The sequence below is a fragment of the Glycine max genome, chromosome 19, assembly GCF_000004515.6.
Source record: "Glycine max cultivar Williams 82 chromosome 19, Glycine_max_v4.0, whole genome shotgun sequence".
Lineage (NCBI taxonomy): Eukaryota > Viridiplantae > Streptophyta > Magnoliopsida > Fabales > Fabaceae > Glycine > Glycine max.
The window spans coordinates 23,053,461-23,125,549 of record NC_038255.2 but is presented as its reverse complement, the minus strand read 5'-3'; the positions used below and the strand labels follow the sequence as shown (position 1 = coordinate 23,125,549).

The window sequence follows — 72,089 nt, the reverse complement described above, 5'->3', positions numbered from 1 at the left end:
ACAAGGAAACAAAGAGGCAAGCAATAACCAAAGACCAAAAAAAATGAAATGAAAGCTGAACCAATGGAGTTTTAACAAGACAATTTTTCAAGGATTATTCAACAACTAAAGCAATGAAAAGGACATAGAAACAAGCTAGGACTCAAAGAGAAACTTAGAATGGCTCTAGAGTAGAGTAAAAAAACTGAAAAAAAGACTCAACAAACCTCTAGCTTTGGCACTTGTCTTCACACTAATTTTCAATTGAAATTTCCAATTATAGAATAAATTTTGAGCCAAAACAACAAGCACACTTCCCTTTCACCTTTTTTTTCTGGATACTGATTTTCTTGCCAACTCGTGTGATTTTTCGTATTTTTTCCTTTTATCCAAATCACTTGTTTCTTTTTTTATAAATTTTTTCCAGATTTCTAGAAAATTTAGTAAAAATTTCAGCTCAAAATTCGAAGTAACCAATTCTCAGTAATTTTTACAAGTTTGTATGTCCAAGCTGCCAGCACCAGCGATTTGTTTCTTTAAGCATGGTATATTGATTGCCTTGGGCTTACTTTCAACCTTCCTATGTATGTTGAACTCACTAGGATTGTTTACCACAGTTTTAGGAGTTCAATATTCACTTAGGATCAACATTTCAGCCAGCAATTCAATCACCAAAACTCAAATTCACAATAGGCACAATCATAAGGAAACCTAAAAGTTCAAGAAAAGGTTCACAATCAAAGACTCTCTAAGAATTTTGCATGAACATGTTAAGGACTAATTAACATGAAAGATTTGACTCAAATCAAATAATAGGCTTAAATAATTTCATACACTCATGAACAAATGAGTTAGACAAAGAAACAAGAAAATAAAATTCAGCACAACATAAGAAATCTTATGTGACAAGTTTCATGACTAGACATGACTTCTATGACAAAACTACAATAGGTGAACAAGTCACTCTAGATTTTTTAGGTTTTCTTCTACTTTAATATTTTTGTAATAATTTTATGGTTTAGGTTTCAGCACAAAAAATAACAAGACAAAACTCAAAGGAACCTCAACTCAACACAATTCATGGTTCAAGAATAAGAACAAGAAATTTGAACCATAGAAAATCAAATCTAGTTTCTATAGCAAGTTTAATCGGTGGAAACTCTAAAGATTCATGTTAACAAAATTTAGAACAAGACATGTGAGGAGATACATGGAGAAAAATGAAGAAACAACAATGGAAGAGAAGGTAAAGAAAAAAAATTAATGGAGGTTTAAGGAGCACCTACTTGAAGCTCTTGTGCTCTGATTACCACTTGATGGAAGCTTGCTTGTGGGGCTTCTATGGAGGCTGGATCTTTGAGCTTCAATGGGGTCCTTTAATGGTTATTTTCCACCATGGAGATGCAGCGGAAGACAAAGGAAAGGAGGTGAGAGGAGGCGCCATGCATTAAGGAATAAGCCATGGAAGAAGGAGCTTCACCACCAAGATGAGCCTTGGATAAGAAGCTTGGAGAGGATGCTTCAATGGAGGAAAAGAAAGAGGGAGAGAAAGAGGGAGGGGGGAGCACGAAATTGAAGGAAGAAAAAGGGAGAGAAGTTGAACTTTGAGTTGTGTCTCACAAGACTCTCATTCATCAAAGTTATAACAAGTGTTACACATGCTTCTATTTATAGACTAGGTAGCTTCCTTGAGAAGCTTTCTTGAGAAAACTTCCTTGAGAAACTTCTTTGAGAAAACTTCCTTGAGAAGCTAGAGCTTAGCTACACACACCCCCTATAATAGCTAAGCTCACCCCCATGCCAAAATACATGAAAATATAAAAAAAGTCCCTATTACAAAGACTACTCAAAATGCCCTGAAATACAAGGCTAAAACCCTATACTACTAGAATGGCCAAAATACAAGGCCCAAAAGAAGGAAAAGCCATTTCTAACATTTACAAAGAAGAATGGATCCAACCTTGACCCATGGGCTCAAAAATCTACCCTAAGGTTCATGAGAACCCTAGGGCCTTCTTTAGTAGCTCTAGCCCAAGCCTCTTGGAGTCTTCTATCCAATACCCTTGGGGGGTAGGATTGCATCCCATTGCGGGTCAGCCACCTTGGGTATTAAGGCAATAAATGAAGCATTAGCCCCTTTTGGGATAACACCATTTGCATGAAATTCATCTATAAATCGGAGGACATCCGGTTTCAAAATCTGCCAAAATTGCTTGATGAATTTAAAATTAAATCCATCGGGCCCTGGGCTCTTTTTGCTATCACAGTCCCACACCGCTGTCATGATTTCTTCCTCCTTGAAGCTGTCCACCAGCCTTTGGTTTTCTCGTTGTCCAATACTATGGAAGCTGATGCCATTTAAATTTGGCCTGTTGTGCATGGATTCTTGGAATCTTTGCTGAAAAAAACTGTGGACTTCCTCTTTTACTCTATTTGGCTCATCAATCCATGACCTGTTAATAACCACACCATTTAAGACATTAAATCTGCGGTGTGAGTTAATCAGCAGGTGGAAGTATCGGGAGTTACAGTCGCCTTCCTTGATCCATTTAGATCTCACCTTCTGCCTTATTAAAGATTCGTGAGCTTGGGCTGCTGTCCAAAGATCTTGCTGTAGCCTCTTTCTAATTGTAATTTCTTGGGGAGTCATCTGCCTATCTGCTGCTTCAGATTCCAATTTATTAAGCTCTGCCTCTAGCTGCTGGACCCTCTTAAATGTGTCTCCGAACTGCTCTTTGTTCCATGACTTCAGCCTTTCCTTAAGGTGTTTGATCTTCTCTTTGAGTGCAAAACCACCCCAACCACTCAGCTGTGTTTGAGTCCAGCATTCCTTCACTATCTTCCCAAAAGACTTATCCTTGAGCCAAAAATCGAGTACTTTGAATGGTTTTGCCCCCCAATCTACATTTTTGGATTTAAATAATACTGGACAGTGGTCAGAGAAGTTTCGTTCTAGGACAAACTGCGAACTAGCTGGCCATTTAGTGAGCCATTATGAGGAAACAAAGGCTCTGTCTAACTTGCTTCTGGCTGTTCCATTTGGTCTAAACCAAGTATATTTTTTCCCAATACATGGTGGTTCAACCACATCAAGATCTTCTAGCCATTCATTGAATTCATTGCTGGGTGTGTTAGCCATCCCTCTTTGTGATATGCCCACCCTTTCCGATGCATTCCTTACACTGTTAAAATCTCCCACCAGGCACCATAACCCATTCGGATTTAGGATCTTGAGCTGTTTTATAGACTCCCATAAAACTCTTTTGTTTTGGCTATCACATGGGGCATAGATATTGATTATAGTATACTCCATGATTTGTTTCTCCCTCAGTTTTCAGCTGAATGACGTATCATGTCCTGTAGTATGTGTATGTATGTCTGTCATATAAGTAACTTGGGTTGGGTAAAATGTTGATTTGAGAATACAGTACTGCCATTGGCCCTGTATGTGAAACCTGAAGATTTTGTTGTTCCTCTATTTTGCTTTCTTGAAATTCATATTGATTGCTTGGCCCACCGTAGGCCAAGTTGTGGGCTACTGAATCGATTCATGACCTTGTGAAGTTGCTTGTAGAATTGGTATTATCAGTCATGAAACATGGACACATCATTTTCCTAATCTAAAATAATTTATTTCTTCATCACCCAATTAAGCAAACTAGACAGAAGTTTCAACCTCATGTTTCATGTAGTTCTACTGAAAAAATAGAATCCTCTGTCACAAGATTAGCTTTAATTATACTGTCCCTGTAACGGCTGAATGGGTTAAAGTGGGTCACAACTCATAAGTTGCTCGCAAAAAGGGTGCTTAAATTATTGCAGTTTGTAAAAAGTATCCAGTTTGCAGCAAATCTGTTTTTGAAATGGGTTAAAGCTGCACTTTTAACACTGTTGGGATCATGGACCCACACACCATCAAAGATCAGCCCCTGAATACCATTGTGCCTCCTTCTATAGTTAATCAGTTTATGGAAATAAGCAGAATTTCTGTCCCCTTCCTTTAACCACTTCACTCTGGCCTTTTGCCAAAACATGGATTCATAGGCATTTGCTACAAACCAAAGCTGCTCCTGGAGGGATTTCTTGAGCTCCACTTCAGCTTGGGACAAGGTTCTATCATGAGTACCTACCTCCAAAGCATTCAGATCCCTCTTTAAATTCTGAATCTTATTCACATTAGTAACACTATTGGAGGATGCTCTATTCTGAATCTTTGAAATGGCACCTTTGATGGCAACAAACTGTTGGAGGATGCTCTATTCTTACTTTGGTCATGGCTTAGAATTTTTGAGAAAGATTTTACAATTCACTACAATCAATGGTCATCTAACCTTAGAGATGCTTTTGTTCTTAGTTGAGGGTAGAAATTATAGTGTAGCAGTAGCTATATTTATCTATCTTCCAGTTTGGTTCCCTCTGAGACTGTTATGTTGTCTGTCTTAGGAACCATTCCACTGGATTCTACTGTAATCATGGTACCTCTGGTACTTGGTTTCTCTTTATATATATAATATATTATCTTTGCCGATCAAAAAAAAAAGTAACACCATTGGAGAGGCTCCACTGCCTTATGCATACTATAATGAACTTCAGCTTTTGCTTGAGAGCATAACCTCCCCAACCATGAGGGTGATAATTGCCCCATTTGAGAGCCACCATATTCTGGAAACCCTTATCCTTCAGCCACCAATCCATAATCTTGAAAGGCTTAGGTCCCCAATCAATGTTTATAGACCTCAAGAGGATAGGGCAGTGGTAAGAGAAATCCCTTTCCAACACAAACTGAGTGGTATCTGGCCATTGAGACAACCAATTATCAGATAAGAAAAACCTGTCCAGCTTGCTCATGCTTCCACCATTAGGTCTGCACCAAGTGAACTTTCTCCCAATACACCTAACCTCCTCAACAGCCATATCAGAGATCCAGGAGTTAAATTCAGTAATGCTAGTGGAGTTACTCACTGACTGAGATGAACTCAGTCTCTCATGTTGGTGTCTTATCGAATTGAAGTCACCTAAGACACACCACAAGCCATCTTGATAGGAGGATTTCAGCTGTAGAAGCCGTTCCCATTGATCTCTCTTCCCTTGTAAATCATAGGGAGCATATACATTAATGATGAATACCTTCTTGTTATCTTTAATCCACCAGCCTTCCAACATTATGAAACCAATCCCCACTACCCTCCTTTCTACCATAAAAGAATCATTATTCGAAATGCACAGCAGGCCCCCAGCTGCATTACATGAGGGATCACACTCCCAAGTTACACTACTATCACCCCATAAATACAGACAAAGCTTTTTATCTATAGATTCCTTTTTGGTTTCTTGGATGCACAGGATATCAATTTTATGTGACAAGGTCTGCTTCCTGATGGTAGACCATTTGATACCACTACCCAACCCTCTTGAATTGTATGATACAATATTCATGAGTCAATTTGTTCCTTTCCCATCACAGCTTGTGGTGCTGTTGATATGTCAGCCTGTTTTAATTCATTCTTCATCTTGACTATGTTGCCTAAATTCTCTTCGAAAGTCATTCCCAAATCTCTGGCTACATCCCAAAAAACACTCTCCTGGGCCTCCTTATTCTGTTTGTTTGATTTGCATGGAATATTCATAATAAACATAACAGCACTAGAAGTATTGTTGGTGATTTATACATAAGTGCAATGCACCTAATAACCACTCTGCAATACAAAATTAAATAACAGCATTGGCCAAAGATCCCAAACTGAGTTTTAGCATAATTAATTTTCAGACCAGAGGCCATCTCAAAGCCTCTAAGCATTGCCTTCAAGACAAGAACATTCTCCCAAGAAGCCTCAATACCAGAAATGACACTCCTCAGCCTGTTTGCCAAAAGCTTGGCTATGACTTTATACATACACCCAATGAGAGAAATAGGCCTGTAATCATTTAAAGATTGAGGATGACTTGTTTTAGGAATAAAGGCCATGAAGGAAGCATTGTTGCCTCTAGGAAACCTTCCATCAAAGTCGATTTCATCTACAAATCTCCTGAATTCAGGTTTCAAAACCCTCCAAAAAGCCTTAATAAAATTGAAATTAAATCCATCGGGTCCCGGGCATTTGTCTCCACCACAATTCCAAACAGCCTCTTTAATCTCTTGGTCAGAAAAAGGGGAAGTGATCCCCTCTATTTGATTCAGCTGTCTTAACTCCTCCCGCGGAATTCTTTTTCCAGCTAGATCACAAAGGGCATAGACATTGACTATGAAAAGTCTGTGGTCTTCACTAACCCATCTCCCATCTAAAAATAAAAAGCTATGGCCTTTAATTCTCCTTTCCACATGAAAAGCTGAATTGTTCCATAAAGAAAGCAAACCACCAGCTGGCTGAACAGAGGGGACATTGTCCACACTGCTGATTTCATTTCCACTTCAGAGAATCTAGCAACAAGGCTTTCCTTCTTCCCTTGGCCAAGGGAGGGAAACTGGACCCCATCCAGGGTTGGCCTAGAGGGATTCTGCTCTGAGAATCTATGTTTAAAATGATTGAAGACTGCAATCTTAATACTGCTAGGCTCGTGGACCCACCCACCCTCAATAAACAAACCTTGAAAAGCAGTGAAGCATAGCCATAAAGCAGCAATATGAAAAACGTATATTCGTTTGGGAACCTTTTCTTACTTACGATGAATAAATAAGAGCACACCAGAAACGCTTTTCACTGTGAAAAAGTGGGAAGCGCTTGCGTTAGTTAGAATAATTTACAAAACATTAAAGGCTCAATAAACAAAAGTATATACAACTTGAAATTGTGACATTGTCATTTCCTAGTGGCCACTACTACCCTCGTCTCTTCTCTTAACTTTTAGCCTTTCACTTTGTCTTCTCCCAACAGATTTAAATCTCTAAAGTTCATGATTCAATATTATTATTAATAATTATTGTTTGTTTGGATCATTTTGTTTATTTGTTGTTTCTTGCATTTAAGCTTTTTATGGGCTAAAGAATAACGAAAAAAGATGTTATATGCTTTTAAGAAAACTAGAATATTTGTCTGCGTCACTGTGTTAGAGAGAGAAGAGAGGGTCTAAAGAATTCATGCACGGAATTAAAATATTTATTATTTACAATTTATAATTCTGCGTTTGAGTTTCAGTGTGAGGTCCAGGTGGTAAGTTAAGCCTCATGGCGATTCATGGAAGTTGGAGAAAAGTCTAAGCAACTTTTACTAACTTTTCCCTGTCTTTCTGCGCATAATAATTCACTCTCTCTAGTCCTTATGGTTCTGTGTTCCCATTTAAATCATGAGTCCCATATCCAGTAACACCTCTTTCTTGTTTTCTACTTTGTTATTGTCTATAATTGAAATATAGTATAATTGTTTTTTTCTTCTTCTTAAAATTTGAACCGGCGCTATCATTCTTTGAATGCCATCATCTACCTTTAATGATTCACATCTAAATTGGTCCCTGTTTAATTAAATTAATTAGTTATTGCTTTAGTTTGACTCGATAGAAGTATGATATGTATTCTTAAAAAATTGTCCATGAGCTGTTTGATAGAATGACTGAGAATGAATTGAAATTTTCTTGCAAAGTTGTATTCTGAACTTATTTGTCTTACAAATCAAACTTGGTACTTTGAAATCAGTGTAGTTTGTGTTGAATGTGATAGAAAGGATTCAGAGGTAATGTCTTTGGAAGAAGACAAATGAACAGTATAGGATGAACATAGGAGATCCTCATTTGCAAATTTTATAATTTTCATGTAACCGACTGTTACCTCCTATAACAGGTCATCAGTGGTTCCTGACCTGTGCATCAGACTTTAACTACTTCACCATAGCCAGCACTGTGCATTGAGAGGGGTCTTTTCCTCATTTTGTGGCAAAAGGTGCACATTGCTGAAAAAGGCTTTAAATACACTCTCAGTATAATGTCTTTTGAGAGTCAATGTATCACCATGAAGTGAGAGTCATATTGTTGATAAAAGGCTTTAAATACACTGTGGCTAATTTCTGTATGGTTTTTTTTAGGGTTATCATTTACTACCGCTAATTGGCGTTGTTGTGGAAGCGCTTTGATTATATCTTTGAAGCCTCAAACTCAGGTATTTATATCTTTGATTCGAAAACTAATTTGAAATTGTTGTTGTATGCATTACTGGTATATTTGTAACTTATGCTATGCCTGTCTACATGACCTTTCTTTCATTGGACTGATATGTTCATGCCTCTCTACATGACCTTTCTTTCATTGGACTGATATCTTTGAAGTATTTACTGTGATTTAAACTCTCAGAACTTGTTCATTGTTAGTGTTCAATGTTTTTGTAATTTTATCTGCTGCCCTTCCCTATATATATGTTGTGACTGCCACTGCCATTCTCTCTCTCTTGTATTATCTATTTTTTTTATCAGCAAAATTATAATTTGTATTAATAACTGTGAGTACCAGAGGTACTAAATATACAAGGTAGAAACCAGCAGACTAGCAGAACCATAGGTCCTACGAATCAGGTGCCAATCTAAATAGAATACAATAACCCTGCATTGCTACCCTAATCAAAAAATGTTGTTGATAAATTACTAGACCAATAGTTGTAGGGCTGGGCAAAGCCTTTCTCCAGCTGTCTTCTCCGCAAATTCCCTTTAGTTGGGATTCTATCTTTGATCAATCACCAAGCAAATGTTGTTGGTTTTAAAGGGATTTTGAGCTACCATAGGTCCTTTAAAGCCTCATCCATAGTCTGATCTGCTGCTCCTTCTAGTAGCATACAATATGCGCTCCTTGTAGAAAACTGACCATTAGGTTCTGGTTTCCAAACCCAGCAGTCTAATGTTCAACGATCAATATGACCCCATGAGATATCATCCAAGAAACTGGCTGCCGCTTGCACCTCATTGTAAAAAAGGTGTCTTCTCCATTCAAGCTTCCATTCCCAAACATTTGTAAAGTGACATCCCATATCCTGAATAAGCTTCTGCTGTTGACAAGATATGTTATACAATCTGGGATATTTCGCCCTTAAAGGTTCCTGTTCCATGAGCCAGCAGTCCCATTTAACCCATGCAATTTTCTTATGATCAAGGCCACCACCCCATAGGAACCTCCTCTGGATTTGGGTTAGTTTTTCCGCTACCCTGTTAGGAATTTTGAAAAAAAAAAGATAGAAAATAGGAATAGAGGTTAGAGTTGCTTTTATGAGGGTCACTCTTCCCCCATAAGATAGATGTCTCTGCTTCCACCTAGACAATTTAGATTCAGTCTTTCTTAGGATTGGATCCCATAACCCATAGCGCCTTGGATTAACCCCGATTGGTATTCCCAAATAAGAGAAAGGCAGAGGCATGATTCTGCAATTCAAATAACTGGCAGCTTGCAATTTCCATTGTTCAGATTGGCCCAACACCCCAAAGCTGCTCTTCCCATAATTTATTTTAAGTCCTGATGACAATTCAAAAGCCCTCAAAATCAATTTGATAGTCTTGACATTTTTCATAGTAGCCTCCCCAAAGAACATAGTTTCTTGAAAAGAGGTGCCATTCAAAACTGGTCTGCTGCTCATAGCTTCTTGAAATCTCTGCTGGAAAAAGCTACAAACTTCGATGGGAGTTAATCACCAGGTGAAAATATCGAGATATCTGACCCCCTCCTTAATCCAACGCATTCTCGCCTTCTGCCTCATTAAAGACTCGTGAGCTTGGGCTGCTGACCAAAGATCTTGCTGCAGCTTCTTCCTTTTCATATTTTCTTGGGAAGTTAGCTGCCTGTGTTCAGCTTCAGATTCAAGCTTGTTAAGCTCAGCTTCTAACTTCTAGACCCTTTTAATAGTGCATCGCTTCGTGTGCATCTTCAACACACACACAAACACACACACACACACACATACACAGCCACACAGCCACACACACACACAGCCACACACACACACACACAGCCACACACACAGAAACAAACACACACACACACACACACACACACAAACACACAGACACACACACACACACAGAAACACACACACAGACACACACACACACACACACACAGAAACACACACACACACACACATACACACACACACACACACACACACACACACACACACACACACACACACACACACACAGAGAAACACACAGACACACACACACACACACACAGAAACACACAGACACACACACAGACACACACACACAGAAACACACACACACAAACACACATACACAAACACACACACACACACACACACACACACACACACACACTCACACACACACATACACACACACACACAGAAACACACACAGACACACACACACAGAAACACACACACACACACACACCCACACTGGGTTTCTGTGTGATAGAAGCATTAGAAATTAACTCCTCATGAATTACAATGAACTCCTCGTGATAGAAGCATTACAATGAACTCCTCATGATAGAAGCATTACAAATTAGAGAGCACATTACTCGTACATAACTAAATATTATAAACTGTTTAATTTAAGCTTTGATAGGAACCCAAGAAACAATTCTGGAAATCGAGTGTTATTACACTATGAGGAGCTCATACTTCTTACACGGAAAAAAGCTGACACCAGTCTTGAGCCTAGCTCTCTATACACACTCAACAATTTTCTGCCTACTCTGCACACTACTCTCCACACTCAACAATTTTCTGCCTACTCTCCACACTAGTCTCAATATTAGAGCTCACAAAGGAATTGCCTTTAGATGGCAAAGATCCTATTAATGACAACTGAGGGGACTCTGAAAAAAGACATATAAAACAGAGGTAATGCTGTTAAAACAACATTAATAAGAGTGGTTCTACCAGCCATGGAGATATTTCTCTGGTTCCATTTGCTCAGCTTAGCCTCAAACTTGCTTATAATTGGATCCCAGACCACCCTTCTTCTTGGATTAACCCCAATTGGAATTCCTAAGTAACAGAAAGGAAGTTGTAACAGTACACACTTAAGGTAGACAGCAGCAGAATTGCACCATTCCTCAGGTTGACCTATAGCACCAAACTGACTCTTTGCAAAATTAATTCTCAATCCAGAGACCATCTCAAATCTTCTGAGAATGACCTTTACAGCTCTGACATTCTCCATGGAAGCTTCTCCAAAGAACACAGTATCATCAGCATACTGCAGAACATCCACAGGAACCTTGTTCTTCCCCACCAGGAGGCTTCTGAATCAGTTTTGAGATACTGCTTCCCTCATTAGCCCTGTCAGTCCTTCAGCCACTAAGTCAAAGAGTAATGGAGCCAAAGGGTCTCGTTGTCTCAACCCTCATGATACACACACACACACATATACCCAACTACAATAATAAAGCATAAGCACCCTTGAAACCCAGCATTTGAAATTAGTTACATAAAAAACTGCTGATGTCTATATTTGTCTGTAATTGAATTTGACCTTTTGTATGTTCTTGTATGTGATCAGTGTAATTTGCTATATAAACAACTGTTGTTCATGGTGAGTGAACCTTAGATTCCCGTTTGAGACTGAATGCAATGATTCTTGCGGACAATTTGCATTAGTCATTGTATTTAGTCTTGAATTGTCCGTTTGGACAGTTTGGGAAGACTGGTATTTTTATGTTACATTCATTCGTGATGTTTATTATTATTTTCATTAATTTGATTAAATTTCGGTTCAATGCATTTCAAGTTGTTCTTCGAGTGCATACTTGATTATCGGGAAATTCATTTGACCCATGTCATGTCGTGTACTTGGAGACCAATGCGAAATGCTGCCGAAATTTAGTCAAATTTTTGTAAATAATGGTAACCCTGACGTTTGAAGCTAACATAAAAGACAGTTTTCCTAAATGGGATAGGGCCACACCTATAAATAAAAAAGTGAGATTTTCATGCATGGAATTGCTTAGATGGATCGAAGTTGGATGAATGAAAGTTGCATGAGTCCAGAATATGAGGATGACGTCGAACAGTTCTTGCAATTTGCGTCAGAAAGAGGTCGACCAAATGAAAAAGGGAAATATTATTGTCCTTGCATCAACTGTTTGAATGGAAGACGACAATTACTCGATGACATACGGGACCATCTATTGTGTGATGGGATTAAGAAGAATTACACGACGTGGATATGGCATGGTGAAGTCACAGACATGCAGAGTGGGTCCCAAACTAAACCGTTTGATGTAGAAATGGGAGATCGGTTAGAGGACATGATTCGTGACCTTGGACAAGAGTCTTTCCAGGAAGCACATGCCCCTGTGTATGAAGGATTGCAGAGTGATTCTAAGAAGCCTTTGTATGAAGGGAATAATTGGGAAGCGGTAAGTTTATTTCAAACAAAATCGATTTATTTATAATTTGTATTACATTATTAACTTATTATGATTTATTTCATCATGCAGTATTTTAACGATCCTAGACCATTGGAGCTAGAGAGATTAAAAGCATTGCGGATCCAATGGGCACAGTTTTATCTCCGAGTTAGAGATCAGGCCTAGGATTTAAGGACATTATCTTTAGCTTTAGTTTACTTTGGTTTAACATTTTTTACATTTTCTATGTAACATGAACATTGAATTCATTTGATGATTGTTCTTTATGATAAATCAATTATTTGATGTTTATTATCATTAAAACTGCTTGAAAGCAGAATAAAATGTTTATTTGCTGTGAATTGAGCCTGAAATTGCATTTGACAGGTACAATTTTGGGTTTACTGTAAAAACAGAAAGTATATATAAAAAAATACATGAAAACAACATCGGTTATTAACAAAAACCGATGTTAATATCATAAACAACATCGGTTATTTACAAAAACTGATGTCGATATGAACCTTAACATCGGTTGTAATAGAAAACCGATGTTAACGTTTGTATATTAACATTGGTTATTTGTGTCTAACCGATGTCAGCGTTTGTATTTTAACATCGGTTATCTGTAGATAACCGATGTCAACTCTTGTACATTAACATCAGTTAGTTATAAATAACCGATGTGAACATTTGAATATTAACATCGGTTATGTACACATAACCGATGTTATACACAAAGAACTACACCAAATAAGTGTATGCATCATCAACGTTGACATCGGTTTTCTAGCAAAATCGATATTAATGGAATATATTAACATCAGTTATTGTAAGAGACCGATGTTAATGTATTACATTAAAATCGGTTTTTCTAAAAAATCGATGTTAATATAACATATTAACATCGATTTTACTGGAAATAATATTTAAATTAATGTTAATTATAACATTTTTTCAACTTATTTTAATACACTTTACAGTAAAATGTGATTGATTTTTTTTTTTTAATTTATCATGCATATATACTAGTTGCATGGCCTCCCTTCACTTGGGTTTGTGTGACAGTGGACAAATTAAAATAAACTATAGGGTATAGTAGTGATGTGGGAAATAAATAAGAATCTATCACCAAACCACATAGCCAGTGTAATTAACATGTGAACTTCAAACTAATATGGTTTATGAAAAAAACATATATTAACAGATTAACTCTTTAAAAAATTTCAATATCTTAGAGAATTAATTCTTAACTTTTCAACCTAAACATAGAAAGACCTTAATTCATCAAAAAAACATGTGAACTTAAAGGCTCATCAAACACGGGCAAACTCATTCAAAGGCACATGTAATGCATGCATATGAATCCGCGTGTGTATTCCCCCAAGGAGCAAATGCACGTGCAAGTGTTTTTCAAATATCAACAAGAATCTCGAACTCTTTAATTCTCCATACAAGATTGACCACCCTATCACAAACCACAATTATATATGCAACATATGTTCATACTAGTACTAGGAATGCATAGCATTTTTTAAGTGCCTTATAATCTACCAAGTATAATGAATGATTAAGCATATGCCACGCCATTGTATCTTCAATTTCTCGATCACTCTCTATCTTTTTGTGCTTATCTATGAAAACCTAAGTGACAATGCATGCTAGCTACCTTATCTTTAAAGCAAATTGTCAAATTAATTAATTAATATTAAGATAATGCTAGCAAATTGCTTTTAGATAATGGTTAATAAAGCAAAATTAGGAGTCTTTTTATGAAAACAAACTACCTACAAACTCTCATCTAATGTAATATTTTTCTATAAAAAAATAATATATATCTTGATTAATTTCTCAATAAATGCGTTTAGGAGATCTTTTCAGCAAGCCACTTAATATTATTAAGGGTTAGTGGTGTTTTTAATCATTGAAAAGTGGATAATATTTTTTTAGTCTCCAACTTTTAAAACTATAAGTATTTGTTCATATATTTTTAAAATACTCAAATTTTATTTTTTTAAATGATAAATTTTCACCTCCATGTTAATTTTAGGAACTAAAATTTAAATATTTCAAAAATATAAAAGAAAAAATATATGGTTTTCAAAGTTGAAAACTAAATAAAAAATTAATTACTCATTTTTTATAAACTAAAAATATAATTATTTATTTATTGTTAATAAGTGGATTTTTTTTTAATGTTCACGGTACTTTGACATATGTCATTGCTCATGTCATTGCTTGACATATAAATAAGATCATGCTTCAGTTTAATATTTGTTAGCTGTCATATGAAGAGTATATATCAATATATCTATCTCACTTTACAATTTACATTGTCCTTCACCACTCCATTCCCTTTTAACATATAAGAGTCACTTTCTCGAGGAAGTTGGAGGCCACTCCTCTGTCACAACTACATATATTTCCAAGACCAAAAAAAGCATGAGTGGCTGGTTACATATACTAGAGATTCCTAAGACTGAACTTTCCGCACAAATCATATTATAGAATATATTATTTTCAGATGTGTTAGCACTTTTATTATATAGTGCCTGCTATGAATACATGATTGCGTTGAATATAAGATCCCTCATAAAACAATGGAAAAAGGAAGATTGTGGTTGAATATATCTGCCCTTCCTTAAAGTGAATGATTATTTGAGCATCATGCATTCTTATACATTAGATAGCCTCCTTAGTCTTAGCCTCATAGTTTTTGAAAAACATACAGTAACACATTCTTATACATTAGATAGCCTCCTTAATAGTTTAAAAAGTATTACACCGACTTTCCTTGTGAGGGAGGTTATTATAATGCTTAAAAGTAAAAGTATTTGTGCAATTTTATGAAATTTTAAAGATGATTAGTGTATCTTATCCTTTTTCTCATTGACTCAATAAACAAAAAATTATCTGAAAAAATTGTACTAATATATAAATTTCAATTAAAAATAATTCAAAAATGTGGATAGAGAGGTGTCCGTCTTTCCACTAATATTATATAATTACATTTGTTTTGATATTTTCCCTCTTTTTCCTTATTTATGATCCTTTTTTTATTTGTTTGAGGACTATATTCAAATAAAAGATGAGTTGTCCCACATGAAAATAACTGTCAATAGTAAAGTGGAAGGAACCGCATTTTTCCTTCAATGTTTGGAAAGTGCAGCCTTTGTATTTTTTTTATTATTATCTATGATGTGGAAAGTACAAAGAATATTGTGCTTTATAATAGGTTACTCCATACTTAAATGTTCGATGGTCGTAGGTTTCTCATCAGATTATTCAAATGGTTATACATCAAAAACTTGTACAGAGAACCAAACAATTGATTAATATAATGTGCAACAGATCGATCTTCAGTTGAAGAGTAGGTTTAGAATTACAATCAAATTTTTCATGAAATTTTCAGATTTTATACGTAGTGTGACATCCTCAATTCCATACATATGTATTAATAATAAAAAAATAAAAATTTTAATATTAATTAAAAGTATTTAAAATATATTTTTTTAAATACAAGCCTTTTAAAAAGGATAAAAGGCTCACATTCATCTTTCTAAATAAAATTTGTCTAAATAAATAATAAATTCACTTTACCTCAAAACAAGGTCGTCCAAAACTTCATACAATTAATATAGAACCTATATCCTAATGTCACATCCTATCAGAGCATTGTGTTCCCGTGTCCTCTAGCATGAGGTTCTTCATAGTCATCCACCTATTCATTTGCTCCCATGAACACAAGGTTCAAGATCATCATAGGATCCAAACACAAATAGCACACTGGGAGTGAGTTATCACATCCCTAACTAATGAAGAGTAACGATGCAACATGTAGGTATAAATATCATAAAAACAAAATAAAACTTACTTAAACATAGCTCACATCATTTCACCACTTTGTCATCCAACATCAAATCATCACACAACACATTTCATTCATTTTCACAACATTCACGTACTCAAGAATCAAAACACAATGTCATCAAGTCAATCAATATCGATCAATACACAAGCGTTATGCAACATATACACTAAGACTCAATCCTATATGCAATATGGTATCATGTCAGTGAAAAACCATGTCGGGCGCCTAGGAGTACATGACAAGACAAACCACACACTAGCAAGTCAGGTCACTCTCATTGGGTAAGATCATAGGGAGTCCAGTCAGGGTCACAGTATTTTGTGAGAATGCTCCAACCATATGGGATCAACATAGGCTTAAAGGAACACTCAAACCGGGTGACCCCCAAGGCCTACACTCCGAAGAGTCTGTCAAGGTCTCTCCCTCCTGATTCAGGTCCAACCCAGAAAATATTTTAGCGCATAGACGCTATCTATGAACTGTACAAAATACACGATTCCTCAATTGTTCTCAAAATAGTTTATCTCGTCGCCCTTAAAGAGTCTTAGCATTAACTCGTCGCCTTTAAAGGGACTTAGCATTAACTCGCCGCCCTTAAAGGGACTTAACATTAACTCGTCGTCCTTAAAGGGACTTAGCATTAACTAGTCGCCCTTAAAGAGACTTATAGTTGTGTGATTGTACAATTCATAGTTCACAACTCAATACACACAACACCTCAATCACATACATACACAATTTATCACATACACTCGATCTCAATCACAATGGTATAATCTCAATTAACACATTATCACACCTCATGAATCATATACACTTTACCTATGAACTATGCAATACACACAACTACTCAATTGTTTTCAAAATAATTTTAACTCGTCGGGTTCCCACAGTGGATCCCATCACAATATTCGTCGTCCTTAAAGGATCTTACAATTGTGTGATTGTATAGTTCATTGGTCACAGCTCAATACACACATCTCAATACTCATCTATTTCACCATTAATCACAGGTTCAAATTATCACATACTCAAATTTGAATCACCATTTCATAATCTTAATATAACAATTTATACAAAAAGTTTATCACAACATGAGGAGTAAAACCCCTCAAATAATTTCACACAATTATACCAAAATCAATTAATCAAAATCATAGATATAAAAAAAATAAAAACACCAAGATCACTCTATTTTATCAACCAATTTGCATCAGGACATCAATAATGTATTTATAATAATAAAGGAAAAATTATAATTTAATAAACATCCCAAAATAGACTCAATTTAATTTTCTAAGGATCCCTACACATGTTCATTCTAACCCCAATTGCAATAAACTCATCCGTTACCTCTAAGGGGACTCATCTAGCGGCATCACTAACAAGTTCCTGAGATTTCTCAATTTTTTCCTCTGATTGCTCTGAAAGGGTTCCCAAACGTTAGAGAGAAGGAGAAGGGATTAAAGCCTCCATTTGTACTGTCTTCGTGCAATTCCGTTATCTCCTTCCATGAATATAATCTCGCAAATCCCAATGGTTAAGGTGTGCAAAATTGAATTTCGAATAACATATCAAACTTTTACAACAATCCAACGGTTAAAGAATCCAGAATCATAGTTTTACCGAGACAGTTTTTGGTTTCTGCGGGAAAAGAAAAGGCTACAGTACGAAGTATATTTCTCTCATATCCGACATTTACTCGTAATTCCCAACGGTGAAAAGCCTCAGAATTGGGTTGCAAACTTGGTGCTTAAATTTCATGACAATCCAATGGTGAATGAGTCAGAGATCGTTGTTTCTTTGAGATAGGTTTGGTGGTCTGCGGGAAAAAAAGAGGGTTTTGGGAGGAGAAGAGAGAAAAACGAAAATGAGGGGAAGAGGAGGCATCGTCAGTCTGAAAACTGACATAATATATCGCAATTTATACCTAGGGTATTCACAGCTTATTATTTACTCTATTTATTTATTTTTATTATTTTATAAAAACAAACTATATTTTATTCTCTATCAAATGAATAAATAAAATACACTCTTTATTTTCTCTAAAATCATTATTTTAATTAATAAAGTTATTTCTCCTTATTTATTTAATTTTAAAAAACCTTATGATTTTATAAAACTCTATTTATTTATAAATAATAATCCTTTTTAATTTAGTCTATGAAAAATGGGATGTTACAAGTAGGGTATATAAATAGTATTGAGTTTGCATTGATGCTTCTCTGGATTATTTTTTCACCAAAAGAATTGTGAAACAAATTTAAAAACTTTGGCAATTTCGACCTTTTTCAAAAAATCAAGTGTCTTTATAAAAGCTTCATGAATGACCTTTTGAAGTACCTGAAACACACTAGAAAAAGGGGGGGGGGGGGGGGGAGAGTTGAATAGTGTGATGGATAAAACTTAATCTTTCGAAAATTTTGAAAGGTTTTCTCAAACTGATATTAATAGACGATGAGTTCATCCAAGGGGTTTGAAATCACTTTGAGCTTTGAAAACTAGTTCGTAAAACTTGGACACAATAATGTTGAAGTAAACTATAGAAAAAAATTGTTATGTAGAAGTAGTAAAGAAAATATAGAGGTTTTATACTGGTTCACCCCAACTCTTGGGCTACGTCCAATTCTCCTTCAAAACTTGAAGGGCTCCATTAATCAATTCTTTGATTACAACCAAGTATTCTCTATGTCACTTCTGCCTACAACGAGTACTCTCTAGATTACTCCTGGCACTACCCTTAATCTTACCCTGAGATTAAGACCCAAGTATTATTTCTCACTAAGCCACTTCTAGCTTTCACAAACAATAGACGTTTGATAGAAAATGTATTCTAATCACTCAAAGAGTATTTACACAGTAAGCTTGAATACCATGAAACTTACTAACTTAGTGGAGCTAATATTCACTCAGTTCACTCAAGTTTCTTTCGTTCAGCAAAATTGACAGCATAACAGTAGTTTGTTCATTTTGACTCACATTATTCTTTTGTTATTCGACTTCATTAACATGAACATCTTCAAGCTTTATATAGACTTTAGAGCTTTGATTCATTGAGAGATCCCAACTAGTCGTTGCATAATAGCTCGAGCACTTTACATGAGACTGTTACTATGTAGAGAGAGTGCAGGGCCATAAACACTTTCTGCAGCATATCCTCAGAGAAGTATAACATGCCAATGTCACCTTGTGCCTAGAGATGACTTTCAGCATACAAATCAAATATAATGTTAACAACTTAAGACAAAAGGAATTAAGAATGTCAACACAAGACAATTTAAATCTTCCCTTTTGTGCGCTATGGCACAAATTGCTTACTAAACCTATGGACGTTACTTTCTGATGATTACTTTCAGTACTTGAGGATCGAGTAGTTGTTCCATTTCCTTTTTATTATGAGCCAAGTGCTGAAGCACTTGTCCTTATAGGACTGGACGCTATAAGGCAGTATCGTCCAATGTCTAATACTTTAGCTATCGTTCAAAGCCTTTCTGCTTGTATCTCATAGACATAGATAAATCTATAACTTAAGCATGAAGGGTTAACACATAAAATTTGTACTTTGTTAACATCAAAACCTTAGGGATTTAATTGTTTGGTACAGTCCGATATGATTTGGAGATAGCCAGACTTAACAATCTCCCCTTTTTTGATGATGACAAACAATATAAATTTTGATACCAAAAAGAATAAGATGAAGAGATTAAGATCAAGGTACCAAAAGTGTTTAGAGTGTACTATCGCACACCACTTACTCTCTGTTTGTGTATCTGAAGAATATAACTTTTATTTACAACAAACTTGTTAAGCATCAGAGTCATAAGGAGACCTTTCAAAGACATGGTCAAAGCAAATTTATTATTAGAATGCATGAGCAGATTATGTTGAGATAAATGAGACTTTCCTTGAGTTCATTACATTATGTATGTATCAGAGAATATGTATTATTTAGAGCATGCATAGCATATGTGTAGAGAAATTAAAAAGCATGAAAACACACATATGTGACCACCAGAACACTTGTTTCATTAAAAGGGTAGGTATGTACAAGTGTTTACAAATCAAAATTTCTATTCTACTTTCTCCCCCATATCATTATCAAAATACTTGGGTTTGAAGAGAAAAAGGAAATGACTTGACCATCATCGTCAACCTTCAATGGACGGAGGTGGAGGAGTGGGAGGTGGTGACTTTGGTTGCGAAGGCGAAGGTGAAGGCATAACCACCAGATCAACAATTATTGCAGGTGTAAGAACCTCACGATGAGGTTGTACAACAATAGTTGATGGTGGTGGATGTGGTTGAATGGATGGAGGTAGCCTTTGTTGCATCAATAGATTCATGTTGAAGAGCACAAAATTGTTGAAGGATTTGAGTGAAGACTCCAAAGTGTTTTTAATAAGCAAATTGGTCTCCATGCATTCAGCAAGGAACCTTTTTTTCCATGGTCTCTTCTAGGTTGGCCTATTGAAGGCACAACAATTCTTGAATCCTCTCTTGAAACACACCCGTTGGAGCACAAGTGGTCAAGGAAGTTATCTAGAGGTGTATGTTGGAAGTATTGACAGTTGCTAATGCATCTTCAACAATGGGTTGGGGTTGTGAAGTGATTTCAACCTGTAGAGGTTCAACATCATCGACCTGAGGTCCAAGATGTGCATGAAGATTGTTGAACAACTCTTCAGATTCAAGCTTCTCCTGCTGTTGTTTGGCTTCAACCTCTTTCTGCATCTCCATGAGTTGGCAGTTGAGTTTGTCTTGTTTCCTCTGAAGTTTAGCCACCATTCCTTGACATAGAACCTAAGGGTTCTAATCAGGAGAGAATGGATGCTCTTTAAGTGCAGTAAACCTTGCCCAAGCATTAACAATGGCTCTTCTCATTGCAGCTTTAAAGTGTTGATGAAACTCATTGTCTCCTTCTTGCCTCAAGAAGCACATCTACCAATCATTGACGCGATAAATCTTGGCTGGACGCAAGATTTAGACCATAGTTATGTGACTGGAGTTGTCTTCCCTAACATAATCCAATGTGAACGCAAGGCGAGAGTTTTCATACATGTCCTTAAAATAAAAGAGCATGACATCAATTTGATCAAACTCAACGTTGGAATTCAATGCAACAATCTTCATAGCAACATCCCTTGTAAAGTACTCGCTCCAATAATAAGGAATTGGACGCAAGGCAACATTGTCTTTTAGGCCTTGATGAGGCAGGGCTTGCTATGAAGAGGAACCTTGCCTTTCTTCTTTCTGAGATCCAATGGTGGCAACCTTAGAGCTATGAGTTCAGGCACGAACTTGATGGTGGTGGTGCGTCCGATGTGAATATCGGGAGGATAGCTTGGCCATTGATCAGTTAAGCCACACTACACCATTATCATCCTAACATTATATATATCATCCTTGGTGAGAGGAGAGCTTGATGGCCATATTCTAATAGGATGGACTTAGACATAGGAGTGAATAGTTGGATGTGCTTTGGATGCAAAAATGTAGGCCGGAAATCATCAGAGGATGGATTAATTTGTTGGGCCTCAATCTTGTGAAACCATGCAATGATATTCTTATCATAGCCTATTTTTTCTCTACATGCCCCAGAAGGAATCTTGTAGACATTTTTGTCCTAAGTCACGATAGATGAAGGCTTGGATACCTTGGGGTGAAGTCACTTCCACTTTGGTGGAGGAAGAACTTCGATCACTATGGGTGGATCCAGCTCAGTAGTGGTGGATACAACTTAAGAATCACGGTGTATGGACGAAGGGCAAGTGACTTTTTCTATATCAAGAGTAAACTGCATCCAATCTATTATAGGTTGGAATTCCATGTCCAATATTCTTTGAATGTTGTAAGTATTCTCATAAAGAAAGGCAACGGGAAAATGCAACCTTGCAATGTCGTCAGCAATAAGGTTGGGGTCTAAACCAGGCGGACCTTGATGTTGAAAGCGATCGAGGTGAATGGGAGATTGATAAAAGTCAAATTTACTAGATTTTAATATGCATTTTGTGACTTTTATTTGGCCTTTTAGTTAACTTTAGGCCTTGTTTTGAATCAAATTAGCTTTAAATTCAATTTTTACTTAGTCATGGGTAAAATTTTATGTTTTAGTTATTTTAATGAATTTTTGACAATTTTCAGCAAAATCAGGAGAAAGTTCTAAAAGGAGAAATTATGGAAATTGAAGATAAAAACTAGGAAAATCACGAGCTAGATATTTTTCAAGGATAGATTAGCTGAGAAAGATGACAATTACTTGAATTAATTAGAGATATTATTTGTTTGTAATTTCTTGTGATTATCTCCTTAATTAAACCTAGCTAAAATTATAAACATAAGAGGCTAGACCTTCGTTGTAATGGCATAGAAGTCCCGAGCAGTTCTTAGAATTATATTTTAGACTTTCACCTACTAGACACCTCCATTATTCCATTAGACACTCTAGGTTTCATTGTATGAATTTCATGAGTGTAATTCTTTCCACCTAGGAAGGGAAAGGATGAACCTTATTTTGGTTTAATTCTATCAATTCAACACTTCATCTTGAGTTCTTTATTTGTTTCCACACTTAATACTTTTATTTGATTGACAATATTATAGATAAATTCAAGAATTGAGTTGCGCTTTTCCAAGTCTTGTTGAAACCTGAATATGAATCAAGTACTAAATTGAGTTGCGCTTTGCTAATTCTCGACCATTAATGCTAATTGCCTGTGTCGGTATGTCCAAGGGATTGGGTATCGGGCAAGTAGTTTAGAATCTGCGACCATATGGGAGCTAGGATAGAATACATTAGTGAATTGGATATGAGCAAGAGAGATGAGTAGAGAATTGTGAAGTTATAGTGAATTGTGAAGTTACCTAGACATTCATTCATCAAGATCAACATCATCATTCAAGTCTAGTATTTTTATATTTGCTCAATTATTTATTATCATTTGATTTTTATTATAATTTATTTTTTGATATTTATTTTGTGACTATAAAAAAATGCAAAAACCTAGTTTTTAGTTAAATAATTACATGAAATCCCTTCTTTATTTCTTTGGAAGATGACCTAGACGATAGTCCAGATACTACACCATTATTGGGTTATAGTTGGTCTATAAATTGAATCTAACGTGAAATATAAACCTAACAAGTTTTTGACGTCGTTGTTGGGGAATAAATGAATTTTTATTTTTATTTGATTAAGAACTTTTAAATATTTATTAATAGACTAGTAAGTAATTGTAAATAGTTATGGATAATTGTAGATAGATTTTATTAGGTGTAGATTGATTAGTAGATAATAATTAGAGTAAATAGAGTAGGTGTGATACCCTCTACCCCGACATACATATAATTAAAAAAAACATAAAAATCTCAAATTTAATTAAATCAATTTTATTTAAATTACTTAAACAAATTCATGTGGGTAAGAGGTTTTCGAATGTGACGGCAGAGAAGGCACTTTGCGGAGGCAAGAGTGGAACGAGTTTGATTTTGGGTTGCTCAAGGTAGCTGGCAAGAGGAAGAAGGTGAACGAGAGTGTACACCACTTAAACGGCCAACTATATGCAAACATGTGGTAGTCAATATTATAAGCTAACAGTCAACGTTCAATTTTTCCTTTGAGGACTCAGATAGTGAATCTTGAAAAATAGGGGGACTCCAATAGTGAATTAAAAAATAGGATGACCGATTTAGTGAAATGAGAAAAATAGGGGAGCACTTTTTGCAATTAAGCCTTTGATTTATTATGTTTCTTAACTATTATTTACATAAAATGGTAACAAATGATTTCTTTTTGCCATCAAATAATATACACTTACACAAGAATTAAAAAAATTATGACCATGTTTGTATAATTGTTTGTAATAAATTAATCAAATATTTAAAACTAAATAATTAAAATTTAAAGTTAAATAAACAACAAATTGAAAGTTAAATAATATGTATAATAATATATATAACATATATTATACATATTAAAACCAGGGGTTACATATAGTTGATTTGTAAAAAGAACTAATTTGTTAATAATTGTTATAAAAATTCAATCAAATAATAAATTATAAAGTAGGGGACGAAATATTTCAATCAATTCTGCACTTTTCGCAAATATTAATTTTCATAAATAACTAAATATTGGCTTAAAATGTAGTTTTCATTCTTCTATTTTCTCAATTCTGCAGTTTTAGCTCTCATCCTCACTTTTAAAAAGTTCACAATTTTAGTACCTCATTTTTGAATTGAGACATTTCATCCGACTTTTTAAAAGTCCACAATTTAGTCCTAGTGGCTAATTTCAAATGTTGATCTATGTATTCTGTAAAGGAAAAATATTTGTGTTGTTATATAGTGAATTATATTTTTTTAAAATTATTTAATTGCTAACAAACTTAAATTATTAAAAAAAGAATTAAAAAAGTACATAGTCAACAAGTCTAAAATTGACCGCAGGGATTAAAATCGCATATTTTTTAAAAGTGAGAAACATAATGTCTTAATTAAAAAATAGGAAGACTAGAATTATGGATTTTTTAAAAGCGAAGGACAAAATGACTCAATTGAAAAATAAGGGAACTAAAATCTCAAATTTGGAAAAATAGGGGAATGAAAATTGCATTTTAGCCTAAAATAATTTAAATGAGTTCACTTAACTATTTTCATTGGTCTTGATGAATTAAGTATTTATTTCTTATATATAAAAACAATGACAATATTGTTGATTATTAATATTGATAATATTTATTTTAATATTTAAATAATATTATTTGTCATATTGTTGGCAAGAAGTATATGTCTATTTTTATTATTGGGCAAATCATATCAGATACTGGAAAAATTTCAAATAAACATATTAGAGAGATTGTTTCTTTTTATTGTTTGACACACTCTTTGGCAATTGTCTATACCTATTTGTATACTTAGGCAAGTCATATTGGATAAATAACACAACTTAAATATTACACTTCAACTTTGTTATGTATTAATCTTATTGTAGTTTTGCATATTTTGAATGTTCTTAGTAAATGTTATTCAATTGTTCTTTTTCATTAAATAAAGAAAATAACATCCAAAATTAAATTAAGGCGTTAGTTGGATACAAAAAATAAAGTTCCACTAAAATTTGTCACATTCTTTCTCAATTGTCAATGTCTTTTTTCACACTTGGACAAGTTAAATGCTATATTTGATATATTAATCATGTTGTGATTTTGTATTTCAAATATATTCTTAGTAAAAAGTTGTCTAATAGTTTATTTTTATTAAATAAAGATAATTACATTTAAGATAAAATTGTGACATTAATTGAATAAAAAAAATAATATTTAAGTAAAGTCTGTTATCCTTTTTGACAATTATTTATACTTATTTTTCACATATATGGGATAATCACATCGAGTGAATAATAGAGGTTAAATATACAATTCAATTTAATTATAGATGTTTATACATAAGTTAAATACTACAACTTTTCAGTTAATTCTATTGTGATTTTGCATATTTTAAATAACTTCTTAATAAATATTTTTCAATTTTATTAAATAAAAGTAAATACATTTAAGATTAAAAAAAAGTTGTGACATCAATTAGATTAAAAGTTGTCATTATTTAATATATGTTTATGCTCATTTTTACATATGAATAAACAAATAAAATCTAAATAAAAATACTCAAATTTTTTGTTTACCTCGTGCATTGCACATGTTAAAATCTAATATATTATAAACTACAAGAGTAAATAATGCAAAAAGCATTTTCCGCAGCACTTAACCATTAATTAGACAAATAGGTTACTTTCATATATAAATAAAAAGGACATTAAAAGTATATAAACCTGAAATGAGAATCAAAATTACATGTTTCTTATTATTAAATAATATAGAGAGAAAGGGCAGGAATCACCTACGCCAAGAGTTTAGTAAACTCTTTGAGTTACACTCCATTATTATCATTTATTTTCATGAAATCTAATTGAGTATAACTTTAAAAGAGTTACTCTTTATGTAAGTTGATCCCTCCTCACATGTATATACTAGTGTAACTTAAACAATTATTACACCATCCAATAACTTCAAATTGAACATGTTCTTACAATACACTGTTGAATTGAAAATTATTTTCACATAGATCATATATAAATAGTTTCATATTAATGTAAAATAATTTGTTACCTCATTCATTAATATTAAAATTGACTTAATATAAACTTATCAAAATATAACACACACACACACATATATATATTACAAAATATTATGAAAAAACAACAAAAGGGGTTAGCTGTGCAAATGGATGTCAAATGAGTATTGAGTACAAATTGTCTAATGCAAAAATTTGCAAAAATTTGTAAAATCAAAATATGTTACACCACCTCACTTGTATTAGTTAAAAACATGACCGCACAATTAATATTAGGAACACCATTTTTAACTCTATTATATCATTTTAAGATGATTGAAAGGAAAAAAGTATCAGAAGTCCTAGAAAAGGAAATATGTTTTGATTTTATTCGACCTCCCCGACTAAAAGAATTAAATATGTTACATGAAGCTTCTATAACTAAAGTAAATTGAATCCAAAGGAAACAAAAACACATAAATATGCTAAATAAAGAAATAAAATATAAAAGAATAGAAGAATAACTAAAAACTCCTAATATTCAAAAAATAGTAAAAGAATTTGAAGAGAAAATAGAAAAAGAAATTTGTGAAACAAATACCAAAGCCTGTTGGAGTCGGAAAAAATATAAAGTTTCATTACCTTACTAAGAAGAATTTATCGAGAAGGATATCCCAACAAAAGAAAGACCAATACCAATGAATCAACAATACTTAAAATATTGTAAAAAAAGAAATCCAAGATTATTTAGATAAATGATTAATCAGACCGTCTTAGTCTCCTTGGAGTTGTTCCAGATTTTATGTAATAAATGCTTTAGAACAAGAAAGAGGGACTCCAAAGTTAGTAATAAATTATAAGCCTCTAAAAAAAGTTTTAAAATGAATAAGATACCCACTACCTAACAAATCTGATCTACTAAAAAGGTTGCATAACGCAACTATATTCTCTAAATTTGACATGAAGTTAGGCTACTCAAATTTCAATGATAGAGAAGGATAGATACAAAACTTCTTTCGTAGTCCCTTTTGGACATTATGAATAGAATGTAATGCGCCAAGCCTTAAAGAATGTGCCAAGAGAATTTCAAAATATTTTTCTTGAAACTTGAAAGACGTAGCTGCTTCCATGATGACTTCTTTTGATTCTTTTGAAAGGAAGAGTCTTGACAGATTTTGGGACTTGAAATATTGTTGTTAGGACTACATGCATATTCATGATGAAGGGGTAGAGAATCTTGGCTATATGTTGACAGCGAAATCTGTGCATGAGAAAGAAGCTTTTTGCCTTATGCAAGGTTGAATGCTCTTGGTATTCAGATTTTAAAATATGAAAATATGTATCCTTACATGGTATAATTTTGGGTCTTGTGGTGCCACATAATTTTTTCTTAGGTGTACATTCCGTAACAATCATCTTCATTGTCTTGCAAAACATTTTTGGGGCTTGATGAGGCCTCGTCCTCGAGGTCTACCGATTGTGTTGAATTCACATCTTTTAATCTTTCTTGCCATTCTTCTTCAGAGGTTGCGGAGGCCAAGTCTGCCATTATCTTCTATTTTTCTGCTAAAAATGATGATTCTTTATTGGTTTGAACTTTTATCTTAAACCTATGTTGGGACATTTTTACCCATTCATCAATTTTTTCTTTTCTAACGAACAAGATATCAAATTTGTTCCACCATTTAACTTGTATTGATCTAGCCAAATATTGTGTGTCTGTCTCATTAGAGAGTTTTATCAAGTCTTGAATCATATCATAATCCCAGGACATAATCCAAGTTATGCCTTGGCTGGCTACAAATGATATAAACCTATATCCTTGAACAAAGGTGGTTTTTTCATTATAATATTGATGATTGTCTTTAACTTGTGGGAATTTATTAACAATGGATCCAATATCGCTGAACCACTTGATGAACCATTTTGGAAACTTTAGTGAAATTCCATTTTTGAACCAAAAGAACCACGAATGTTGAAAAGGTCGAAGGTAAAAAGTATTGTACCAAGCATCAATTTAATCTTTATAATTATATGATTGCGGAAAAAATTGTCTTGAGAAGGCCTTGGATTTATAGAGTTATGGTATTGGAGGGGTAAATTTGTTGTAATGCGGGATTTTGTGGGGTTGTCGATTTTCCATCTATTTTAATAGGAGGTTTTTGAATAACTTGAGACATAGTGGGTGGCTTTTGGGAAACAATTGCTGACTTTACTACTACTCATTTTGGTCCCTTGCAAAAATTCTCTTGTTAGAAAATCTGGAAAAAAAATTTTATCCCCTTTCATATGAATAATATCAAAACATAGGAGTACAATGATTGCCATCTGACAAAGATATGTTTAGAAACCAATTTTTTTACATTATTGTTTGAAACACTCGTGCTGCTTTACTATCAGTCCTTACTAGAAAATGCTTGCTAAATAGATCATCTTGAAATTTGGTAATGCATAATGGATTAGATTTCTTTGTTAACTGTAGAGTACTTTTGTTGAGTTGGATGCCAAACGTCCGAATAATATCTAACTATTTGTCCTTTAGAAGAATTTTTTGAAACTTGCTTTAGGATTCCTCCATACCCTATGTTTAAGGCATCAATTTCTATGATCAAGGAGGCTTTTGGATCTGGAATTCCTAAACAAGGCAGGTCATTTTATAATTTGCTTAATTTCAATAATCACTTGGGTCATGTTAGCATTCCATAGGGGTGGATTTTTTCTTTTCTTTTGGATAATGGGGCATAAATGATTCTAATATTTGGAATAAAATCTGGTACATAATTTAAGCATCCTAAAAATCATTTTAACTATTTTTTATCTTTAATTTCATTTGGAATTTTTTTTGCAAACTCTAGAGATCTTAGATTGGGGTAACGTTTATTGGTATATTTTACATCCTATAAACCCAGTATTTGTTTGAAATATTTTTGTCTTTTTTGTTGAGACCACCAACCCATTTTCTTTAGTTATTTCTATAAATTTATTTAAATGTGAGACAAGTTGATTTATTCCTTTTGAAAAAAATTAGTACATCATCTAAATATACTATCAAAAATTTCATATACTGGTAGAAAATATTATTCATAATATTTTGAAATTCACTTGGCGCATTCTTTAAGCCTTTGGGCATTGCATTCCATTCATAATGTCCAAAAGGGACAACAAAAGCAGTTTTGTGTCTATCCTCCTCTACCACTAAAATTTGATAATAGTCTCACTTCATGTCAAATTTAGAGAATATAGTTGTGTCATGCAACCTTTTTATTAGATTAGATTTGTTAGGTAGTGGGTATCTTATCCATTTTAGTACTTTGTTTATAAGCTTATAATTTATTACTAACCTTGGAGCCCTTCTTTCTTGTTGTGAAGCATTCATTACATTAAATTTAGAACAACCCCAAGGAGACTAAGACGGTATGATTGATCCTTTATCTAAATAATCTAGGATTTCTCTTTTTACAATATTCTAAGTGTTGTTGATTCATTTACAATATACTTAATAAATTAATAAAAGATCTCGAGCTTTTGTCTTCATTATTTGTTTTATCTTGTACCTTTAAAATTTCTCTTCCATAATAATCAAATTAAACTTAAATAATGACTAACATTGAAGTATATTCATTACTATTAAATAAACAAGTCTCTCTCAAATATAAATATAAAACTTGTTCTACAATGTATAAGGAAAAAAATGATTATGAGCTTACAGTGTAAAAGGTTTTACAAAGTCACTCAATCATAACCTACAATGTATGATAAGTTTGTTGACTTTCAAAATAATTATTTTTAAGCAGTGAAAAGGTAGTAAACTGGTGTTATAAAAACTAGTTTGGTCTAGTGGTCGGACAATCCAACTGGGATCCAATGACCTAACCGGGCCGATTTCGCTATTGGATCGTTCATGCATCTGACTCGAGATGACCCAGCCCAACCCGATCGGTTTTTTGAGGAAATCCAACGACCTGACCGATTTTACAAACCCGGACAGGTCCAAACCCTCTTGGAGAAGGAGAACCCACACTACACCATCCACACCACCATCTTCCCTGGCTCTGACGCCTCCCATCTCTTTAACCTCCTCCCCTTCACCGCCACCTACCTCACCCTCTTCCCCGTTGACCTCCTCGATGCCGCCGCCCTCTCCCACGCCATCTTTGCCTACTCCAACGTCTTCCACGTGGCCTCCCCCTGAACCCTCAAGGACCCCCAAAGAGACCTTCTCAAACCCGCAGTTCAGGGCACCTTGAACGTCCTAACCGTCGCACAGTGTGTGGTGCTCACATCCTCGATCTCCATAATGGTGTTGAACTCACGGTGGTCGACAGGGTAGGCCACAGACGAGGTGTCATGGACGAACATGGAGTACTATAAGGGAAGGGGGAAGTGGTACCTAGTGGGCATTTGACAACGTGGAAGTCGGAGCTCAACGCAAGTTATGTCGTGCTGTAGGAGCTAATGATGTGGTCGAGGGAGACGTAGTAGTATAACTAGTTGGGTGCAATGCATGTGAAGGATGTTGCTAAAGCTCATGTTTTGCTATATGAAACCCCCTACTGCTGCTCGTAGATACCTCTGCACCAATGGTATCTACTAATTTTCTAATTTTTCTGCCATGGTCTGTGAATTGTACCCGAATTCCCTGTTCATAGGTTTGATTTTTCTTCTTCTTAATTTAAGTTAAATTAGTGTTCGAATCTCACTATTATCAATTGTTATGTTGGATTTTAGAGTATGGATAGACTTTTCTTAATCAAATAATGTTAGTTATATACTTATATATAATAGATACATATATAATTTTGAATTTTTAATATATATTGGATCAAACCAGACCAATTACTGACCCACCAGTTAGACCACTGACCTACTACCTCAACCAGGTTAATGACCGAACCAATGCTCATAACATTGTATTAAACTCAATCATAAAAATTAAATATACTTTAAAATTCATATTTTTAATAGTTAATAGTGTAAAAATATTCACATTAATAATACATAAAATCACAATTAACTTAATGTGGTTTTAGTTTCATTACCCTCATTAATTATTTGGATTGCAAACTGAATTTTTGTTGGAAGGCGGATTGCTAACTGCATTTGAGCAATCGATATGACATACTGAAATTAAGCTGTAATATTTAAATAATAATGCACTTAGCCTCCAGCTAATGCTGCAACATATTTTTAGAGTACCAAATAAATTTGATATTGATTCAAGCTAACACATGTAGAGTCTCAGGAGGATCATAAATCCAACTGTATATTCAAGCCGGGTAATAATTCTTGAGGCCTTTTCAGCATCATTTTGATTTGGAACAAATGATCAGAGTAAAAGGGTAAGATAAACTGAACATAGATTAAAAAACACCCCTTTAAACAAATCAAAGTTTCTTCAAAATATCATTATAAAATAGAAACTTCAGTGATTATAACATGTGTAAAAAACAAAATCTATTATAATGGCCCTTGATATCAGTTCCACTACCAATGATGAATACAAGACTTAGAGTTTAGAGAATAAGAGAATCACACAAGAGTTTATACCGGTTCAATCCAATCTGGACCTACATCCAATTATTCTAAGTCCTCTTAGAACTTCCACTATATAGAGAACATAAGTACAAACACTATGCACAATTATCTAATAGAAATCAAAATTTTCTCTTGAACGTTACAAGAGAAAAATAAAAATTGAAACTCTATAAATTCTCTAACATCCTTGGTAATCCTAACCAAGAAATATAATCTAAAAGAATGAAAGATAAAGGATTGAATACACCTAAAATGTGTAGATCTTTAATTTTCAATTTTTCTTCACATGATGATCAATTCATGATGGTAGAATGAAATGCAGAGCTAGTCTTTTAGAAGACTCCCTTGAAATATTTTTCTCCAAGACTGAACGTATCAAAAGTCTCTCTTAAAGAAAACACATAAGGATATATATAAATTTTGACAGTTAAAACAGAGCTAATCAATTATAAAACCAGGTAATGAATTAATTCATCAAAATTCCCTTTAAACTATATTTCTAGAAATTGGTTAGTTGATTAATTCGTTTTAGTCCGAGTATTGTGTTCCTTTTGTGCTAACTGGATAATTGATTATCATGTGTGATAATTGATTATAGAATCACATAGAGAGCTTCTCTTTGTTTCTAGAAGCTAGGTAATTGATTATGAAATGGGTAATCGATTATTCTAAGCTACACATCCTTCTCTCTTCTAAAACTAGCATGGGCATTCGATTACCAAGTGAGGCAATCGATTAATTTGATGCTTCTAGCCAAATTTCAAGTAGAAGTAAGTTCTTAAGAAACTTAAAGAATAAGAATACTTCATTCACTTTATATTTGATCAATCACTAAGCATGAAAAGGACTTAAACTATATCACATTCATGCCTAGAATAAAATATTCAATACAAATTCCTCATCTATTAAACATGTTAGGCATTGCAAAATTATCAAACCAAAACTAAAAACTAAGGGCTTCAAGCTTTGATCTAACAATCTCCCCCTTTTTGGTTTTGATAATGCCAAATCAATATGATGTGTATTGATGTTTTGTTTCATAGTACCTGCTCTACAACATGCTTCATAAACACGTTAGTAGCAACTTTTCGATTCAAGTTTAATTAGTACAACTATTTTAAGGTTCTAAGGGAATCTTAAAGGATAGCCAAGGATTAAATATCATTCACATGTGCTGCTCCCATAGCATCCAACCTTTCTAAGATAGACTCAAAGCACTCCTTAAGCTCAGCATAGTCTTCCTTATGCACTCTCATGGGCTCATCCATCTTTGCTAGCATCATCTACTTAAAGGGGCTCATGGGATTTTCTTTTGCTTCTTTTTGTTCAATTTGATCATCTCTGCTCTTCTCAATTCATCCAACACTAGCTTCTTTAGACTTGATGTACCCGCTTCGCTTCAAGACTTTTGGTCTTCACTTCAAACTCTGCCTCAACAAAACCAAAGACTTCCTCTTGATTATCAACACCAAAGTAGTCAATAATCCTAGAGATAAGAACTACATAAGGATACTTGGAAGAGTCAATTCTCTTTGTCTTCAACATGATATCAATAATAATGTTGACCCAGTTGATCTTCAACTTCCTTTGCATAAGACTGATAAGGAGAAGATCCTCCTCAGTCAACTGAGCATGATTGCTCCCCCTCAAAGTAATAATCCAAGCAACCACATAGGCCAAAAGCTTGTGCTCAAGCATCAACGGTCCAATACCAAAACATTTCTTTCCTTTTGCTTTTGTAACAACAACATAAGTAGAAAGGAGTCTTCATCGTTGGCTTGTACTTCTCAACCTTGTTGAAAGCAAATCTAGCTTCCTTGAGACCCAACTGGTAAGCCATAACTTCCTTTGAAGATAACCCATCAATGTCTAACCAAACCATTTGTGTCATCATAATCTGTTGCCCTTTCACCTCAGTACACAAAAACCCAGTATCACCATAAATATGAGTTATGGTATAGAAAACTTTTACCAGGTTATTGTAGTAGGTGCTCTTCATCTCTACTAGTTTCTTCAACCTGTGATACTTAATCAACTCAGGAAATGCAAAACCTTCCCTTTTAAGCCACACCAAACTGACATACTTTGATTGAATCATCTCCTTCTTCACATAACTAAACTTGTACGAAGACTCATACTATTCTTTAAAGAACCAAGGAGTTTCCTTTGGAGTAGTAGGAGGTGAAGGAAAATGGGCAATCCATTTTCCTCTTCTTGAAGGACCACTCTTTGTTGTTTCCTTCTCCTTTTCCATTCTCGGGGTTATAGGTCTATGCCTAATGCTCTTTATCCTCTTGTTCTTCTTCTCTGCCATTGATGAAGGTTGAAGGTGAAGGTAGAAAGAATGGTTTAGGTGTTTAGAAGGTTGAAGCATAACAAATATACTCTCTTAGGTTTCAAAAAGAGGTCTGAGATAGAATGTAAGAGGTTTCTAGGTCTGGGCAAGCTTTAAAAAGAACAGGGGAGGCATCTTTTTCAGTTTCTGAAAATGTTTCAGACGCCTGGTAATCGATTACAGGTTCAAGTAGAGAGTAAGGCTTTCTGTCTTTACTTGAAATAATCAATTGCCCAGGTTGGTAATCGATTACAGGTTTACCTAGAAGGCTTAGATATCAACCTCAACTTGAAATATCGTACAAAATATGCTAATCAATTATCATGCATGCTAAATCACAATTTTCCAGAATTAAACATGCTAAAATGGTTTTTTTATGAATGCTAAATGTTCAAGAATGCAAACTACATGTACAAACAAAAAAGCAAACAAAAGTAAATGCTTATGTACATGAACAAGTACTCCCTAATTGGCTTAAGTAAATTTATACTCACTTAGAATGTCGAGTTCATTATGAAGGTGAAAGAACTTATCCCTTGCTAAAGGTATAGTGAAGATATCAGCTAGTTATGAGTTTGTATCAATAAACTCTATATCACAATCACCGTTGTGAATATGATCCCTAGTGAAATGATTCATAATCTCTATATGCTTTGTCCTAGAATGCATGATAAGATTTTGGTTAGACGAATGGCACTAGTGTTATCGCATCTTAAAGGAATGTGTCCTAAGTGCAATCCAAAATCATAAAGCTATTGTTTAACCTACAAAATTTATGCACAACAACCCCCCGCAACAATGTACTCAGCCTCAGTTGTAGACAAGGCAACACATGCTTACTTCTTGCTATTCCAAGATACTAGGTATTTCCTAATAAGCGACAAGTGCCACTTGTACTCTTCCTATCTAGCTTGCATCATGTAAAGTCTGAATCTAAGTACCCCACTAGCGAGATCTCAACACTTTTAGGGTACCATAAGTCGACATCTAAGGTTCCTCTAAGATACTTCATAACTCTCTTAACTGTTGAGAAATATGACTCTTTAAGACATGAGTGATAACGAGCACACATGCAAATACTAAACATAATGTTAGGTCTTGTTAAGATGTGATTGTTGGAACTGTCTAACAAACTATAGTAGATCAGATTTTTATGCTATTTTTTAGGAAAAATAAAAGTCATGTTGATTGAAAGGTTAAAGTAGTTTTGGTCCTATTCTCTAGGCATGATCTGTTAGTGATGTTATCTCTCTGTTAGCAGTTACTTTCTTTTCTATGTTTATAAATATGTTGCTTCATATCTGAATAAAATAAGTTTTTGCAGTCTCAATTTCCTTTACACTCTCTTTCATTCTTTAATACTTCTGTCTACTGTCTAGAGCTCTTATCTTTAAGGGACCTGTGAGTTGAGAGAAATCGTAATGGAGGGAGAAACACCATACACAGCAGGTCCACCACCAATTTTTGATGGTGAGGAGTACGAATTATGAGTTGCAAGGATGACCACTCATCTTGAAGTTGTGGATCTTTGGGAGGCAGTAGAAGAAAACTATGATGTTCCTGAACTACCTTTAAATCCAACGGTGGCTCAGATGAAGAATCACAGAGAGAGGAAGACCAAAAAGGCTAAGGATAAAAATTGCTTTTTCTCTGCTGTAAAAAATTATTTTTACAAGAATCATGAACTTCAAGTCTGCCAAACAGATTTGGGATTATCTCAGATCAGAATATCAAGGCTGTGAAAGAACCAAAGGCATGCAAGTACTCAACTTGGGCAGAGAATTCGAGATGTAGAGCATGAATGAGATTGAAACAATTAAAGGCTATGTTGACCGGCTGTTTGGCATAGCAAATAGAGTGAGGCTTCTTGGGAAGGACTTTCCTGATGAAAGAATAGTGCAAAAAATCCTGGTCACTATACTCGAGAAGTATGAATCGAAGATATCAGCATTGGAGGAGTCTAAAGACCTTTCAACCATCACCTTGGGAGAACTCATAAATGCTCTACAATCCCAGGAGCAAAGAAGAATGATGAGACAAGAGGAGGTGGTACAAGGTGCATTTCATACAAAAGCACAAAATTCAAGAGGTGACAAAGACAAGAAGAACAACAAATGAAGGAACAAAACCAGAAGGCTCCAACAAGCAGCAAGGTGAGACCTTTCCTCCTTGTTCGCATTGCAAAAAGACAAATCATCCTGAAAGAAAATGTTGGTGGAGGCCAGATGTCAAGTGCAGAAATTATGGCAATATGGGACATGTAGAGTGAATATGCAAGTCCAAATTAGAGGAGGCAAAGGTGGTTGTGGAGGAACAAGAAGATGAGCAACTCTTTGTCGCAACATGCTTTGCCACTAGCAATAGTTCTAGTGATTCATGGTTAATAGACAGCGGCTGCACAAACCATATGACCAATGACCTGAAACTCTTTAAAGAACTTGACAAAACCATTGTTTCCAAATTAAAAATTGGAAATGGTGATTTCATCTCAATCAAGGGAAAAATGGACTGTTGCTATTGAAAGCTTGACAGGTTTGAAATATATCTCTGATGTCTTATATGTGCCTGACATTGATCAAAATTTACTTAGTGTTGCTCAACTTGTAGAGAAGGGCTTCAAAGTTATATTTGAAGAAAATTGGTGCTTGATCAAAGATGCAAAGGGCAAAGACGTATTCAGGGTGAAAATGAGGGCTAAAAGCTATGCTCTAAATCTGATGGAGGAGAAGCAAATAGATTTTTCAAGCATGACCACCAATGTTGAACTATGGCACAAAAGGCTCAGGCACTTCCATCTTGCTGAACTTTTATACATGCAAAAACATGCCTTGGTGAAAGGTGTGTCAATGCTTGAAGACAAGTTAGCCGATTGTGTGGCTTGCCAATATGGTAAGCTAGTCAGAAAACCATTTCCTCAATCAGCTTGGAGAGCAACTCAAAAGTTGCAATTGGTTCACACAGATGTTGGGGGACCTCAGAGAGTATCATCTTTAAATGGTAATAAATACTATATTACATTTACTGATGATTGTCATACCCTAATTTCGTCCGAGGACCATTGTTTGATGACATGCAAGCTTTGCTTGACCCCTTCGAGGTACTTGGCACCCATTGTTGGACAATACGTAAAGTTCCATAATGTGCCAGAAGTCAAAAGAGAGCATTGTTGCACTATCCGTGAAGTTCCGTAACATGCCGGAAATCAAAAGGAAGCATTGTTATGCAATCCGTGAGGTTCCGTAACGTTTCAAAAGCCAAAAAAGGGATGATTACGTAATCTGTAAGGTTCCGTAACATTACGGAAGGAAAACAAGTATCGTTACGGAATTCATAAATTTTCGTAACGTTACGGAAAAAGAATCAGCAAAAAAGGCAGGGGGTGTATTTAGTAAACAGAGGGGTGGAAATAAAAACGTTCAACCCTCCTGGTATCTGAGGATCACTTGAAATTAGTGAAAAAATCGTTTCCGTGAAGAAAATCCAAGCCGAGGCGCTTCTGTAACGCGTCCGAAATGTTTGCGTGGGTGATTCCGTGAAGATTTTCCGCCGTCTTTCGTTCGTTCTTCGGTCTTCAACCGGTAAGTTCCCGAAATCGAACTTTTTAATTCATTCTATGTACCCTTGATGGTCCCCACTTGTTCCGCGTACTTTTATTTTCATTTCATTTACTTTCCGTACCCCCTTTTGACGTGCTTTAGTCATTTATTTAAATCATTTTCTCGCCTAATAAAAAAATAAAATAAATTTCCACCGATCATTTGAATTGTAATATCCGCTAATTTCTGTTAAAATGAAATTCAACCATTCGGTCATGCTATAACCACATTGGAAACCAAAAAAGAGGTAAAATAATAATATAATAATCAAAAAATATCTTTTAGTAAAATAAAACAAAAAATCAACCGGACATTTCTCTTTGGAATTTTTCTTTCTTAATTGAATTGACTAATAACTAAAGTGAAACTAAGACTAAAATCAACTCACAAAATCAAGTTTTGTCCGCAAAAATCACTGAAAAAATATTTTAAGGTCCAATGTCGCAGCTTTTCTCACCAAGTAAAAATGGATCATTTTAAGGTCCAATGCCTTAAATGACCACCTTCCAAGTAAAAAAAGAATCACTTGATTCGCCCCGTTTGAAAGAACTATGTAGGTATGATTTCCTCTTCGATGAAGGATACGTAGAAGCAAGAGCCCCACTTTTGTCGACCTCAAAAATAAAAAAAGAAATAAAAGTTTAGATACATAATTTCACACAATTCTAATCTAAGGTTGTTGCCCTTTGGGACAATCGTGAGAGGTGCTAATACCTTCCTCAAACGTAAAGATAACTCCCGAATCTGGAATATTCTTCATGACCGATTTCCTTTGGTTTTTTCTAATGTTTTCCTTTCAATAAACGTTGGTGGCGACTCCGCGCATTTTCCTCCTATGGAAGACGCACCCGTGAAGAAGCTGGCATTGAGCACCAACTGACCGTACCTTACACCCCACAACAAAATGGCATGAGTGAGAGAAAAAATAGAAGTATCATGGAGATGACAAGGTGTATGCTGCATGAAAAGGAGTTGCCAAAGAAGTTATGGGTGGAGGCTACAAACACTGTAGTATTTTTGCTGAATAGACTACCTACAAGAGTTCTGCACAAAAAAACTCCATTTGAAGGCTGGTTTGGTTACAAACCAGATTTACAAAATCTAAAAATCTTTGGTTGTGTTTGTTTCTCTTATGTTCCATAGGTTAAAAGGGACAAACTTGATAAGAAGGTAGAACCTGGAGTTTTCATTGGATACAGCAACACCTCCAAAGCTTACAAAATTTTCCAACCTCAAAATGGGAAAATTCTTGTGAGTAGAGATGTCAAATTTATGGAAGATCAACAATGGAGTTGGGATGAGCCAATAAGGAAGTAGCTGCCAGAAATCCCACAGTTCCTTGATGATGATGTAGATGACATTCCTATCAGAGGTACAAGATCTTTATCTGAGATTTAACAAAAGAGCAATGTAGCTATCCTAGAACCTGCAGAATTTGAAGAAGCTAAAAAGGATGACAAGTGGATAAATGCTATGAAGGAAGAGTTGAAAATGATAAAAAAAAATGACACGTGGGAGCTAGTGGACTGACCTCAACACAAACAACCTATAGGGGTAAAATGGGTTTATAGAACCAAACTTAATCCAGATGGTTCTATAAATAAATACAAGGCCAAGTTGGTGGTGAAAGGCTATGCTTAGGTGTTTGGAGTGGATTTTTCTGAAACCTTTGCTCCAATTGCACGTCTTGATACAATTAGAATGCTACTTGCCTTGATTGCACATAAAAGGTAGAAAGTTTATCATTTAGATGTAAAATCTGCCTTTCTAAATGGTTACTTGCAGGAGGAGATTTATGTACAGCAACCTGAGGGGTTTCAAATCAAAGGAGAGGAGCAAAAAGTTTACAAGTTGAAAAAGGCATTATATGGTCTTAAACAGGCTCCTAGGGCCTTGTACAGCATGATAGATCATCTTCAAGATCTTGGATTTGTCAAAAGTCGAAGTGAGGCTGCATTATATGTGAAATTGGTAGATGCAAACTTAATCATTATTGCTGTCTATGTTGATGATTTACTTATGATAGGAAGTGATGAGAAACTCATAAAGGAGTTTATAGTTGAAATGCTTAAAGCATTTGAAATGATAGATCTTGGCTTGATGAATTTCTTTTTAGGAATGGAGGTGAAACAAGATCATGATGGAATCCTCATTCACCAAAAGAAGTACGCAAGGGAAATACTCAAGAAGTTTCATATAGAGGACTGCAAAAAAACTACATTTCCAATGAACCAAAAGGAGAAATTTAGCAAGGATGATGGAACTGATAAAGTTGACAAAATGCATTACAGAAGCTTGATTGGTTGCTTAATGTATCTTACTACAACTAGACCTGACATTTTGTTTGCAGTAAGTATAGTTTCAAGGTTCATGCATTGTGCTAGTGAAGTTCATCTTCAAGCTTCCAAACGAGTTGTTAGATATGTTAAAGGCACTTTAGACTATGGTATAATGTACTCTCATTCTCATAATTTTAAGCTCCATGCATATTCTGATAGTGACTGGGTAGGTTGTATTGATGACATGAGAAGCACCTCTGGTTACTATTTTTCCTTTGGTTCTGGAGTTTCTTCTTGGTGTTCTAAAAAGCAAGAAGTTGTAGCTCAATCAACTGCAGAAGCAGAGTATGTAGCTGCTGTTGTTGCAGTGAATCAAACTCTTTGGATCAGGAAAATTATGACAAATTTGCATATGAAACAAGAAGAAAGCACACAGATTTTTGTGGACAACTAGGCTGCAATCTCAATTGCTAATGATATGGTGTTTCATGGCAAAATTAAGCATTTCAAGATAAATCTTTTTCTTATAAGAGAAGTTCAAAGGGAAGGAGAAGTGAAGTTACTGTACTGCAAAACAGAGAATCAAAGTGCTGACATTCTGACCAAGGCACTTCCAAAAGCCAAATTTGAATACTTGAGACAAAAGCTTGGAGTTTGCAGTTCCAAAGTCAAGGAGGAGTGTTAAGGTGTGACTGTTGGAACTGTCTAACAAACTATAGTTGATAAGATTTTTATACTATTTTTTAAGAAAAATAAAAGTCATGTTGAGTGATAGGATAAAGCAGTTTTGGTCCTATTCTCTAGGCATGATCTGTTAGTGATGTTATCTCTCTATTAGCAGTTACTTTCTTTTCTATGTTTATAAATACGTTGCTTCATATATGAATAAAATAAGCTTTCGCAGTCTCAATTTCCTTTAAGCTCTCTTTCATTCTTTAATACTTCTGTCTGCTGTTATTAACAAAAAACATCAGGTCTACTAGCAATCAAATAGAGTAAAGAACCAATAATACCTCTGTACTTCGTTTGATCAATAAGTTTCCCTTTTTCATCCACCCTAAGGTTGCAATTGTAGCCATAAGAGTTGCAGCCTCCTTGCTTTTATCCATATCAAACTTCCTGAGAAGTTCCTTTCAATACTTGGTTTGATGGAGAAAGGTTCCATGGTTCATTTGCTTCACTTGTAGACCAAGGAAATAATTCAGCTCTCCCATCATTGACATTTCAAACTCCCCCTGCATCTTATGCACAAAATCTTCATAGAGAGATTTATTAGTAGAACCAAATATGATGTCATCTACATAAACACAAAGAATTGTCCCTTTGTTGTTATCAACATAGGTTACAAATCCTCCTTTCCTAGCTTTTAGAGACATGAACTTTGACTTGTCTCTTGTCATATGCCTCGAGTAGTCGCTATTAAGATACCATAATTGTTTATCCACTTCTAGGCACACCTACAAAACATATTTAGAAGGTAGATTTAGGTACCCAAGTTGTGTTGGGTTTTTTTTGGTTAGTAACCTTTTTAGTTTCGTTGGGAACCCACTTGTATTTCCCACTTGTATTTACAATGGTCACCTTTTTTTGGTGTTACCGAGGATCAACCTCACCTATACTGGAGTACCCTTGCAGCAGAGCCTAGCCCATTAACTCAACCAAATGAGCCTAAGTTTCCAGTAGAACTTGGCTTACCTAACGAAGAACTCATTCCCTTTAGTGAGGAAAATGGCAAAATTTAACGCAATCAACCCCAAGAAGATCGTGACGAAGAAGCTGAGTCTGTTTCTCCATTAACAATCATACCACCATACTACATGCATAATGTTAACCTTGAATTTAATTTTGAAGATTCTGAATACAGTTATACTTTGGATTGGGAAGAAGTCCAACATACGATGGGGACTCTTTTTGAAGGGATGTGTTTTCAAACAAAAGAAGAAGTTCAACATGATTTACAACAATATCATGTGAGCAAATGAGCTAACTAGAAGACATAACTATCCAACTCAACAAAGTTAATTTTGAGTTGTGATGACGATGGTTATGCTTAAAGGTACATGGGAACATACATCCTTGCAAGTAAGAAGTGAGAAATAAGAAAGCTCTATGAATTCCATACATTTACAAATCTAGGAATCTCATAAGATCATGCAAGGTTATCATATATGCTCATTGGTAAAAGCATCCACACGTCGATTGAAAATGATCCATCAACTTCAGTGTCAGCTTTGATAGCACATGTCAAAAGCATTGATGAGCACACTATCACATACCAGAAAGCATGGTTGGTAAAGAAAAAGGTCATTGAAAACATCTACGACAATTGGAAAAAATCATTTCATGATTTACCGAGATTGTTGCAAGCTATGCAAGAATTTCTTCCTGGTTTGGTCATAGAGAAGGAAACACTATCAATGTTCCCCAAAAGAAAATCAAATAGTATATGGTTTTGTGAAATTCCATCATTTTTCAGACCATGTATCGATGGGTTTCAATATTGCAAGCTCGTTGTTCAAGTCGACAAAACATGGTTGTACAAAAAGTAAAATAGGATCTTTCTTATGGCAGTTGCACAGGATGACAACAATAAAATCCTTTTAATAGCCTTTGTTGTGCTCGAAGGTGAAACAACAAAAGTATGACTCTTTCTTCCTCAAAATTTTAAAAAGACATCTCACCCCATAAGATGGTCTATGTTTGATTTCAAACAAGCATGTGTCAATAAAAAGTGCCTACAAAAGGTGTGATAGTGGATGAATGACACATAATTCTATGCATGTGTTCTACATTCGACACATTACACATAATTACATGAGGAGGTTCAAGAATAATGACATAAAAAAACTAATTATTAATAGGGGTGAGTGCAAAACTTCTTTCTCTTCATAGTAAATATGACTTAATTTTGTATTATGAATAATAATTGAAATTGTATGTTTGTAAATACTCAACATATGCAAGGACAAAGACTCAATTCAATCACTATTAGAACACTCTAAAGGAGGAGGCAGAAGCTAAGTGAACAATTAATTGGCTTAGGGAGATTCCATGAGAAAAATGGACTCTCGCAGGGATGGGGATACATGACCACCAATCTTGTTGAGTCAATTAATTTGGTACTCAAGAAAACACAAAATCTGCTAATATGTGCGCAGGTAAAATCATCCTATTCAAGGTATAATACATTGTTCAACCAAAGAGGGAGAAAATTCTCAACAACGATTACACCTGACAAAGTTTATACACAAGTACAAACACAAGGCTATGGAAGACGCACAGAAAAATGTAAACACTCACATTTTTCTTGAGTTTGATAGATGTGACACATGGTTCTTAGTCCAAGAGATAATTAACCCGAGAGAGGTTCGACTTGCTAAAAATTTCATGGTTAGATTGGATGAAAGACTATGGCAAATTCTAAAAGGTGCACATGCCTTGTTTTCATGTTATCGCTGCTTTAAGCATGTTCACCAAGAATATAGGAACTACATACATCTTGTATATACATTGGAAAGTGTCTTCGAGATGTACAAATGATAGTTTGGTGAATTGCATAATGATTCATATTAGCCACAGTGTCAAAAACCAAGAATTTTCCCTGACCCAAAGTTGATAAGAAATTCTAAAGGTTGTTCAGTCTCCTCTCGTACATACACCAAAATGGATATGTGAGATCCGGGTCAACAAAAATGATGTTCTATGTCACATCTCAAGCCATTTAAAGAACAAATGTCCTCGGAATGTAGGCTCAAGCCAACAAAGTTAAATTTATGTCATATTGTTTATATTTTAAAAATTTTATTGTATTGTTTGGAATTTAAATATTTTATTCTATTTTTTATAATTTTATATCTATTTTATAATTTAAATATTTTAGTTCAATTCAAGTTGTTGGTTAAATATTTTTTTTTATGTCAATTAAGTTGTTGATTAATTATGTATTTTATTAATCAAATAAATTGAAAATACAAATAATTTAAATACACACGCAAAATATTTTTTTTAACAAAAAAAGATAAATATAGACAATTAATACAACCAAAAAAATAAAAAAAAAATACAAAAGAATTTTAAAACAATGAAAAGAAAATGTAGTTAAGAAATTGGTTCCTAGGGATATGATTTCTTAACTATTTTTTAAAAAAATAAAACTATAAAGGTGAGAAATCAGTTCCTGAATCGATTTCTCATCTTGCACACTTAAATATATCATTTAGGTAAATAATGTTTTGGGTTGTATTATTTGTGTAATTGTTTAAATTTTTTCTTGTATTTTTAAGGTAAAAAAAAAACTCATAAGTTATCTCTCTAGAGGTCTTATCCGTAAGATTATAGGATAAAACATTACCATCGGTGAAAAGCAAAACGGCAAAGTCATTTTCTTGGTTTTTTTGGCTTATAATGCCTATTCCATTAAATGATAGGTTGTCATCCAAATCCAAATTTTGGTTTGGAAATGCAACTTGGAAAGGATGGGTAATATTCACTTGAAATCTCACTAACCAACCGAGTAATCTTCCACCAACTCCAAAATATCAAATAACAACTGTGTAATAGATCGAATAATCATATGTAAATGCCATTGCCATTGTGATTTACCAAAATCTGCAAGAAAATACTCAATAGAAATTTTCATATGGCGTTGTATAAGTTTTGAAGCTTTGATTTTCCATGTCAAAGTTATTGTGAAGTTGTATGATGCTAATGTTTGGCACCATTGCAATAAACACCAACTCAAATAATGATTATGGTTGTAGTATTGAAACAAAGCCTGTGATCACTCCAACAACCTATTTCAAAGGAATATACAACAATCTTAGATGTACAATAAAGAGTTGAAGAGTTGAACTTGTAGGACCAAACAAAGAATCTAGCATGGAGCTTGAATATGTTCTAAAAAATTTACAAATTAATGTTTAAGATTAATTAAAATTATACCCCTTGTAAACAAGGTTTTCTTAAATTCAATTTTAAGATAATAGAGATAGAAAAATAGTGTTTGTAATTCAGTTTTCAAATTAAAATCTATTATTCTTTGGATTCACTTTCAAGAAAATAATGCTAGGTGTTGAAATTTGAAAAGAGAAAGGCTATGAATTAAGAGATGACAATTTATAATGGTTCGATCATCATTGACCTACATCTAATTTTATCCAACAACCCGAATTGGATATCACATTATGAATTTCAATGTATACAAGCACACTGCACATATAAAAAATTCAAATAAGACGCTTTCCAATTTGAACCTTGAAGTGGAAATACAAAACCTTTATAGAACCCTACTACAAGAAGCTGAGAACCACCATCTCAGTAACCTTTACAACACAAAATTGAATCAAAGATTAAGGTACAAAATCACATGAAATGATGATCTAGAATTTTCAACACAAAGATAATTAGTATATCCATAGTGTGTCTAATTAGAATATATTTGGAGCTCATATTAGAATATATATATATATATATATATATATATATATATATATATATATATATATATATATATCCATAGTGTGTCTAATTAAACAATCATCTTTAGATATCATATTAGAATATCTATCTATAATGTGCCTAATGAAAGTAATTATATTTGGGAGTCAATAAATAAGAAGTTGGAGTATGTACTTTAGACATTGGAAATTCAATATACAGTTTATGTTTTTGAGAGCTTAGAGAGGTTTTTGAGCATTTCTAAGGCATGGGCAACACTGTGAGGATAGATCATGATCATCATTCCTCTCCTATTGGTATGTTTATGCTAATTTTTCTAGGCTTTATAGTTTTGCTTTGGCCATGAACAACTAGTCTTCCCTAATTCAGGGGTTATGATGTAATTGTTAAATTTAGTCATTCCCTTGTTCTTAATGAAACTCCTCAATGTTTTATGTTAATTAATTTTCCACTTTATTTTTTTGTTAATTAAGACTTGATCAATCTTAACTTAATCGAATATACAAGGGCGATCATCCGTGTGTATTTGGTGAATCTAGGTAGTGAATGTTTTATACCAAACTGCATGATCAAACTATTTGGGTAATCTTCACAAGATTAGTTTATATTTAAATTAGTCATCCCTAGACTTTATTTTATCATTCGTCTTAATTTGATACACTCATGATCATTGGAGTATCGATTTAAGACAAAAGCATCTATTGACCCAAATCAAAGGCTTTAGGTGACTTTAATAATTGGTAATTAACTTGGGGTGGGAATTTCTTAGGAACAAGGTTAGGGGAAAATTGTTACTAGTGAATCATAATCTCTGCTCACTTTAAATATCACTAAATTTTCTCATTTATATTATTTTACATTTCCTTTAAAATTAAAAATCACAAAAATAATTCAATCTCTTCTTAATTACTCTAACAGATTAATTTAATAACTTTGACTATTTGGGAACACAACTGGTCTCTAAGGTTCAATACCCAAACACTCCATCATTCATTTATTTCTCGTGTCTTTACCTTCACTTGGTATTTATCAAACTTTACTACTTCTATGATTAGGTCTACATCCATCAAATTGTAAACTTTTGCCTTAAACTTATCCATTGTACTCCCTTACTACACTAGCTCTCCCTCTTCTAGTAACTCCATTTTCCTTACTTTGATTTTACTCTCAAACACTAACCTTGCTTCATTCTATGCTTAAAAGTAACATACATTCTAGCCTATGCTCATATAGTATCATTCTAGATAGATCTTGCTCTATGCCCTTAAAGATTCGCATCTCATTCATTCTAAGTCATCACAATATATCATAACTAAGGATGGAACCATGCACAGATAACACAACAACAACATAAGGGCATTCATGGCTGTAGAAGCAAGCTTCATGATGATGAACCAAGCAATTTTGATGATGCCAAAAGCCCAAGTGATTGATTCAAGATTGATTCAAGACTTCAAGATCAAGCATCAAGAATCCAATCCAAGATTAAAGATTCAAGAGAAGAAATCAAGAAGCAACAAGTCAAGACTTCATATAGGATAAGTATTAAAATATTTTTTTCAAAAACCAAATGGCACAGTTTTGTTTTACAAAAAGAATTTTCTCAAATTTTCTAAGTTACGAGAGTGATTACTCTCTGGTAATCGATTACTAGTTATCAGTAATCGATTACCAGTGACCAGTTTGGTTTTCAAAATGTTTTCAAATGGTTTGCAATGTTCGAAAATGATTTTCAAATAGTGTAATCGATTACACTATATTAGTAATCGATTACAAGTGAATCTGAACGTTGGAATTCAAATCCAATTGTGAAGAGTCACAACTTTTCATAAAATGCACTGTGTAATCGATTACACCTTTGTGGTAATCGATTACCAATGAATAGTTTTGAAAAAAAAGTTAAGAGTTATAACTCTAAACATGGTTTTCTCAAAAGTTATTACTCTTCCAATGGTTTCTTTGAGCAGACATGAAGAATCTATAAAAGCATGACTTTGGCACACATTCAAAAAAGATATATGATATTCTTCCAAACAATTCTTTTTCACAATCTTTATCTAACCATTGCCCATTGCTTTTTCTTTGCCAAAAAGCTTTCTAAACTTTGTTTCAAAACTTTGTTTTTCTGCAAGTGGAAATTCTGCAGAAAACAAAAGTGTGCTATCTTTTCATCCCTTCTCCCTCTTGCCAAAAGATTCAAAGGACTAACCGCCTGAGATATCTTTTGATTCTCCCTTCCCCCTCTTGACAAAAGATTCAAAGGACTAACCGCTTGAGAATTCTTTTGATTCTTCCCTTTCCCTTTAAACAAAAGATTTCAAAGGACTAACCGCCTAAGATATCTTTTGTTTCCCTTTACAAAGATTCAAGGGACTAACCGCCTAAGAATTCTTTGTCTTAACACATTGGAGTGTACATCCTTTGTGGTACAAGTAGAGCGTATATCTAATTGGGTTGTTATACTAAGAACAAGAGAGGGTACATCTCTTGTGGATCAGTTCAAGTGGAACACACATCCACTTGGTTGTTCAAAGAGAACAAGGGAGGGTACATCCCTTGTGGATCTTTGCTTGTAAAGGATTTTACAAGGTTATTGGAAATCTTAAGAACCAGTGGTTGCTTGGGGACTGGATGTAGGCACGGGTTGTTGCCGAACTAGTATAAATCTTATGTTTGTCTTCTTCTTCCCTACACTCTTTAATTTCCGCTGTGTACTTTTCATTTCCGCTTTACTTTCTTGTTTAAGTTATTGTTTCTGTTCTTTACTTTCTCATAACATAGTAGTAAAGCCTAATTGAATCTAGTAACATTAAGAAGGATAGATTTTTAATTAGTCAAGACACATTTATAATTAATTCAACCCCCTCTTCTTAATTATTTCGAGGCCACTTGATCCAACAATGGCATCCACATAATCAATCCCACAAGTCAGACCAACTCACAATAATGCACTATGAAATGTTATTTTCTCTTTTTCATATGCATGTGGTACTACAAAAACATTTTCCGAAAGAAGCTCGGGAGGACATGTAGTAATGAACCCACATGATCGCATTACTACACTCTCACCGAGACGAGACTGCTGATGATGCGTCAGGATTACCCAGTATTGCAAGGATACTCCAACCCATGGGATCAACATGAGCCACACAGAGGCTCCAAACTAGAAACCCCCAAGGACAGAGTCATACTTCAACTCATTCATGCCCTCCCTAGTTAAACTCGACCATATCCCTCGACTTAAAAATAATGCACATTTATGATGTGTGTCTCAAACATTCAAGCATAAGTGGTTTTATTGAACCTAACATTACATATAGTGAGCTCATTCTTGCCCCACAGAGACTGGGTAACTCACGATCAAAATACCACTCAGGCCCATTCTTACCCCACATAGGCTGGGTCACTTGTCTCAATGAAATTTAACCATAACTCATAATAACTTGGTGGTCCCTACTCCACTTGAAATCGGGCCACATATAAATATTTTCCAAGCATTATCATGATTTACCATGTACACATGAACATCATACTTTACAATTAACACTTTCAAGGTAAAAGAAAACATTCAATGATTCCACAACACTCATAAATCACCATTGAAATTATAGCATCAACACACATATATTCAATGTCATCATTCAATCAAGTCATGTACATAAAATACCTCTTAACCCTATGTCATACATCAATTTCAATATTTATCTACTTCATATGATGATTGGCATAACATCCTTTAAGATTTGAGTATTACTTCTATCACTTTATGCTACGTGTCTTTGACCTTTTTGAGGTGTAGGCAGAATATCTAGAGCTATACTAACCGTATAAAGCTGTTTGTTATCTTTTTTTAAATCTGAGAAAATTATCTACAATTTCTATATTTACGTTGAAGGCTAGTTCAATCATATATGATGCCTAAAATTAGGTAAAACATGAACTGATTGTAGAATCCTAACAATTTGACCTTTGCTTACTAATTATTCCATATATTGAGTTACATAATTCCAAATCTAGTGAAACCAAAGTCATTTGTTAGCTAACATCTAGGAATACATTTATTATGCAGACATATAAGCCTAACTCAATCATCTTTATAACATCTAGGACTACATTTCAAAGACAACAATGTCTTTAGTCATTCCATGCTTTCAAAAGGTGACAATGTCTTCATTTACATTTCGAAGACGACAATGTCTTCAGTCATTGCATGCCTTCAAAAGGAGACAATGCCCTCATTTACATTTCGAAGACGACAATGTCTTCAGTCATTGCATGCTTTCAAAAGGCGACAATGCCTTCATTTACGCTTTCGAAGACGACAATGTCTTCATCTCAAAGACTTCAATGTCTTTTGTCCTTGTGCTTCATAGGATTCAATGTCCTTTGTTTCTATGCTTTTTTTAATAAAAAAAGGAGAAGAAAATAAACAATAGATATATAGAAAATGAAAATGAAAAGAAAGAAAGAAAATGAAAAAAGAATAACTTCAATGTCTTCATGCTTTCACGGGTTTTACAACTTAAACTTTTGCTAGTGGCTGGTTGGATGGTGAGATCCCTCAAATGAAATTAGTGCCTTTATCTTTACTTCCCTTTTATTTCCAATAAAAGATAAGTAAAGAGGGGCAATTGTCATATCCTAATTTCATCTGGGGACGATCATTTGCAAACATTTGGATTCTTGCCAGCCGAATTGAGCTGCTTAACACCAATTGTCACACATTCCGTAAGATTTTTCGACGTTTTGGAAGGAAATGTGCAAATTAATCAAAAGGAGGGAAAAAAGGTCACTTTAGGGCATTTTCAGCCCCTAAGCCACCTAGATAACTTTATGATGAAGTAACCAGCTCGCCTGGGCGAGCAAGTTACTTCAGAATGAAGTTATCAGCTCGCCTGGGCGAGTTACCTTCAACCCAAATGCTTCATTTTGCTATAAATAGGCATGGGAAGGCTGAAGTAAAGGGTCCCTGAAGTTCCCTGAAGTCTAGAGGTCCAGAAAGAAGAAGAAAGAAGAGAAAAGACGAAGAAAAAAAAAAAGAGAAAACAAGGTTGAAATGCTTCTAAATTGCATCCGTGATCGATTCCTACACCGTTCGTCGTTCATTCTTCGGCCGTTCTTCATCATTCTTCGTTCTTCATCCGGTTAGTGTTTGCTTTTAAGGATTTGAACTTGATTTATAGACCCTTAGGGGTCCTCTTTATTGTTTGTGCATCTTCATCTCCTTCTTCGATCATCAGTGATCTTTTTCTTTGTTTAAAGCGAGTTTCAACCAACCATTCATACCGTAATCTCATTTAATCACCATTAAAATAAAATTCAACCGATCATTTGTGTTGTAATCTCACTTAATCACTGTTTAAATGAATTTCAACCGATCGTTTGTGTTGTAATCTCACTTAATCATTGTTTAAATAAGTTTCGACCGATCATTTGTGTTGTAAACTCTTTTCATCAATGTAAAATAAGTTTTAACTGGTCATTAACACCGCAAGTTATCTTTAAAAAGGGATTGAAGATTAATGAGCCAAAACCAAATAAAATCAACTCATAAACTTCTTCATTTCATCAAAAAATCAAGAGATCGTTCAAAGGTCCAACGCCTTAACGATTCTCTCCTTTCAAAAATCAAGAGGTCGTTTCAAGGTTCAACACCTTAACGACTCTCTCCCCTTTTCAAAAATCAAAAGATCGTTTTGAGGTCCAACGCCTTAAAAGACTTTTGTTTGGTTAAAATCAATCTTTCAAAAAAAGATAAAAAAACAATTTAACCAACTTTCTTTTCTTAATGAACTACGTAGGTCTGATTTCCTCATCACAATTGAGGAATACGTAGGAGTGAGGGAAACACCCTTGTCGACCCCGAAAAAGGTAAAAAAGATAAAAGGGAAAATAAATAAAATTGAAGTCATGATTTGCACACTCGATTAGAGGCTACCGTCCCTTGTGACGGGCGCGTGGGGTGCTAATACCTTCCCCGTGCATAAATGACTCCCGAACCCTCATTTTCAAAATTCGCAGACCTTCGACCTTTTTCCATTTTGGTTTTCCTGATGATTTCCTCGAATAAATGTTGGTGGCAACTTCAAGCATTTTCCTTCCTTGGAAGATGCACCCGTGAACCTCGCGTTGCGCTCCCACCGAAGGGTAGGTTGCGACACTTTGTATGCTTGATCTTTAGTTGTTTTCTTGTGTTTTATAGAAGCTTTGTAGAAGTAAGGACCAAGCACTATGATGTCTCAAGAATTATTTTGATGAATCTAGAATCCATGGGGTCAAAACCTAGAGCCATGGAGACTTTCTGGAGGCAAAATAAATGTTTTTGGAAGTTTTTTAACTTTGAACAATTGAGCAAAAGCTTGTGAAGAAATATGCACACGCTGTGCAATGCTAAATCTGATGTTGCGAAAGTCGTACACCCGTGTAACAAAAGCACACCCATGTGCGAGGACTTGTGAGAATTAAAAGTTGTGAAATTGAATCCTGTAGAATGATGATTGACCAAACAATTGAATTATGGAATTATTCCCTATGCGCTTATGCTTCCTCATAATTTATTTCTTAACTGACCAAATTAGAACTAAATTAAGAGAAAGATTGTTGGAAGTGTCTAGCCAAAACCTTTTAACAACCTTAAGAGAAGTCGGTAATTGATAAACATTGAGAGTTCAATTAACATAGAATTGAGGGAATTCAATTACAAGATTTTATCATAACCATAGGCCTTCTTTATCTGATAAATTCATTGCATTGTCTTTATTTACTCTATAGACTATTGTTTTTTGACAACGCAATTGAACACATTTCTCAACTATTGATTAAAAATCAAATTGTTTAATTTATTGCAAATTAATTTATTTAAGAACAAAAATGGTCTTTAGGGTTTGATATCCGGACTTTCAAGTCCATGATACTATTGCGTAGGGTACACTTGCCCTTGTACAACCTTATTTTATGCATCACGTTTCTGGCACTGTTGTCGGGGACTAGTTGCGTAATTCTTGGATAATTTCAATTTGCATTAATTAAATAATGTTTGCCCACAATTTTTTTTATTTCTTGTCTTTAATTTTTCATTTTTTGTCTTTAAATTTTATTAATTATTTATCTGTATTCCCATGGAAATTCTGCTCTATTACTTGTTGCATTTTAATTCTTTTTTCTTTTTTTGATAGTTTATGCTAACTTGATCCTAGATGACCAAATATGACCCTAAAATCAAAAGAGCATTGCATAGGAACAATGCTAAAACAAGGAGAAGGAAGATGGTCGCAGTGAATGATGAACAACCGGATAGTACTTGCAGGATTACCTTACCCCTAATGTGGGAGTCACTACAGGTATATAACTCCTTGATCCGGGAACCCAAACTTGTTATTTGAGGCATGGATTGATCAACATGATTGAGAGGATGAAGTTCCATGGCATACCGTCAAAAGTTCATGTTGTCCATCTAAAGAAGTTTCTACGACTCACAGATACACTGAAGAGTCCTGCCAATTCTTTCAAGGGGAACCAACATATTTGAGGTCAAATCCTCTTCAAGGGGGACAAGATGATGCAATCCTCCCTAGGAAGGGACCAGTCACCAGAGCCATGAGCAACAAAGCTACCTTCTATTAGTCGCTGTATACGACTAACTTTTGTATAGATATCATTTTCCAAAGCTTGTATAGTTCCCCAATTTATGGTCATTTTGGAGTAAATTTTGTAAATAAATATTGTTTTATGGTTAATGTTGTCTCTAGAACATTTCCGTTGGATTTAATGATGAAATCTATGCATTTTCAGGTGAAAAAGAGGCTAAGTTTTGAATTGCAAAAAGTAGCAGTTGGGCCAAGCTCAACAGTTGGGCTAAGCGCATAACCACCGCTAAGTGCAACTTCAGCATGCTTAGCGCAAAGGAGAATCTGGCAGAGCATTAGCATCAAAGCCGTGCGCTAAGCGCGAGATCAGTGCGCTAAGCACAGAAGGTGCCTTCAACAAGGCTAAGCGCGAGACTGGCGCTAAGCTCAATTCCACTTACCCGCACTAAGTGCGAAGGTGCCGCTAAGCGCAACATTGTGATTTTAGAGCCTATTTAAAGCCTGTCTTGTGCAGAATTAGGGCACAACTTTTACATAACTTTGTAGAATACCCAGGGCACAATAGCCACAGTGCCTATTTTAGGGAAAAGAGCCCTAGAAGCAGAAAAGAGGAGCAACTTGTGCATTGAAGCCTAGGTTTTGTCATTTGAGAGAGATTATTGAGTAGAGAGTGAGTGTGAGATGCTTCGAAGAGGAGGAGGAATCCCCCTTCTTGTGTAAGAAACTATCATTCTCTACTTTTAATCTCATTTATTGTTAGGGTTTCTTTGTAATGGCTGGCTAAACACCCTAGTTGGGGATTTCTAATGAACAACTGATGTAAATACCTAATATCTAATTGGTTATGTTTTCTGTGTTCAATGCTTCATTCAATGCTTGATGTTTGTATGCTTTTGGTCTGATCACCCATTAGGGATCTGCAGACGAAGCTTAGGCTAAATTAGGCTAAACTTTCATAAGTTACTTGAGCTGAGTCTAGTCTTACATGAGGGATTTGCGGACGAAACTCAGTTTAAGTTAGTCTAAACCTAAGAAGGTGTCTAAATCGGGCCTAGTCTTACATGAGGGATCTGCGGACGAAGCTTGGATATTCGGCCTGACGAGGGATCGATGGTTTAGTAATTTAGACTACAGCATAGAACACAAGAGCACGATTGATTAGAGAAATATATTTCTATGCATCAACTTGTTTGTTAGAAAGACCCAACAATTCTACCTTCTGCTGTCATTTTATTTACCTTGCATTTTATAGTTTTTAGCATAAAAGTTTAGTTTAAATTATGTTTGAAATTATCACTTATTCATGTTATCTCAACAATGCTTCAATTCTAAACTTATTTCAGGCTAACATTAGTTCCCTGTGTTTGATACTCAGATTCATCCGTTTTAATTTTAAATACTTGACGATCCAGTGCGCTTTCCGGTAAACCCCCATTGAAATTTCCTTGAGACATAAATGCACAAAATGTAACTGCAATGGAGAGAAAGCACCTTCCTTGCTTCTCATGTCTATAGTGACTGGTCCCTTCCTAGGGAGGATTACATCACATAAGGATTCTCAAGATGCCAGCTAGAGTTCATCAGGTAGAGGCTAATCCATTAAGTTTATCTCTTGAACAAAAGATGGATGTGTTGACAAAGAAAATGAAGACTTTGATGAATGCTTAGACATAGATGATGGCACCCACACCTCCACCTTCTATTTGGGATGAGTGTGGGGAGACAAGACATATGGTTGGAGACTCCCCATATACTTAAGCCTTGGAAGAGGTGAAATATGTTGGTGGAAGAGGTGTTGACTATCACCCTTATTCCAACAACTATAACCAAGGTTGGAGAGACCACCCAAATTTCTCTTGGTAGGAGCAGAGAGATTAGAGGCAAGGTCAGAGTTAGAGCCAGAATGTGTACAAGCCTCCTCACCTGCATGGTCAGAATAAAAACACTTACCGAGGCCCTCAGTATTATAATTAGAGACCTAAGCAAGAGGAATAGAGACCCATCATGCAACACATGATGATGAAGCACATGACTAAGAGTGATGAGAGATTCAAAACCTTAGAATCAAGAGTGTCGAATCTTGTCACTCTTATGTCCTAAAGAGCTTAAGGTGCTTTGCCTTCACTAACTGAGCCCAACCCCATGGAGGATTTGAAGGTGGTGAGTACTAGGAGTGGGAGGCCACATGCAGAGTATAAGAAGAAGGAGAAATCATCTTCTCTAGAGAAGGAAAAGGAGGTGCCCATTGAAGAAGGTCCAACAAAGGACAAGGAGGCTCCTACTAAGAGGAGTTCGGAGACATGGAAACAAAATGGGGTATTGACACCTCCTTAGGTAAATATTCCTTTTCCCTAGAGAGTGAGGAATGAACAACATGGTAAGCAATTTTCTAAATATTTAGAAATGTTTAAAAAAATTGCATATCAACATTCTCTTTTGAAAAAACATATGATTCAGTGTGTCTGGAGTTTCTCTTTTACATGATGTGAAAGTTGGGGTTTTGTGACAAATGGGTGAGGTGGATTAAAGGGGGTTTGGAGTCTGTTATTGAATATATGCTTGTTAATGGTAGCCCGACCCAATAGTTTGTGACCCAAAGAGGTCTGAGGCAAGGGAATTTTATTGCTCCCTTCTTATTCTGAATTGTTGCGGAGCGACTTAGTGGATTGATGAGACAAACATCTTTGATTGGCTTATTTTTGGGGTATAAGGTGGGTGATGAGGAAGTGCAAGTGTCACTTTTATAGTTTGAAAATGATACATTGTTCTTTGCAAAGAAATCCATTCAAAATAACCTTTGTATTAAGGTTGTTTTGAGATGTTTTGAGCTTTTGTACGACTTGATAGTGAATTTCTTCAAGAGTTGTTTGGTGGGTGTATATATGGAGGAAGGGGAGTTAGATAGGTTTGCCATGGTATTAAATTGCAAGGTTATGGTGCTGCCTTTTTCTTCTACATTTTGAACCATAGAAATGCAAGAACACATGTAGATGATTTAATCGGTTTATTTTTTGAATCTACTCTAAACAGCACCAAACCACAAGACAATGGAGGAGATACATGGAGAAGAAGATGAAGAACAAGGAATTAAATTGAATTGATTGAACAAAAAGATATAGGAAGCAAAAGAACATCACCTAGATGAAGATGTTCTGATACCACATAATGTAGCTCCATGTGGAGCTTGTAGGCCTTAGATCTTCTTCATCAATGGATTACTTTGCTTCTTGAAGATCAAAGGAAGCGGAATGGAGAAGGAGGAAAACTGATTGGAGACGTCACTTCAAGGAGAAGATGAGTCAAGAACAAGCTCACCACCATAGGAAGTCATGGATAAGAGCTTGAAGGAAGGAGAAAATGAGTGGAGGGAGAGGGAGAGAATGAGCACAAAATTTATGCCTCAAATGAGGTATGAACTTTGAAGTGTAATTTCTCAAATGATCAAAGTTGAAAAAATGCACACACAAGGTCTCTATTTATAGCCTAAGTGTCACACAAAATTGGAGGGAAATTTGAATTTCTATTCAAATTTCACTTGAATTTGAATTTGAATTTGTGAAGTCAAATTTGGAGCCAAAATTTTACTAATTATGATTAGTGAATTTCAGCTATGGTTCAGCCCACTAATCCAAGATCAAGTCCAAGATTCTCCACTAAGTGTGTTTAGGTGTCATGAGGAAGTATGAAAGACATGCACAAAGTATGACTACATGATGTGGCAATGGGGTGTAGCAAGCAAATGCTCACCTCCCCCTTAGGATGGTCCAAAATTTAATTGGATTGGGCTTCTCCCAATTCAATTAAATTTCTCTCCCAACACACACACATCAAATAGTGCACTTAATGCATGTAAAATTACAAAACTATCCCTAATACAAAAACTAGTCTAGGTGCCCTAAAATAAAGGGCTAAAAAATCTTACATTACTAGGGTACCCTCTCTATACTATGGAGCCCTAAATACAAGGCCCAAAAATAATGAAACCCTAATCTAATATGTAAATAGATAAGTGGGCTCGTACTTGGCCCATGAGTCCAAAATCAACCCTAAGGTTCATGAGAACCCTAGGGCCTTCTCCTGCATCTCTGGCCATCTTCTTGGAGTCTCCTAGCCATGGCTCTGGTGATGGGTCCCCTCCTTAGGAGGATTGCATCAAGTAGAAACTCCCTTTGCAGTATCACCTAGGATGTTGTTAATAGAAAGATCCTTAGGTTTTTTCCACTCCTTAGGAAGACAGTTGTGTTGTAGCAAGTGTCCTTCAAGAGGGTTATTGTTCACTACCCTTTCTCTTGCAGGAGAAGACTCTTTAGGACTTCCTACATCATCATCATCATCATAAACCTATTTTTCCCATTACCGATAATTCTCCCTTTGTTGTTGTCCCCACAGGTTACATATCCTCATTCCTTAGCTTTTAGAGACATGAACTTTGACTTGTCTCCTGTCATATGCCTTGAGCAACTGCTATCAAGATACCATAGTTGTTTATCCACTGCTAGGCACACCTACAAACAGATTTAGAAGGTAGATTTAGGTACCCAAGTTGTCTTGGGTCCTTTTTGGTTAGTGAGCTTGTTAGTTCTCTTGAGAATCCACTTGTATTTCCCACTTGGAACTCCATACCTTTTTATCATGTACCTAAAAAAATAATGTCCCTTGCTCGTACAATAATGGCATATCGTGAAGGGTGAGCAAGCTTTTGTAAAGTTAAATAAATTTTTGTAAGATTTCTGCTTCTTGTGTGTGTATAACCCAATCCAGCCCTTTCGATAGCACATTTTTTGTTGTGCAAGTAATGCTTCCAAATTGTCTCTCTCCATAGTTAACTTGGATAAATTTTTAGCAAGTATTCAACCTTTACTTCTAAAACTTTACATCCTTCATAACGGTAAGTGACATTAGTGGTGTTAGTGCAATTACAAGAAGAATTGTTCTTTTCTTTTTCTAAAATATCATTTTTTTTCTTTTTCTTCTGACAACTCTTTAAATTTCTACTAATTTATCCATATGCCACCTCAGTTTACCTTTTAGAAGATTATTTACAATTGCCAACTTTTGTGCTTCTTGATGCATTTCATTGAAAGCATCTAGTAGCTGATCATAGTTATAATAATCTTTCGAATCAAAAATGGTTCCCTCACTTTTAGCTTCATTGTTTGTCATCAAGAATAAATTTGCTTCTTCCTTTTCATTATTGTCGTTGGAAGTTGTTGATTCAGTGCCATCCCAAGTGATATATGTTTTCTTCTTCTTTTTGAATAAACCCTTATTCTTCTTATATTCTTGTTGCTTCTTTTGGTATATGGGGCAGTCTACCTTAATATGACTTGTCTTTTTCCACTCGAACCAAGTGTATCCATTGGAGGAAGATGGTTCTCATTTCTTGAGATTCTTCATAGGCTAAAAGGTTCTGTTTCCATAGTTCTTCTTTTTCTTATGGAATTTGTTGAGCTTTCTCACAAGCAAGTTCAGATTTTCAATATTCGACCCTTCTGCATTTTCATCTTCACTTTTGTCACTTGATGGAATGCTAGTCTTCAATGCTAAACCTCTATTTTTCTTCTTTATGGCTTCTTTGTCAGCCATTCTTGTCAAGTCCATTTGTTATTCCCTCAACTTCCCAAACAATTCAGCATGTGTCATGGTGGCAAGGTCTTTTGATTCAAAAATAGTTGTGACCTTTGGCTGCCATGTCCTGTTTGAAGGATTTCAGCACCTTACTTCTGGTGTTCCTTCATGTATGACTTGGATTAAATCCTATATCTTTTTGGTAGTTGTGCATGCGAACAACCTGAAAACTCATCAGAATTTAATGAGGAATGTATAATGTTCATTACCCTGGAATCATATTCACCCTTTTTAATCTCTTCTTATGGCCAAGATTCATAAGGTTTCTCTATAGTCTTGTTATCAACTACATGGGTTGGAATGGTATATCCATTAACCACTGCACTGCAAATTCCTCTATTAATAGACTCCATGAAGATTTTCATCCGCACTTTCCAAAAAGGGTAGTTCGTGCCACAAAACAATGGTGGTTTGTTAATGGATGCGCCCTCGGCAAATGACAATTAATTCCCAATCATAATCTGAAACTTTTCACAAAATCTTGATTAACTTTCAAGATGTAAGCTCTGATAACAATTGTTGTATCAGGCCAAGAATCTAAAAGGGGGAGGGGGTTAAATAGATTCTTTGAAAATCTTTACCAAATCGTTCTTAATACCAATTATTAACACCCCTTTAAATCAATCTAAGTTTTCTCAAAAGATCTTTAGAAAACAAAAACTTTTATGATGACCCTGTGAAATGGATTCCACTCCCAAGATGATTACAATACTCAGAGTTATAGAGAATAACAAAATCACATAAGAGTTTATACCGGTTCAATCCAATCCGGACCTACATCCAGTTTCTTCTAAGTTCTCTTAGAACATCCACTATATAGAGAATACTAGTACGAATACTATGCATGAACAATTCTCTAATAGAAAACAAATCTTTCTCTTGAACCCTACAAGAAAAGATCTAGAATTGAAACCTATTAATTCTCCAACATCCCTGGTAACTGTTGGATCAAGAGGGCTCAAAATAATTAAGAAGGGGGGGTTGAATTAATTATTCCTAAACCTTTACTAATTAAAAATTTACTCTTCTAAGGCTTTTACTATGTTGTTAAGTAAATGAAGAATAGAAAAGAAACATAACCAAAAAGTAAAAGCGGGAATTAAAGTGCACAACGGAAATTAAAAGAGTAGGGAAGAAGGAGACAAACACACAAGACTTTTTATACTAGTTCGACAACAACCCGTGCCTACATCCAGTCCCCAAGCGACCTGCGGTCCTTGAGATTTCTTTTCAACCTTGTAAAAATCCTTTTACAAGCAAAGATCCACAAGGGATGTACCCTCCCTTGTTCTCTTTGAACAACCTAGTGGATGTACCCTCCACTAGAACTGATCCACAAGAGATGTACCCTCTCTTGTTCTCAGTCAACAACCCAATTAGATGTACCCTCTACTTGTACCACAAAGGATGTACCCTCCAATGTGTTAAGACAAAGTTCTCAGGCGGTTAAACCTTTGAGACTTTGTGAATGGGGATACAAAAGAATTCTCAGGCGGTTAGTCCTTTGAAATCTTTTGTATATGGGAAAGGGAAGAATCAAAAGAATTCTCAGACTGTGTCGTTTTGAATTCTTTGACAAGGGAGAAGGGAGACACAAAAGAATTCAGGCGGTTAGTCCTTCGTTCTTTTGGAAAAGGGAGAAGAGAGACACAAAAAGAATTCAGGCGGTTAGTCCTTGGCGAATTCTTTATGGCAAAGGGAGAAGGGAATGAAAGAGATGAATAGCACAAGTTTTCAAGGTTTGGAAAACAAGAAAACTTTTGAAGGCTTTTGATAAAAGAAGAAAAAGAAGGAGTTCAAAGAGATTCAGAAATCAATTGGGAAAAGTTTGTTGTTTAAAGAATGAATTGAAAAGATTTTTTGAAATGCAAATCAAAGCCTTGCTTTTATAGACTCTTCAAGTCTAGTCAAGAGACCATTAGAAGAGTTATAACCTTTAGAAAAACTTAAAAACCATTTGGAAAAGTTATAACTTTTAGAAAAACTTGAAAACTATTGGAAGAGTTACATCTTTTGATTTTGTTCAGAAACTATCACTAGTAATCGATTACCAAAACAGTGTAATCGATTACACAAAGTTTTTTTGTGAAAGGATGTGACTCTTCACAATTAAATTTGAATTCCAACGTTCAAACACACTGGTAATCGATTACCAAATCATTGTAATCGATTACAACATTTTGAAATCAATTGGAACGTTGTAAATTCAGGTGAAGGCTTTTTGATAAACATTTTATTACTGGTAATCGATTACAATAATCTGGTAATCGATTACCAGAGAGTAAAAACTCTTTGGTAAAAGGTTTTTGAGAAAAATTCATGTGCTACTCAGTTTTTAAAAAAACTTTTCTTGATTCTTGAATCTTTAGTCTTGAATCTTGATCTTGATTCTTGGAACTTGAATCTTGAAACTTGATTCTTGATTCTTGAAATCAAATTTCCTCTTGAACCTTGAAGTGTTCTTGATTCAATCTTGAACTCATTCTTTGATTCTTGAGATCATCATCTTTGTTATCATGAAGTGTTCTTGACTTTTGAGCCTTTTGTCATCATCTTTGTTATCATCAAAACTCTTTGAATCAATCTTGGTTCATCATGAAGCTTGCTTCTACAATAACTCTAACCTAGAACAACACTCTTAAAAGATTAAAAGATAAGGATCGAATACACCTGAAATGTGTAACTCTTCAATCTTCAATATTTCTTCACAAGTTTATCAATTCATGATTGTAAAATGAGTGATTCTTTTATCAACTTCAATCTGCAGACTTATTGCAGTATTATTTTTCTTGAAGACTCTCTTGAAAAGTTTTTTCTTAAATTTTGAACAAATCAAGAGTCTATTAAAAAGAAAACACCTTGGAGTATTTATAAATTTTGACAGTTAAAACATTTTAATCGATTATAAAAATAGGTGATTGATTAATTTGTCAAAATCCCATTTGTTTTGCAATTCCAAAAACCGATTAATCGATTATCATAAAAGGTAATCAATTAATTCGTTTCAATCTAAGAATTTTAGTTTCTTTTGTGTTAACTGGATAATCGATTATCATGTGTGATAATTGATTATAGATTCAGACAGAGAGTTCCCTTGTTTCCTAGAGTTGGGTAATCGATTATCAAATAAAGTAATTGATTATCCTATGTTGTAGAACCTTCCTTCTTTTGAAACTAGCTTCGGTAGTTGATTACGAAATGAGGCAATCGATTAATTTGATGTTGCTAGCCAAATTTCAAGTAGAAGTGAGTTCTTAAGAAACTCAAAGACAAAGAAATATTCATCTACTTCATAACTGATCAATCACTAAGCATGAAAAGGATTAAAACTAAAACATACACATGCCTAGTCTAAAACAATCCATATTAATGCCTCATCTATCAAAACATGTTAGGCATTGTAAAATTATCAAATAAAAATGAACTAGGGGCTTCATGCTCTTCAAGCTTTGTTCTAACATCAAATGTACGAGTGGAAGTGATGCATGAGTTTCCTTGGGAAGTTAACCATGGTCGATCCCAAACATTAATTGAGAAACCATTTCATAGCCTCCTTTACCATTACCTGTGAAGCACGGATACTACATTAAACATATCTTGGATTATGCTTAAGGGAATGATGTAAACCCATTTGCACAAGGGTTGAGGATGGATCTTCAAAGTTTTTTTTTTTTACTTTTATGAAATTCAGAAAATGGAATGGATAAGGAGAATGAAGAAGGTGGTTGGAAGAATCACTCCTCCAGAATTGGTGTCACACACAAGGTGGTCTTCCTTGATAAACCAATTTCTTGAATCACTCAAGTAACTAAGAAGATTCACTCTCACACTTTAGAAGGTGATTAAAACTTAATTCAAGGTCTGTCTTTTATTAGAAAATGCGCAGCCCATAAAAAGGAATGGCATCAAGTTGGTTATGAAAAGATGAAATGATCACCAATAACAACAATTGATGGTGTCATTATACCTAATTAGAACTAGAATTCAGACAAATTATCACCAATAACAACAATTGATGGTGTCATTATACCTAATTAAAACTAGAATTAAGACACAAAAACATGTGGAAAGATGTGCAACTCCTAGTCAGCCAAGAGGCAGCCACAAACCTAGAGTTTCTACCTTATTAAACCTTAATTTCTTCAAATTAAAACAAGCCCATAGGTGGTGCAAATCCAAAGAGAATTGACAGCCACTTCAACACAAGTTTGGGCCTTTATTTCAACTAACAAAATGCTAATAAAACCACTCAACAAAGGTAGCACCCTCTACTCTTCTTGGAACATGGTGTAATTGACAATCTGAAGCTTCTCCACTTGTAACTTGGGCCTAAATTCAAATAGCATGCTTAACACTTGTTGAAGAGCTTCCTTGGCCTTCTTTGTTCTAGCCCTTGCCATAGGTCCTCCAAGTCCTTCTAAAGGTTCCTTGCCCTTAGTCATTGCCATGTCCTCATCAGGGAAGCATCCAAAAAATTCCCTGATGGAAAATATTTACCTTTGTAAACTTTAGAAACAATAGTATCATAGTCGGTCATGAGATTCCAACCTTGTTTCCTTAGCATGACAAGATTAAAAACATGAAGGTGTCTAAAACCTGCACCTTCTTCTTTTTTCAATGTTAATTATTCCCAATGTAACTAGTGTATTCCTCTTCTGGATTGGTTCTTATTTTCCCATTAGTAAGAATTCATCATTTTTTCTAATTCATCTTGTAAAGTAGAAGGTAGTAAAAAAACACTCATGCAATAAGTAGGAATCGATTGAGCAACTAACTTTATGAGGATTTATTTACTAGCCTTAGAGAGGAATTTAGAGGACCAATGGTTAGTGTGAATCCAGAGCCTGTCTTTAAGGTACCCAAAGATTGCTTTTTTTTTCTTTCTTCCAATAATAGATGGAAATCCAATGTATTTTCCATATCCAAACATTTCTAAGACTCTCATTGATGTAAAGATTTGTTGCCTTACATTTTGGGAAGTGTTTTAGTCAAAGAAAATTTCAAATTTTTGTAAGTTTATAATCTGACCCAATGCTTGCCCATATGAATCCAGGATGTTTTAAGAGTATTTGTTTCTTCTTCGTCAACCCTGCAAAGGAGAAAACAACCATCAACAAATGAAAGATTTGAGAGGATAAAAGATCCTCTAAACAATTTCACTCCTTGGATTTCACCTCTCCTCTCATGATATTCTAGAAGTGATGAGAGTCCCTAAGTACAAATAATAAAAAGGTAAGGTGATAGTGGATCAACATGCCTTACGCCACTCCCAGGAGATATATGCCCAACTGAATCACCATTTAGGTTGATACTATAGTGGATAGTTCTAAGACAAAGACGAATCCAGCTAAGCCATTTATCATGAAATCCCATTGTTTTTCATGACATTTAGCAAATAGTCCCAACGACTCTATCAAAAGCTTTACTAATGTCAATTTTGAGAGTCGCCTCTAATTTTTCCTTTCTGTTTACATTTCATGTGATGGATAATTTTAGAGGCCAAGAGAACATTGCCAAGGATAGAGGGGTTTTCACCAAAAGCTTATTGTCCTTGGGAGTTTTGTTTGCTTTCTATTGATTAAGATAAACGATTACCAAATGCCGTAATCGATTACCACGATTTTGGAAATGTAGAACAAAGGGCAATTGATCAAAATAATTGATTATAAAGGTTTTGTAATTGATTATAGCGATTTTATTAGTTAAAATCTTTATATACCTTCACTTGTACTATCTCTTGTGTGACTCTTTTACGAAGCTTATCTTTTCTAAACATTTCCAAGAGTCAACAAAAGAGGATCTTGTGCATTTCTTCTCAAGAGATCAACATGGCAAGGATCGTTGAATGTAAAAACCCGCCTCGTCGCTACATTATCACTAACTCTAAAATGCGTAATTTCAAATTATAAATGAAATCTCCATTAATTTGATTATGAAAATGAGAGTAATTTTTTTGCGATATACATTCATCAAACAATGCACAATCACTTAAATAAACAGGTATACATGTATATCTTAAACCATTATACACCATTCACATGACAAAAAATAATTTAATTTTTACATGTATCTAAATCCGAGATTTACATGCCCAAATAAAAAAAGAATCATGGAACCACTACGGAGGAGTTGATAACAAAACACAACTCTCTCCCAAAATAATCTCAACATCATCACGTCGGCTTGGCGGTTCCCACAAAAAGAATCCCCTCCACCTCATCTACTATTATTCATCTGCTCCCACGAACGAAGGTTCATGATCATCATAGGTACCAACTGTTGGATTTCCCCTGCAGTTACTTTTTGGTCCAATTTTTCTTTATACAAATATGTTCAAGGGAAATCCGGTTTGCTGGAAAGCGCACCGAATCATCAAGTATTTAAAATTAAAATGGATAAATCTGAGTATCGAACAAAATCATAGTATTAGACATGGTTAAATTCAGAAATAAGGCATTGTTGAAAGAAAAATTGGTAATTGATGGTTTAGAACAGAATTAAACTAAGTCTAGGCTAAAAACAGTAAAAAAATACAAGTAAGATTAACAGTAGTAGGTAAAAGTGTTGGGTCTTTCAAACAAACAAGCTGATGTATATAAAGATGTTTCTCTAATCAATCATGCTTTTGTGTTCTATGTTGTAGCCTAAATTACTAAACCTCGATCCCTAGTTAGGTTGAATCAATCCAAGCTTCGTCCTCAAATCCCTCTTGTTGGACTAGGCTTAACTTAGACAACCCTCATAGGTTTAGACTAACTTAAACTAAGCTTCGTCCTCAAATCCCTCTTGTTGGACTAGGCTTAGCTTAAATAGCTTACAAAAGTTTAGACTAATTTAACCTAAGCTTTGTCCTCAGATCCCTCTTGTTGGACTAGACTTAGACCAAATAGCATTATTGTAACAGCGTATTTAAAACCAAAACTTAATCTGCAGATCCCTCATTTAAGACTAAGTTTCAATCCTACTTCCATCAAGTTTTAAGGCAACAGTACATTTCTCAATCCAATGCTAAAGTCACCTAACTATGCACGCAAATGGATGATCAGACCAAGAGCATACAGAATTTAAGCACTAAAAGAAGCATTGAACACAATAAACACAACCAATTAGATATTAAAGGAATTACATCAGCTGTTCTTTAGAAATCCCTAACAAGGGTGTTAAGCCAGCCATTACAGAAAAACCCTAACAAAAATGAGATTAAGAGTAGAGAATAGTTGATCCTTACACAAGAAGGGGGATCCCTCCTCCTCTTCTTAGCATCTTACAATCACTCTGCAACTCATTAATCTCTTTCTAATTACAAACTCTAGGTCTCTCTGCAAAAGTTGCTTCTCTTGTTGCCTCCAGAGCTCTTTTCCCGAAATAGGCACTGTGGTGTGCTCTAGAATTCTCTGCATAAAATCTACTTTAAATAGGCTCTGAACCCGCGACGTTCCGCTTAGCGCCACCCTCGCGCTTAGCGCGAGTAAGTGGATTTGAGCTTAGCGCCAGTCATGCGCTGAGCCTGGCTGAAGACAATCGCTGTGCTTAGCGAACTGATCTCGCGCTTAGTGCACGACCTTGATATTGATGCTCTGTCAAATTCTTCTGTCGCACCAAGCGCGCTGAAGCTGCACTTAGTGATGAATTCGTGCTTAGCCCAACTGATGAGCTGAGCTCAACTGTCACTTTTAGCACTTCATGACTTAGCCTCTTTTTAACCTAAAATTGCATGTATTTCATCATTAAATCCAATGGAAATATTCTAGAGATAGCTTTAACAATAAAACAAGATTTATTTACAAAATTACTGCAAAATAACCATAAATTGGGGAACTATACAAGTTTTGGGAAAATGTTTTCTATACAAAAGTTAGTCGTATAAGACGACTAACACCAACCACAAGGTACAAAATTACAAGGGTGATTTTATTATAAATGAAACCTACAATTATCAAATGACCATAATTAGCAAGAGAAAAAATAACAAGTATCATGATCATACACAATTATCCATTAATTCAACATACACTTAACAACTATTCATCAATTTTTCCACAATTCCAATCAATCATGCTTAGTATGATGCATGCACCTGACCTCAACTCTCAAATGCAATGTGGTACCATTTGTCAGGAAATAGCCTGAGCGTGTCCACACGACACACACTTATAGGCAGCAAGTGTTGAGGTCACTTAGTCATGCACAAACAACCCTCCTCCCCCATGGTTATCAACCTGAGTCACAAGGGAGTTCCAAATAGAGTCACATGCCCCCAAGTACAAGTGTTTTCCCTTATGAAAAACTACAAGTACTTACTGACAAAGTTTATACTATTTTCATGCAGTATGAAGTATGACATATGGGCACCATCAATGCACTAACCATGGATAATTAAAGATTCTAAGTCACCCCTTCACTCCAGAGATGCTTAAAACTCTTTAACCACTATATTTTCCCCACCAAAGACATCCAACTTGGTCACTACACCCCCCATGTACATACACAACATATCACAATGACATTATCAACATCAACATTATCTCATCTCAATGTGATTTTCAACATCAATATCATCCCATCTCAATTTCATTTTGAACATCAACATCATCTCATCTCAATGACATTATCAACATCAACATCAACATCATCTCATCCCAATGACATTATCAACAATAACAACATCATCTCATATTAATATTATCATAAACACCAACATTGTCTCATATAAATTATTTTCATCAATAACAACATCATCAGTAATCACATTCCACACATACATACATATAAATTTCATGCCTGAGATTCACACTCCCCATGTCTTCAGACAACATAAGTCTAATAAAACGATAATGTCAATGTCATTTATCAATAATAGATGTATTACATTCCAATTATGGTATCAAAGCCATAAATTATAATAAACTCCTCTCTGCGTCGCTCAGAGGCCTCTCATGTTGGCGTTCGTAGGTCCAAACATAGAGTTCTTTATACCAAATCAAAAGCAATTTAGTATAGATTTCAAAAACATGGTTAATATCAACATTCAAGGTCAAATATCCCTATCAAAATAAAAGGAACTTAGGGGTGTTTTGGGTTATACTACAAAGAGACGTCATTTTGAAATTCCGATCACACCAATGTGACCGGGGTTCAATGAAGGTCACGAAAACAACATCAATTTTATAAAAAGGTAACTTTTACAACATCTCAATTTCAAGGGATTTTCAAAGGAAGTGTAAAAGCATCCTATTACGATACCCAAAACACAAGAGATACTAAGAAAAGCTCAAACTAACTAGAAGAAAGACATATAAGTCAAGGTTACCTCAAAGAAACTATGAAAGAAAGGATAGAAAGCTTGTTTCTCTACTGAATCCTTAAGGTGGATTCTGAGGATTCCGATTAAAATGTTCCTAGTCCGGCGACAAGCAACGACGGCCTATGGTGGCCACCGATGGTTGTGGGTGGTGGAGAAGGTGTTATGGTTTGGGTAGGCATTTGGAGAGAAGAAGAGTGAAAAATTGGGTTTTTCACATTGATGAATGTATTTATAATCTGTAAATCTCGCTTAGCAAGCTAATCTCGCTAAGTGAAATTCAACTTTTGGCGCCAAGCGCAACATTTCGCGTTGAGCATAATTTCTCCTTGGGTTGGAATTGTGCTTAACGCGCTCATCTCACTAAGGGAGATGTCCAAAAGTGTTATTTCACAAATCCCAATGGTCAAAGCATGAAGACATGGGTTGAAAACCTATAGTTCAAATTTGAAGGTGATCCAACGGTTTACGAGTCCAAGATTATGGCCTTACCAAAACAGGGTTTGGGTAAAACTTGAAATCTCAACAATTTCAACATAGGTCAATCAAACTCCACATAACCTAACATTAACATCAAGCAATCACATACAGCTAATTCACACAACATCTCAACTCATCCAAATCAATCAAATAATCAAATAACACAAGAAATACATTAAACATCAATTTTCAGTTAGTGAAATTTCAGGCTGTTACATTGAATCTCCATCATGGGATGATATTCATTGATACAGCTTGAGGAAGTTTTGATCTGCATATTAAAGGTGTATTCAATCCAATTATAATTTTCTTTGTAGGTTTTAATCTTGGTTAGGGTTACCAAGGGGCTTTAAGTTAATAGGGTTTTAGCTCTTGATTTTTCTCTAATAGTGGAATATTCTAAGGGATCTTAGAACAACTAGATGTAGGTCCTCTTGAGGATTGAACTAGTATAAATTTTGTGTTTGATTCTCTTTTTCTCTAACTCTCAGTTTTGTAAGTTGATCTTGATATTGGAATTGATATATGTGAATCTATTGGTTTTATGTGTTGTTGATCTTTCATTGACAATATTTTGAGAAAACCTTGATTTGAAAAAAGGTTTTTTTTTTTTAATTACATCTAAGCAAATGATTTGGTAAAATTGTTTAGAGAATCTATTCAACCCCCCTCCTTCTAGATTCCCGACTAATCCAACAATCCCAAGATAGGTTTGAAGGGATAACTTCATACCAATTTTCAACATTTCCTTCAAGTGAGAAAGGAAAAAGGCTCACACGAATAAACTCATAATCCATTTGGTTGATCTTTACAGTGTTGCAAATGCGAACAAACATAGTCAAATGTGCATATGAATCTTCATGATCAAGACCATGGAACTTGTTATGTTGGATCAAATGAATGAGAGAGGCTCTCATTTCAACATTGGCTACCAACACAGTCTTGCAAGAATGTTGGCCAAGTAATCATGCAATGTTCTCCTTGGTGGCTGGATAGGTTCTTTTTCATCCATGTTTAGTTCTTCTTCAAAAATATATGGCAGTGGAAGGCCAATAGATACAAATGATGACAATGGAAGACCAATAGATACAGATGAAAGTGTTTCTTTGTTAGCAGATTTGTTAGTGGCTTCACTCCTCCTTGTGTAGCTCTTGTTCAATTTTGTAGTCTTTTGTATTGGATCAAAGCGTGAAGCACTTGCTTTTAGTTTTGGTTTCATAATTTTGCAATGCCAAACATGTTTAATAGATGTGGCATTGGTATTGAATTTTTTAGATTGGGCATTGTGTGATACATAGTCTAAGCCTTTTTCATGCTTAGTTTTGATCAAATGTGAAGTGAATAAAGTATTCTATTTCTCTAAGTTTCCTAAGTACAAGCAATAGGACTTAGTTCTATTTGAAATTTGGCTGAAACCATCGTTTTAATTGATTGCCTAGCCTGGTAATGAGTGCACATGCCAATTTTAGAAGAAGGAAGGATATGTAGCTTAGGATAATCGAATACCCTGCTTCTGGAAACAATAAGAAGCTCTCTATTTGATTCTATAATTGATTACCACATATGGCAATCGATTACCCAAAAAGCAGAAAAGCACGAGAATTATTCACACTGAAACGAATTAATCGATTACCCTTTCTGATAATCGATTAGATCTGTTTTAGCTGTCAAAATTTATAGACACCCTCTATTTTTTCTTTATTGATATGCTCTATCTTGGAGAAAAATATTTCAAGAGAGTCTTCTAAGAGGATTGTACTACATTTAGTCTGAAGATTGAAGTTGATAAAAGAATCATTCATTCAACCATCATGATTTGATCATCTTATGAGAAGAGCTCAAAGATATTGAAGATCTACAAATTTAGGTGTATTCAATCATTTTCTTAAATTCTTTAGGTTGTGATTCTTGGTTAAGGTTACTAAGAGGTTCAAAGAATTGATAGGGTTTCAATTTTGGATATTTCTTTTGTAGGTTTTAAGGGAAATATTAAAGTTTCTTTTGGGGAATTGTGTGTGCATAGTATTTGTACTTGATTCTCTAATAGTGGAAGTTCTAGGAGGTCTTAGACCAACTAGATATAGGTCCTACATGGATTGGACCAATATAAATTCTTGTGTGATTCTCTTTCTCTCTAACCCTTAGCCTTGTAATTTATCTTGGTATTGGAATTGATTTTAAAGGGCCATAAAAACAATGTTTTTCATATGTTCTAATAATTGAAAGTTTTCTTGATTGTGCTAATCTATTTGATATAATCTTTTGAGAAAACTTTGATTAATTGAAAGGGGTCGTTTTAATGAGATTAAAGAACAAAATGGTAAAGATTTCGAAAAAAAATCTATTCAACCCCCCTTCTAGATTCCTAACCAACCCAACACTTTCAATCTCATGATAGAAAAACAATGTCTCAGTTGAACTCCTAGTGTGCATAAACAAGGACACATAACACTAAACAACAAGTTAGCACAAGAAAACAAAAGATACAAAAATTAAAACACAACACAACAATAAGCCTCTAATGATATGAAGGCCACGTTGCCTTATATTGGGACGCAAGTCCCCACCAATGGCACCAATAAACTTGTTAGGAATATTTTGGGAAGTGCACCAGTCAAACAAGTAATACAATTGATAAGTCTAGATATCGTTTTCCAAGAGATTTGAGATAAGAAAGGTAACAACTTATTAACTTAGGTTGAAAAATAGTACAAGAAAACACTAAAAACATGAACTTTCAAGGTGGATTTGTTAAGTAGTAAACAAATCAAGTTGTAAAGAGGGGAAATAGATGTTTTTATAAGGTTTTAAAATAAGAAAACTCAATAAACAAAATGTTACACAAATAGTAGAAGGTGTTGCATGGGTAGATTTCACTTGTTTTTCACTCTCTTTATGCATTAATGAGCCATATATATTTCATTCATGCTCTAATGTTAAAAGTAGACAAAAAAAAGTTTCTCTTATTCCTTATTCCTCAGGTAGAAAAAGCCTTAAATACCTCCTCTAAGCCAAGATCCCTCAAAGACACAACGAAGGCACTAACTTTAAGCTTTTTGACCATAAGATTACCAAAAAAACTCAGTTCCATTCCTATACACTAAGTCTTATGGACATTTTGTTTAGTTCAAGATAATAAAAGCACTTCCCAGCATCATTCACATCCCAAAATAGTGTCATGGTTGGCCAATCCATAACAAGCATTAAGAAAAGACACAAAATGCTAACATAGAACATAAATATGTGAAATATATATTAATTCATATCAAAAGATACATGAGAGTTTAGAGCTGGCTACATCTACCCCTTACAACAATGGAAATCAATCACTCATGGAGGTGAGTAACTCAAATTTACACATGCAAAGGTGAGAAATGGATGAAGAATCCATGAACACTTGAGAATTTTTCTCCCCAGTAGAATGATAAAAAACTCCAAATGATACAATGATGATATAAAAGGAGAGGTAGAATCAAAATATATTTGCAAGTCAGGTCCAAAAATACAAAAGGCAGCATTTCCATTGAGTGTAGACTCGCTCAGCCATGGATCCTGGCTTGACCAAATGTCAATTTTCACTCTTCTTGAATTTTTGTTGTCCAAGGCTATGTTTGGAAAGCCATTTCAGCTAGCTTCTAGCTTTT

The 72,089-nt window shown here is 34.8% G+C and overlaps 1 pseudogene; it reads left to right on the top strand.

Moving 5' to 3' along the window:
* The first annotated feature begins 30,149 nt into the window (after window positions 1-30,149).
* LOC113000412 (cinnamoyl-CoA reductase 1-like) lies at window positions 30,150-30,987 on the top strand (annotated as a pseudogene).
* The last annotated feature ends 41,102 nt before the right edge of the window (window positions 30,988-72,089 follow it).